A 60,948-nucleotide genomic window follows, 5' to 3' on the forward strand; every position below is an offset into this window, starting at 1 on the left:
GGCACCAGGAACTGAACACAGGACCTCTCATATGGGAAGCAGGTCATCAATTGCTTGAGAAAAATTCATTCAGTGATCATATAGGTTCTAAAACAGTTATGCAAGGATGGTTCAACATAAGTAAATCAGTCAGTGTAATATACCACATTAATAAATTGAAGAAAAAAAGTCATTTATTTTAAATGATCCCGAAAATACATTTGACAAAATATAACAGCACTTCTTGATTAAAAAACTCTCTGAAACATAGCAATAGAAGAAAACTCCCTTGATATGATAACGGTCACATATGAAAAACCATAGCTAATATATGTACTGAATGGTGAAAGACCATTTTTCCCAGTGAGACCAGGAAAAAAAGAGGATTTCCATTATTTTTGCTGTTATTCAATATTGCACTAGATGTTCTAGCCAGAGCAATTAGTCAAGTACAAGATATAAAAGGCACCCAAATAGGAAAGGAAGAAGTAAAACTTTTACTAGTCTCTGATAATATGATCCTATCTTAGAAAATCCTAAAAAATCCACAGCAAAACTGCTAGAACTAATAGACAACTTCAGCAAAGTGGCAGAATGCAAGATTAATATGCACAAAAATGAATAGAATTTCTATAAACTACAAATGAGCATACTGATGAGGAAGTTAAGGGAAAAAATTCCATTAAAAATATTGACTAAAAATAAATATTTAGGAATAAATAACCAAGGACATAAAGAGCCTGTAGTCAGAGCACCATAAAACATTGTTTAAAGAAACCAAGGAAGACCTCAATAATTTGAAGGACATTCTGTGTTCATGTGTTGGAAGACTAAATGTCACTAAGATGTCAATTTTACCTTAGCTGATCTATAGATTAATTGCAATCCTGATATAAATGTAAACTGCTTCTTTATAAAATTGGAAAATTCAATTATCAAATTCATCCTGAAGCACTTGGGCCCCTGAATAAACAAAACTTTCTTAAAAAAGAATGAACATGAAGGATTCTCATTTCCTGACTTTAAAGCATATTATTTACATAAAGTGGTAATAAACAGCATGTACCGATATAAAGATAGATTGATTAATGGGATTGAATTAAGTTCAAAATAGATCCTCATATCTACGGTCAAAGTGATTTTTGAAGGTTGAGAAACCAACCCAGCTTAGTTAGAATAAGTCTATTTTAAAAATGGACCTGGGAAAACTGGACACCCTTATCTCAAAGAAAGAAATGGATCCCTATCTCACACTTCCTTAACTTAAATTAACTCAAAATGGGTCAAGAACCATATACCTCCTGAAGAAAATAAAGGTAAACAACTTTGAGATCCTGAGGTAAGTGATGGTTTCTTGACCCTTCCAGGGCCTTGCTTCACTCAGGTTTCAGGGTTCCTCTCTTCCCAGGGCTTGCTTGTTCTAGGGGCTTGCTTCTCATTCCTCTGTGAGCTTACTTCCTGTAGTTCCAGCATAAGGCTTCAGCATCAAACTCCAACACCAAAACACCAACATCAAAAACCTTCAGCTCTGTCCTTTGCTATACCTTTAATCTTGCCATGCCACCAAGGAGTGGGGACTCAATACCCTAATGACATGGCCCAATGAAAGCAATAATCATAACATAATCATACCCAGGTACAGACAAGATTACAAACATAATCCAATATTTATTTTTGGAATTCACAATGATATCAAACTGCTACACCCATGTTCGAAGTGTTATTACAGAAAATTGCTAAAAGATGGAAACATTAAATGCCGATCAACCAATGAATGGATAAACAAAATGTTGAATATATATACTATGGAATAATATTCAGATGTAAGAAGAAATGAAATTGGGTTGCATGTGACAACAAGGATGAACCTTGATGATATTATGTTGAGTGAAATGAGACAGAAAGAAAAGGATGAATATTGTATGTTCTCACTGATATAGAATAAATACGATTAGTAAGCTTACAGAATTACACTATGGAGTGTAGGCTAGTAGAAACAGAAGGCTGATTAAGAAGGGAGGCATGATACTGAATGCATGTAGAAGGTTTAATAAGGTCAATTATAAATATGTTGTAATGGATAGAGTTTATAGTAGCACATGGTAATGACTATTACACACTGCTTATTTATAACCTGGGATTGTAATTGAAAGATGCAATCTAGGGAGGTTAATGTTAATTGAAAGCCAGCAAAAGGATAATCTATGAGTTGTATGGCATATGATTTTGGTGGTAGATGAGGATTGTGGTTAATATTATAAATAACAGAATGTTCTTCAAATACGAGACGTTAAGAATTTGGTGATAAACAGGAAAAATGATAACTAATATAATTTACCAACTACTGCCCAGTGATATTGTAATATATTTGTAGAAATGGCAAAAATGCTACTGTATATTGCTAAAAGTGAAAAAAAAACAGTTTAGTTTTAAGAGGTATGAATATGATTACACGTTTTTTCAATTTCTTAATTAAGAAGGAGACATTGGTCATGACATTTAACCTATCTCTAATCATTTATGTATCTTTTTCTGCAGGCTTAAAATATTTTATTTCAAAGGCTGTTGCAGAACAAACTAAAATTAGGTATTTTCCATCTCTGGACCTATATATGAGACTTCAACAATTATGAAACAGACAACCCAGTGTCCACATATTCTTCTGCTATCTAACCGGTCTGAAAATATTTAATTATTAAAATCTTCAGTAACATAAGTCCACTGTTCAAGAGACTCAAGTAATGGAATTCTGTTGCATTCTGGTTTATATTCAAACATAAAAACAATACTAGTTCTATTAATAGTAATAACAATAACCCTTCACCAGCTGTTTTACTCAATACTGTCCAACTCATGAAAAAAGACCACCATACTCTTTCAGGAAGCTGACAGGTGGGCAGGCAGTAGGGCTTTCCCTGGAAAACCAAGTATCTGAGCACCAAGAGGAAGGACTGTGTCACAGAGCAGGGCTGAGGCAGGGCACTAGATCTAAGGATGTCTCCACACATTGAGCTACCTGTGGGCAGAGATGGGAAAAGAGAAACCCTTTAACCCTAAGCATTGTCCTGGCCATGTTCTACATTAGCCGGTCTTGGGCCATGGCCCAGTGAGAGTCTGAGCTTAGAGAAAGTCCAAGCATCAAGGTGCAGGCACAGGCTCTGCCCCTTAGCCAGGGAGGAGGGGAGACTGGAACTGGTGATTGCCTGCAGAACTGGCCTCCTCACCATCTCCCCCAGAGGTGAGAGTCCATCTGCAGAGCCCGGTGCCTGCCTGCCTGCCCTCTTTTTATTACTGGATTTTGTCTAGGTTCTTGACTATGCTGCAGAAATGAATTTCAAGAGCACATTAGATAAGTTAGGCCAGTAATTTATTCAGGCAGGGAGGGACAAGAAATTGGAGAAAATAACAGCTCATGGGTACCAGGTAGAGAGGAAAGGGTTAAAAAGTGGTAAAGTGGGCTGATTTACAGACTACAGTTATCCATTATAGATTATAAATGTCCATGTTTTACTTGTGTGGTGACCATGGCAGGGGAAATTTGCAAAAGTGGTGTGCAGAGGGCATGAACAGGGATCCACAGGTGAGAGAGAGACTGTTCAGGCCTTGTGGCTGCTTTTTGAAATGTTAATTATTTCACCCCTTTGCTAATGGCATGGGAGGAGCTTCAGCTGCTCACTGTTTTAATGGATTATCCCACTCATCAATCCCCCATGAGGGCCCAAAGATAAAGCCCTTGGGGAATATCCAGGGCTTCTCCTGGCTTCCAGAAGAAGTCTTTGTTCTGAATGGCAGAATCTTGGAGAGGGTCTTCCAGTAGCCATCTTGGGAGTTATTTATGTCCATGTGGACCTCTGCCAGGTTCCAGATCCATCTATTGATGCCCTATCTTACTAGCCTGCTTCAGTTGTGGCAGTGCCAATGTGTCCTGCCCCCTCACTCTGCCAACCCCATGAGCATACCAGAGCCCATGGGAAAAGGTGGAGTCATTTGTGTATCTTTCTTAACACTGGAGAAACAATTGAGCATGTTTTAGTATTAAATTTAAAAAGTGTCTGGACATGATATTTTAGATTAATACTTCCATAGATTGTTAAGCTGCCTTTTGTCTATTATTTTATGTTTTAACTTGAAATAAAGTTAGAAAAGAACATCAATAAGGGGAAGCAGATTTGACTCAAATGATAGAGCATCTGCCTACCATATGGGAGGTCCAGGGCTCAAACCCAGGGCCTCCTGACACATATGGTGAGCTAGCCCACAGGCAGTACTGATGTGGGCAAGGAGTGCCATTCCAACAGGAGTGTCCCCTGTGTAGGGGAGCCCCATGTGCAAAAAATGCACCTCACAAGGAGCTGCCCCATGTGAAGAAAATGCAGCCTGCCCAGGAGTGGCACCACACACATGGAGAGCTGATGCAGTAAGATGATGCAACAAAGAGAGACACAGATTCCCAGTGCCACTGACAAGAATGCAAGTGGACACAGAAGAACACACAGTGTATGGACTCAGAGAGGAGACAATGGGGAGGAGGGGAGAGAAATAAATAAAAAAATAAATCTTTAAAACAATCAATGAGGGAGTTGATGTAGCTCAAGTGGTTGATCTCTTGCTTCCCATATACAAAGTCCTGGATTCAATCACTGGAACCAACTAAAAACAAAATCTACAAATGAAAAAACCAACACTCATTGGGGAGCAAATATAGCTCAGGGCTTGGTTGTCTTCTTCCCATGTATGAGGTCCTGGATTCAATCTCCAATACCTCTTTTTACAAAAATTCAATGGTGGAATCAGTGATGTCATCAACATAGTGACAGAAGCCATACCCTGGAAAACCTCCCCAAGTACTCTGGAGAATAGAAGAGACAGGAGAAGGACTCCTGAATTGCTGTATTGAAGAAAGAGAAAAAATACCAGGTTGTAAATTTCCATCCAGGGCCTACTTGTCCTCTTCCCTTCCCTCTCAATGGGTTCCCTGCAAAACTTGGGAGTTCTTCAGAGACAGCCAGCAGTCTGGATCCCTCCAACCAGGAAACTGATTTTGGAGGAACTAACCACAGTGAGTTAGAACACCACACTTAATTCAGGTACAGAGACAGAAGCCCACAGAGGAAACAAACTGCTGAGGAATGCTGAAAATATTAGAGGAGTGGGGAATAAAATCACAGCAGAACGACTCTGATTGAAGGGTGCACTCACTCAATCCAGTTACGGTTGGTGGAATTCCTTAAATGCAAAATGGACATTTCTGGGGGCCACACCTTTCTGGAACTACCCTATCTGAGTCTCAGAGATGGGATAACCTAGTAGGAAAGAAGCTTTTGGCAGAAAATCTTCATAGAGAAAGATGGAGGTGGAGGGGTGAATTCAGCTGCTGCTAGACTAGAAAGTCCCAAAAATATAAAGTGTAAAGAAAATGGGGCACTGCTTAAAGAAGATAATTTAAATAAATCATAAGAGCTGGGGATAAATACCTGCACAAAAACAAACAGAACAGATCGCAATTTCCAGAGAAGGAGGAGAGGAAATAACCTGGCAAGTTATGGCAGGTTATGTTTCAGATTCTTGGAAAATGAGCAATTAAAGAGGTCAAACCAAGAGAGGCAGGGCAAGATGGCATCTGAGTAAGTGCACCTCATAATCTCTCCTGCAAAGAAGTGGTTGAATAGAGTCAGAGTCCTGCTGAACCAGGCTGTTTTGTGTGTTTGCAGGGCAGGAGGTGTCTGGACATCGATTTGGTGGGACCATGACAGAGGAGATTCTTGCAAGAGGTAGAATTTGGGGTCTCTTGCATGGAGGCTAGAGGTTGTGAGTGGGACCCTTCCCCCTGGGCTCCCAGCAGCTGGGAGCCTGGCTGCTGTGATTCCTGAAAGCTTTGTTGAGCTGGGGTTTTCCCAAGCCCACAGCGGGCTGTTTCAGGGGCTTGCAGGGCGGGAGGTGTGTGGATGTTGATTTGGTGAGACAGTGATGGAGGAGATTCTTGTGAGAGGTGGAATTTAGGGTTTCTGACACACACGGAGGTCAGAAGTTGTGGGTGGAGCCCCTCCCCCTAGTGCTGGCAGCCTGGCTGAGGCGATCCCTGGGATCTTTGTTGTGCTGGGGTGTTCCCAAATCCTGAGTGGGCTGTTTCAGGGGCTTGCAGGGCAGGAAGTGTCTGGATGTCGATTTGGTGAGACAGTGACAGAAGAGATTCTTGTGAGAGGTGGAATTTTGGGTTTCTAACACTGAGGTCAGAGGTTGTAGGTGGAGCCCCTCCCCCTAGGGCTGGTGGCCCTGCTGCAGCAATCCTGAAGGCTTTGTTGTACCATGGTTTTCCCAGGCCCCATGTTAACCGGATGCATGGTTTCCAGGTTTGTGTCCCCTAAACCCTGGTGGCCCATGCTCCAGAGACCCACACACTGAGTCTGCAATATCATGGACTTCCCATCCCCAAATCCACCACGACCTGAGGTCCATCTGAGGTCCTTGATTACCCTACCCTTGGCATTTTGTGTTGTTGTTTTTTTTTCCTTCTCTCTCTCTCCATGAGCTTGGAGGAGTGTACCAGCTGATTTGGGGAGAGTCTGGGAAGAAAGGAGAGGCAAATCTGCTGAGGAATAGCAATTTACCTAAACGTCCTGGGATAGGAAACTTGGTCTGGGAGAAGATGGAGTGAGAAAGTTTGCACACCTAAGGGGGAGGGACTGTAAGAAGTGCTATCCAAGCTTCCAATAATGTATTTGGGGTTATTGGTGAGGTGTATATGTTCTCACGCTGGAAATAAAGGGTCAGTCTTCTATGTTGAATTGGTTCAACAAGGACCTAATTGAATCTCCTACAGGACTTCTCAGGCAGCTTTCCTGCTGCCCTGGGAGAGAGAGAAGTGAGGAAAGGAGAAAGGGGGAAGGTCAGATCCCTAAGTGTACTATTTAACTGCAAAGAGGATACCTAGCTTGAAACGTTGCTCCTTTTTTTTTTTTTTTTTTTTTGTCATGGTTGCATTGTCTCCAGGTCTTTTCTGCTGTTCTATCCCCCAAGGCCCTTTTTCATTTATTTAGTTTATATTTTTCTCTTTTTCTTTTTCTTTTTCTTGATTGTTTCCTCCAATTTTCTTTGCCCCCCCCTTTTTCTCTTCTCTTTTTTCTTTTCTCTCTTTTTCTTCTTTTTTTAAATTTTATTTTCTTTATATCATAGGTGCTGCATGGAGCACTTCACATTTGCTGTGTTTCCTCATCCTCCATTTCTGCTTTTCTGTGTATACTGATTTTGACCACCTACACTATCCCTTTTCCCCCACATCTTTCTATCCTCCATCATCTGCTGTTTCTCTTACATCCTACCTCCCTTTCTTTGGCCCCCAAATTGTCTGAATTTTTATTTCTAATACCATTGTTCTGTTTTCTGTCTCTTATACACTCTTGATATTATGGCCTTTCTCTATCTCTCTCTCTTATGAAAACATTGGCCTTTTAATTCATACTATATGCCTCTCCATATTCAGTTGACTATCTCGTTATAGGAACTCTACTTACTGCTATAACTCTACACAACTTACATGAGTCTAATATCCATTCTCCCAGGTCTCACATTGTTGCTCTGTTAACATTTATTACCAATACTACTTTATACATTTTCTTTTCTTACTCATTTTGCTTTCCTGGCCCTAATATTTCCCTTCAAAGTGAACTTAGCCAGCAACAAGAAAATAGAGTAGGAAGAAAAAAGTGACAAAGAGAAGACATAACACTTATGCATGAGCAAAAACTAACTAATCTCCAAGACTAGACAAAGAAGCTAAGGAACTGATTATACCCATCAAGATAAAATGATGACCAGACAGCAACAAAAAACTACAAAACAAACTAATAATCAGGAAAACATGGCCGAATCCAATGAACAAACTAAAAACGAGGAAGAGGAGCAGAGCATTGGACAAGTAATTAAAGATCTCAAAACAAATAATAGAAACCAACTTAATGAAGTAAAGGAAGAAATTAACTGTATGAAGAAAACATTCGGAGAGGAAATTACAGACATATGGAAAAAGATAACAGATATGATGGTGATGAACACCACAGTTCAAGAATTCAAAAATACACTCTCTACAAATAGCAGCAGAATAGAAGAGGCAGAAGAGAGAATTAGCAACGTGGAAGACACTACATCTGAAATCAAACAGATAGTAGAATTGATTGATAAAAAGAGAAAAAATTCATCTAGGACTTAGGGACCTGAATGACAATGCAACATGCACAAACAAACAAATTATAGGCATCCCAGATGTATAAGTGAGGGGAAAGGGGACAAAAGGGGTGTTGCAGGAAATAATGGATGAAAATTTCCCAAATCTACTGAGAGAGATGGATGTACATGTCCAGGAAGCACAAAGAACCCCAAACACCATAAATCCCAACAAGCCCACCCCAAGACATATACTTGTGAAATTATCCAATGCTCAAGATAAAGAGAAAATTATAAAAGCATCAAGGGAAAAGGGAACCATCACATAAAAAGGAGGCTCCATAAGATTAAGTGCTGATTGCTCATCTGAAACCATGGAGGCAAGAAGGCAGTGGTATGACATAGTCAAGGTACTAAAAAGAAAATTTCCAACCAAGAATATTCAACCCAGCTAAACTAGCATTCAAAAATGATGGAGAGTTCAAAATATTCACAGATAAACAGAAATTAAAAGAGTATGCCAATAAGAACTCTGCCCTTCAAGTTATACTAAAGGAAGTTCTGCAGGAAGAAAGGAAAAAAAAGACAGGAGAGGCAGAGTTGGAGGAGAGTGTAAGAGAAACAAAAAAGACAAAAAGAGAAGGAAAAAGAAACAAAATAGACAAACACTAGACCCAAAAAATATGTCTAACATAAATAATTCCTTGAAAGGAATAACACTGAATGTCAATGGATTAAACACACCTGTCAAAAGATTAAGACTGGAAGATTGGATAAGGAAATATGACCCAACTATATGCTGTCTTCAAGAAACACATCTTAGACCCAGGGATTCATGGAGGTTGAAAGGGAATGGCTGGAAAACAATCTTACAAGCAAACAATAAACAAATAAGGGCAGGGGTAGCTATATTAATATCAGACAAAATAGACTTTAAAAGCAAAACAATTGTGAGAGGCAAAGATAGATACTACGTATTAGTGAAAGGGATAATCTTTCAAGAATAATGAACAATCATAAATTTTTATGCTCCTAACAAGGGTGCCTCCAAATATGTGAGGCAAACACTGGAAAAACTAAGTGAAAGAATAGATCTCTCTACAATTATAGTGGGAGACTTTAATACACTACTATCAACTTAGGACAGAACATATCAAAAGAGATTCACTAAAGAAACAAAAATTCTGAAAAGTATATTAGAGGAGCTGGATCTAATAGACATATACACCTCATTACACCAGAATACAGCAGGATATACAATTTTCTCAAGTGCATATGGATCATTCTCCAAGATAGACCATATGCTAGGTGACAAAGAAAGGCTCAATGAATTCAGAAAGATCAAAATCATACAAATTAATATCTCTGATGACAGTAGAGTGAAGCTGGAAATCTGCAAGGGCCAGAGGGCCAGATTTCATACCGAGATATGGAAATTAAACAGCGCACTCTTAGAAAAATAGTGGGTCAAGGAGAAAATCTCTGGGAGGAGTTGGGTGAAGGGGGATGGAGGGTATATGGGGACCTCATATTTTTGGAATGTAATATTTTAAAAATGAATAAAGACAAAAAATAAATAAAAAAGGGGGGAATCTCAAAAGAAATTAATAACTACCTTGAAACTAATGAAAATGAGAACACAACATACCAAAACTTTGGGATGCAGCAAAAGCAGTACTAAGAGGGAAATTTATAGCCATAAATTCATACATCAAAAAAGAAAAAGAGCAAAAATGGAAGAACTAACTGCACATTTGGAGGAATTAGTCAAAAAACAAAAAAGTAACCCCACAGGAAGAAGAAAGAAAGAAGAAAGATAAGAGCAGAACTAAATGAAATAGAAAATAAGAAAGCACTTGAAAAGATAAACAAAACCAAGAGCTGGTTCTTTAAGAAGATCAATAAAATTGACAAACCCTTAGCTAGACTAACAAAGAAAAAAAGAGAGAAGATGCAAATAAGAAATGGGAAAGGAGATATCACCACTGACCCCACAGAAATAAAAACTATCATAAGAGGATACTTTGAAAAACTATATTCCAACAAAAATGACAGTTCAGAGGAAATAGACAAATTCCTAGGAACACATAAGCAGCCTATATTGATGAAAGAAGAAATGATGATCTCAACAAACCAATCACAAGTAAAGAGACAGAATCAGTCATTAAAAACCTCCCAACTAACAACAGCCCAGGGCCAGGTGGCTTCACAGGTGAATTCTACAAAACATTCTGGAAAGAATTATGCCAATCTTGCTGAAACTCTTCCAAAAAATCAAAACAGAAGGAACATTACCTAACTCATTCTATGATGTCAACATTACCCTAGTACCAGAGGCAAACAATGACACCACAAAAAAGGAAAATTACAGACCACTTTCTCTAATGAAGCTAGATGCAAAAATCCTCAACAAAATACTTGCTAACCATATTCAAAAACATATTAAATGAATTATACACCAAGACCATGTGAGATTCATTCCAAGTATGCAAGGATGGTTCAACGTAAGAAAATCAATCAATATAATACACCACATAAACAGATTGAAAGAAAAAAATCACCGCATTATATCTATAGATGCAGAAAAAGCATTTGACAAAATATAGCATCCTTTCTTGATAAAAACATTGCCAAAGATTGGAATACAAGGAAATTTTCTGAACATGATAAAGAGTATATATGAAAAACCCACAGCCAACATCATTTACAATGGTGAAATCCTAAAATCCCTCCCTCTAAGATCAGGAACAAGACAAGGTTGCCCACTATCACCTCTTCTATTTAACATTGTCTTAGAAGTACTTGCTTGAGCACTGAGGGAAGAACCAAATATAAAATGCATTCGAATTGGAAAGGAAGAAGTCAAAATTTCTATTTGCAGATGACATGATCCTATACATAGAAAACACAGAGAGGTCTACAACAAAGCTTCTAGAACTCATAAGTGAATTTAGTAAAGTTGCACATTATAAGATCAATGTGCAAAAAGCAGTAGCATTTCTGTACACCAATAATGAGTAAGCTCAGGAGGAAATCAAGAAACAAATGCCATTTAAAATATTCAATAAAAAATCAAACACCTAGGAATAAATTTAACTAAAGGTGTAAAAAACTCATACAAAGAGAACTACACAACACTGTTCAAGGAATTCAAAGAAGACCTAAATAAATGGAAAAATATTCCCTGTTCATGGATAGGAAGACTAAATATTATTAAGATGCCTATCCTACCAAAACTGAGCTACACATTCAATGTAATCCAAATAAAAATCAACACAGCATTCCTTAAGGAACCAGAAAAACTAACTATGAAATGTATTTGGAAAGGAAAGAGGCCCTGAATAGCCAAAGACATATTGAAGAAGAAAAACGAAATTAGAGGAATCACACTACCTGACTTCAAAACATACTACAAAGCTACAGTAGTGAAAACAGCATGGTATTGGCACAAGGAGAGACACACAGACCAATGGAAAAGAATTGAGAGTTCTGATATAGAACCTCATATATATAGTTAAATAATATTCAATAAAGCCACCAAAACCTCTCAACTGGGAGAGAATGGCCTATTCAACAAATGGTGCCTGGAGAACTGGATATCCATATGTAAAAGAATGAAAGAGGATTACCATCTCACACCTTATAAATAAATCCACTCAAGATAGATCAAAGACATAAATGTAAGAGCCAAGACTATTAAGACTTTGGAAAGCAGTGTACAGAAGCATCTACAAGACCTTGTAATAGGAAAATGGGACTTCTTCAAAATTAAAGCCTTCTGCACCTCAAAGGAGTTTGTCAAGAAAGTGAAAAGAGAGCCTACACAATGGGAGAAAATATTTGGTAACCATATATCTGATAGGAGACTTATAACCTGCATATATAAAGAAATCCTATATATCAAAAATAAAAAGATAAACAACCTATTTTAAAAAGTGAAAAATATTTAAACAGACTCTTCTCCAAAGAAAAAATACAAATGGCAAAAAAGAGCATGGAAAAATGCTCCAAATCTCTAGCTATCAGGGAAATGCAAATCAAAATTACAGTGAGATACCATCTTACTCCCATAAGATTGGCAGCTATGAAAAAAACAGAATACTACAAATGCTGGAGAGGATGTGGAGGAATGGGAACACTCATCCACTGCTGGTGGGAATGCAGAAGAATCCAACCATTCTGGAGGACAGTTTGACGGTTTCTTAAAAAACTAGGCATAGATTTGCCATATGACCCAGCAATTCCACTGCTGGATATATACCCAATAGAACTGAAAACAAGGACACCAAGGGATATATGTACACCAATGTTCATAGCAGCATTGTTCACTATTGCCAAAAGTTGGAATCAACCCAAATGCCCATCAACAGATGAATGGATAAATAAAATGTGATATATATGTACAATGGAATACTACTCAGCTTTAAGAACAAATACACTACAAACACATGTGATAACATGGATGAATCTTGTGAACCTGATGTTGAGTGAAGCAACCCAGGCATTGAAGGACAAATACTACATGATTTCAATCATACGAAATAAGTAAACCAAGCTGCCTCAGGGAGCTGGAGACTGGATGATAGGCTTACAGGAAATTGGCGGGTAGAGAAGGATGTATGCTGACACCTAAATGGCTGAAATCTATGATAAGCTGGAGGTAAGTATTTGTACAAGAAAGGGATAAATTGGGGGCATAGGGTTACATTTGGGTGGGGCTTTGCAGGCTTGAGAGGAGCTAGGGATGGGAGGATGGGTAATAATGCCCAAGAAATTGGAGGAAGGGTGGGGCACCATACGAACATAGGAGATTGCCAGGTATTTGGTTGAGAGTATAATGCTGAGAAAACGTTTTCAAAAAACAATAAGGAAAGTTACCTGTTTAAGATGCTTAAGGGGATATTCTGACGCAGAACAGGCTCCTAGAGAATATGTGAATGCCCATTTTGCCATAGTGGGTTATATCATTGGATAGAGACCCATATACTGAGAGTGAAGGTATTCCCACATCCTGGGAAGGACTGATGCCTTCAAATAGAGGGAACTGTATCTCAAAAGAAATGGTGACTCCCAAGGCATTAGGGCAGTTGAGCATGTCAAGCCCTCAACACTGTTGCAAGTATCTCTGAACATGGCGCCTCAAGAAATGAAGACTCACAGTCACCGTTAGCCCTAAGGGGAGGAGGAAAGAGGTATTGAATAGATAGAACCAATGCTACTGTGTGGGCAATAGAAGTGTTTCACAAGAATATGCAAGGATGGATATAAGACATGTAAAATTACACCAAAAATATAAAGGGGCTGATACGCTAAAATATAAATCATAATGTAAAACATGAGATAACTAAAAATCTAGAAAATTGTATAGTTTAAAATATATAAACCACAATGTAAACACAAATGTTACCTTGTTTGAAAGCTATTGTCTCAATATCTGTACATCAGTTTCAGTAAATATAGCATGAATATGTAAAAAGATTATTGCTGTGGAGGGAAAAGGTTTTATGTTGGATATGTGGGAGTACTGTATATTTTATATGTGAATTACCATGATCTAAAACTCTTGTGAAGATAAACTTAATAATTAGAAAAAAGAAAAGAAAAAGATAGGACATGGACACTGAGGAAAAGACGGATGTAGTTGCCTTGCCAATTTGCATACAGGGCAACACTTATTGCAGTGATGGAAGGCAAAACATCAAAAACAAAGCTTTTGCATTTTTAAATTTTTTGATACCCCAATTTATTTTTACCGTAATTTTTCCAAATTAATAATGTATTCTATAGCTAACCTTTAAACTCATCACTATAATCCATTTTGCTATTAATGGAACCTTGCAGTATATTGGGTTTCACTTTTCAGGAAGTTCTGGATCACGGAGAGGTTCAACAAAGGCAGCAGAGGAATACTGGTGTGGGATGTTATTGACAGGGGACACATGGTTTCAGGGAGTTCTACGGGGCATATATCCAGGGTACATAAAAATGTTTGCATATTTTTTGATAGTGCATACAATTAAAAACAACAACTGAGGGAGAGCTGAATTCCTAGCCAGGGGAGCTCTATCACAGTCCCTAAAGGAACAGCAACTGTCCCCCAAGTGCAACATCAAAGACCAAAAAAGAATGAAGGTCCAACAATGAGCCCTTGATACTAACGACTAAGCTTGTGAGCCTGTGCACCTGAACTAAGAACAAGGCCTGGAGCTGCAGGGTGCCTAAGAGTTACCTCCTGAGAGCCTCTGTGTTGCTCAAATGCGGCCAGTCTCAAAGCCAAACTCAGCATGTAAATGCATTGACTTCCCCCCAGCATGGGACATGACTCCCAGGGATGAGCTTCCCTGGTGCCAAGGGAGTACTACCAAGTACCAGTTGATGAAGTAACTAGAAAATGACCTTGAATAAAAGGGTCAACTGGGACCAGCAGAATATCTCAGTCTACATATAATACCAGGAGTTAAAAATGCTTTTTGACCTGAATCAAGGGGGAAATGGAAAGGACAAATGAGTTTTTATGGCTGAGTCTCCAAAAAGAGACAGGAGGTTATCAGAGGGGTTGCCCTTATGCATACCTGAGCAGAGTCCCAGAGACAGATAAAGTAGATACAACCCCAGGTATTGGTTCTTCTGAGGGCTACAGAGACCCACAGGTTCTCTGGTCATGGCAGATGGAGTTCAATGCCATGTCAGTTGGCCCTACTTTGGAGGTTGTGTTTCTGTGTGATGGAGCTGGACTCCGATCTGATCTTTGCCCTCAATCTTCTCCTGGTACTTTTACCAGAACTGTAGTTCATGCTGGGGTTTAATGTATACTCAGGGTACCTGAATCTCTGGACTGACCATGTGATAGCCAGGTCCTGAGCCTCAACAGGCTTGCAACTCCTACACTCTGGTTTATTGAACTTACCCCACTCATCTAACATGGAGGTTGAAGAAGGTCAACCACCACACCAGGGAATCAAAAGTGCCTACAACTGAAAGCAGGAGAATTGCATCTAGCATCCCCGTGGAATCTAAGCCCCCTCTTGATATAGATGCGGAGTGGACACAACCATTCTAAGGTCCACAGGATGGAGGAATAGAGTATGGATTAGAGTGGACTTACCGATATTCTATTCATGAACTATTGTGATTAGTAATTGAGGAAAAGTTGGCATTGGTGTGGAGAAAGTGGCCATGGTGGCTGCTGGGTGTAGGGAGTGGGAGGAAGAGATGTGAGGTGTGGGTATTTTGGGGACTTGGAGTTGTCCTGGGTGGTGCTGCAGGGACAGTTACCAGACATTGTATGCCCTCCCATGGCCCACTAGGTGGACTGTGGGAGAGTGTGGACTATGATGTAGACCATTGACCATGAGGTGCAGTGGTGCTCAGAGATGTATTCACCAAATGCAATGAATGTCTCATGATGATTGAGGAGTTTGTTGTTGGGGGAGGGGTGGGGTGAGTGGGGTGGGAGTATACGGGGACCTCATATTTTTTTAATGTAACATTAAAAATAAAGAAAAAATTAAAAATTGAAAAAAAAGAGGTCAAACCAAGTTCAGCTTCAGTTTGCTGATTTGGGCTTAGCATGAAAGATTCCATCTAGGGCCTACTTTATTTAACAGTTTCCCCCAGTTTGATCTGGATCTCAGCCATTGAGAGTTGTGATCAAAATGTAAGGTGTTGAGCCCATTTTCAGTTACTAAGGTCTTGCAGTGGCACTTGCAGGTTAATTTCATGTTGAGCTCATAGATGGTCATGATGTCAGTTTCTCTGTATTTAACATTTTTATGTTATGCCAGACATAAAGAATTCACAAGTGGCTGGGGACACACATTCAAAACCCTTGAGAGAAAACTGTACACCTGAGAGACTATAATAAGTACTAGAGCAATAGTATACTCCTAAGCCCAGGACACCTTTGACCCAACTGACATCAATGTGATCAAATCAGTGCCTTGAGGAAGGCCATACCTGTTTAAACAATGTCTTCTATTTAATTATTTCATGCAATTGTGTCTCAACTTCCCCAGAAGTGTGTAACCAGGTACAGCAAGTGATGTTGGTGATGGCAAAAGTGCCTCCTTGTTTCAGCTAATAAGTAACAAGTTTGGCAATAAAGTTATCAAAACATATTTTATAAATTTGATGACAGGTTGTGCAGCTAGAGCTCCGGCAGTAAATTCAGTAATTTCTCCTATTGTGATTGAAAAATACCTAAAATTGTTTTCATTTTTGTTAACCCCAAGCCAAGGTAGCAGCAGTCTGCCAAAAGAGGCAAATTCAGAATTATTAACTCCTTTGGTAAATCCTGTTTTGCCTGAGACTGTATATTGAGGGGAGTATTCCAATGAGAAGTTTCATATTTATCATATATCCCTAAAGGACTGCGAGGAGACAAAATACACTTTGTCCAGGCATTTATCAGTTATTTAGGTAATTTACTGCCCAGGTAAATATCTGATAAAATTTCCACAATAAAAATATTGCCTGGCAGAACAATGTAACTACCGTAAAAGTGATATTTTTAAAAAATTCATTACTGGGAATACTGTCATTTGTCCTTTGTAAGCAAAAGCCTGTGTTATTGAGACTTCAGGTGAAAATCTGACCAAAATGTATTTGTTTTGTGACTCTTTTGCAGATCCAGTACCTTAAACCTGAACGTGGACTTGAATTCTTAAGGTAACTTGTAGTTTGTGAGGACCTTTGAACTATTACAGTAAGTTTTCCAAACTCTTCTATGATATCTTTATAATTTTCTCAACCAGTTGTATCTATAACTGAGCAAAAGCAGGTTCTTCCAAAACCATTTAAAGACCAATTCCTGAGATACTCTTGTTCCAAGTGAGAAACTTTATTTGCTAGGATAAAAAGAGCTAATTGGTTTATCAATGGCCCAAAATTGATTGTGACTTTAGGGATTTTATGGATTCAAACAGGGAAGGGTAGAATGGTTAAATCACAATAGTAAATGTATATAAATTGAATTTCAAATAACCATAAACAAATGCAATGTTATTTTACAATAAACATCACAATAGTAAGTATACACAAGGGTGAGACTAATTTTGAAATAACCTAAACAAAGGTAAAGACAGACTGGAATAACCATCTCAATAGTATACACAAAGATGAACCTTGTTTGCAACAACTGTAAAGAAGAGTGAGGTTGACATAGACAGTTTCAATAATTTCAAGTATCAGTTGTGGGCTATGGTATAATATACTGATAAAATAAGGAAAAAGCATCTTTATAATGATTCAGTAATCATAAACTTCTGTTAATTCTTAATTTTTGGTTACAAGTTTCAGATACAAGAAAGCTTAAAGCAGAAAGAAGACGACCTTGGGTGTAGTATTGATATTTGATATGAAATAAATGGTGCTGTTTGATGCAAAGAGACAAGCATTTGCAATAAGAAAGAAATGTGCTTTGGGTAGAACAATGTGTCCCCTTGTAATATGTATATATCAGGGTTTATGATGACAATTCCAATAGTTTGTAAGTTTCCTTTCCTTTGAAATGTCCTTGGAGAAGCAGCCCCATGGCATTGTCTTTCCAGGCCAACAAAAGAACAAAACATAGGGAGATAGAAAGATTTTATGAATTTTAAGTATTAGTAATGAAGAGTCTATGTAAGGACTTGTTTTTTTTAGGACTTGATCTGTCACCTAGGGAATAAGTCATCTACTTTTTGACATTTTCTACTTGCTTTCCTGGCTTGTTTGATTTTTAAGCTTCTAAAATTTGTCCAGAAGTCTGATGGAATTTTTTTTTTTAGTTGATTAAGGTGGACCCTGGCAAAACACACTGTAAGTAAGTTGCATTTTCAGAAGTTAGGGGTACCTTGCAGGGTTCCTTTTAATGAGAATCTAAGGCTATCTTTTTCCTGTATCATTTCCAGTAGAAACATTATCCTGGTGACAGATTATGATTAATGGAGTATCTGTCATGTGGGACAAGAAAGATGTCCTTTACTTTTTGAAGATAATCTTGGGCATTATGCATTAAGGACTTGCAAATTGGGTTATGTTATGGTGTGACAATAAGTGATCAGTTTTCAATTTATTCTCAGAGATAGGTCTGCTAGGAACAATTTCATTGGGGAGAAGGTGAGTTTTCTAAAAAGAATGGCATGAATAAACAGAGGTCCAAAATTAAAATTTTTGGCCAGGAAAGACTAGGCTCTTCAGTTAATTTAGATAGTATTGATTTAAGTTTATAATTACAGCTGTTTAATTAGTGGCTGTTTTGGCATAAAAATATACAGTTGCATTTTTTAAAATTTCAGGCTCCGTTCTTTTTGTTTAAGCCTTTATCTTTTTTTAAAGATTTATTTATTTATTTATTTCTCTCACCTCCCCCGCTGACCCTGGTTGTCTGTTCTCTGTGTCTATTTGCTGCGTCTTTTTTTTGCTCACTTCTGTTGTTGTCAGCAGCATGGGAATCTGTGTTTCTTTTTGTTGTGTCATCTTGTTGTGTCAGGTCTCCGTGTGTGCGGCACCATTCCTGGGCAGGCTGCACTTTCTTTCATGCTGGGTGGCTCTCCTTATGGGGTGCACTCCTTGCACATGGAGCTCCCCTATGTGGGGGACACCCCTGAGTGGCAGGGCACTCCTTGTGCACATCAGCACTGTCCATGGGCCAGCTCCACATGGGTTAAGGAGGCCTGAGGTTTGAACCGTGGACCTCCCTGTGGTAGATGGATGCCCTAACCACTGGCCCAAATCAACCACCTAAGCCTTTATCTTAATGATGGCAACAGTAGATGGGAGTAAATTGGTAGAAAGTAATTTACTGGTTCACTATTTTCAACTGATATTCCAGAAGTGAGGAATCCTCTTTCTTTCCATAGCATGGTGAAATCACTATAGATCTATGGTTTTTATCAGGGGAAAGATTTTTAGGGGTCTGTAATCTTGAATTGAAATTTTTAATTTAAAGACATGCTATTGTTGATTGTCATAAACTATGTGCCACTACCTTCTAAGAAGGGGTCCATGGTTTTCACCTGACTGGCAAAGTGGTCCATGGAAAAAAGAATCTGTTATAGATGTTAACAGAATTGCCTTCTGATAGATAGCAGGGTTGGGTAAGAGCACAGACTTCACCATTTTGGTGGAAGAAAATTGTGAATGCTATCTCATTCAATCAGTATGTGGTATATATAGCTTGTTTGGAATGTACCATTAACAATTCTAGCATAAGAAGCATTAACAGATAGAATGGTATCTGGGTTGATCATAAGAGCATGTATGGAGTCATTAATTTTGAAGTTACCAGTTTACAGTCATGGGGTATCTTCAGATTGGATAAAGATAACAGAAGAGCAGGGTCAATAACATTGCAGCATTTTAGGTGAAGGTTAAGAGATGAAGTAGAAGGATCACTTAAGTATTCAGTTTTCTGGAGGAAAAATGTTAGACCTGCTAAGAGATGTTTGCTTTGGCAGTTTCTATTGAATCTTTAACATAATTTGGGTAATAACAGACAGCTGCATCAAAGTGGGTGCTACAACATTCAGTAGATTTGATGTTTCCTGTGAGTGCTTAAATTAGCATCCCTAAGACTAGGTTATATAACCTTTTACTCCTATTACTTCCTGTTAACAAAGAGAATAGATCTGATTAATCTATAAAAATAATTATAGTACCATAAATTTAAGAATATTCAGTAAGAGTTTTCAAATTCTGGAGGGGTCAGGCAAGAAGATAATGATGAATATTTTATGAATTATAGATAGCTTAATTCAGTAAGGGGTCCTTTGTATCTAGAGAACAGAACAATAAAATAGCAATAATTCCAAAGAGAACTATGATCATTCTTTATTCATTCATTTAGTTCTAAGTAATTAATCTGTGTTTCATTAGATCTTCTGTTACCAATCTCAAGAACTTAGTTTCTTCATTAAAATATGTGCAGCACCACATGGGTGGGCTGCACTTTTTTCATGTGGGGTGGCTCTCCTTGCAGGGTGCATAACTTGCATGTGGGGCACCCCTACTTGGGAGTGCCCCTGCATGGCATGGCACTCCTTGTGTGCAGCACCCCCACACATGGGCCAACTTACCACACAGTCAGGAGGCCCTGGGAATTAGAACCCCGGACACTCCATATGGTAAATGGATGTCTATCAGTTGAACAACATCCACGTCCCTCTAAGCACTTTATATAATTTCTGAAATGATTGTATTAATAAAATTTTATCCTATAATTTAGCCAACAGAAAGTTATAAAATCATTTTTAATTTGATAACACTTCCTATGGAACTGATAACATATAAAACAAAACTAACTAGTTTATCACCTTTCTTTTTATAAGATGAAAGAGAAAAATCTCTTATGATTTTCCAAGGACCCTCTGGAAAATCCCAATAAGAGTTTAAGCTCAGGATGATATTATTTATGGCTCAATTTTCGGAAGGACACTGTCAAAAGTATTCATGTTTTAACATTCTGATAAATAGGATCATGGGAAACTGTGAAACAATATTTCATTTCTTAATGAAAGTGACAACAAAATATTCTAAAATTAAAGGGAGGCAATAGCATGGTGGTAAAAAAATACTTTATTTCAAAAGTAAAAACATGTTTTCAAAAGCAGTTAAATGATGTTTATAAGAAGGATATATAGCACAGGAGGATTTTCTGATAAGATACCAAATCTTTCCCTCTAAGCAGGTTACTCAGATGTTTTAGAAAAATCTTTTATTAATTCTTCTTAAGAGCAGACCAACAATCCAGGGATACTTTATTATTGTAAAGAAAAGAAAATCAAATACTAGTTTTGCATGAACATACTATCTAAGGAAACTCTTAAATCTCCTATAAACCTGTCAAAATTTACCCGCCCCCATGACCATGATAGATAAAATCCCTTTTCTGAAAACCTACACCTTTCTATATCTATTCAGATTATCCTACCTATTCCTTTTTATCAGTCTGTAAAAACTTGTCATTTTACTTTTAGACAAAACAATTTTTCCCCTAGCAAACCACATCCTGCACACCTTACATATTTGTTATCAAAAAGATCCTGTAAACTGCATTCAACACAACATTCTTCAAAATGCAGGTTACATATTTTGATCATCTTAAGGATCTAGTAGGTATAATGCTATATTATTTTATTAGAATACTGCATACATTTAGGAAGAACACACCAAGCTGGTATAATGCTATATTATGTTATTAGAACACTGCATACATTTAGGAAGAACACACTAAACTAGAATTAAATTATATGCTTATATTCTACTTAGTATTGGTAATTCCAAAGACATATTTTTTAAGTTAATATTCAATCAATCCTATTTGCCTATGGTTTACCTGAATTATGTGAAATTCAATGTTTTTTAAAATTTGATTTACCTCTATGCTTTCTCTGTTCTCACTGGAAATATTGAGTTTGTTTTCCTTAATCTCTTGAACTATTGGAGTATTAATTTATATGTAAGTGCTTATTTATCTTTAAGCCAACTTGAGTAAAACTCTTTAAAGAATTTTCATAAAATTTCATAATTCGGTAATATAATTCAGAGGTAGCAAACCATCCTACAACAAACATACAGGCAGACACAAATAGAGAGCTTATAGATTCAGTTAAAACTAATTTAGCCTTTTGTCTGACATAAAACATAGAAATAAAGAAAACAGAAATCTTCTGAGCTTACACTTTCTCATTTGACTTTTGCAAGGACTCCTTTAATGAAACTATTTTTTCTTGTATTATCTTAGTAAATTCTGTGTACTAAATAAAGTAGACATTCCATTTAGCTGTTTAATTTTGGAGCTCTTTTTCTAGAATAATTAGTAATTTTGTCTAATTGGGTATTTCCCAAAATGGAAATGGAAATTCCATATTGTCTTTGGTGAGATTTTGCCATTTTGTTAGATTGATAGGTTCCAGCCATATAATATTTTTTACATTTTAAAGAAACTTTAGATTATTTAAATGTTACATAAAAATATAGGGGACTCCTGTATGTCCCACACCCTCCCCCTACCACACTTTTCCACATTAGCAATATCCTTCATTAGTGTGGTACATTTGCTAAAATTTGTGCATACATATTGAAACACATAATGGCCTTTGTCTGTAATTACAATATCATTCAGAATAATTCAAATTTCCCAAAAATGCCCCATATTACACCTATTCCTCCCTCTCTCTCCCCACAGAACTTCCAGTGACCACTGCTTCTATATCAGTGCTAAAAGTTCTTCTTCCATTGCTAGAATAATAATAAGTTTATAGTAGAAAAATAGTAAGCCAATTTTAGTCCATTGTTCATTCACTAATCTTAGGATTTTGGGACAGTGATGCCCACTCTGTGTCTAATTGAAAGGAGACTTAGATTCTCTGGGCAGATGGATGGAACTCTCTTTCTTGCTGTTGCAGACTCTCTGTTCCTTGGGATGTTTGTTGTGCATCATCATCACCTTGTTAGTTGGCCTGGGATAATCCAATGTACTGTAGAGTAGGTTTTGCAAATCTGGGATTCAGGGCCCAACTGGCAAGAGGAAAGACAAAAGATTTAAGTGTCTTGGACATACACTTATCAATTCTTATACTAACTATAGCTTCAAATAGAAGGGGTAGAAGAGCCATCTGTGGGGAAACCACAGGTGAATCCAACTCTGTCACAATGGGGTACATAAATTCCAAAGTAAGGTCTACTCTCAGGGTGCTAAACTCCTTAGCTGTCTGCATCTATAAGTCTGGATGACTCTAGAGTCCTCTGGAGCCCCACTATTTGAGAAACTATTTACCATGGCAGTCAGTGAGATCCTGCTGAGATGTGCATAAGCACAACCTCTGGAAAGACCTCCTGACACTTAAAAATCTCTTAGCCGCAAAAACTCATTTGTATGTACCAGTTTTGCCTTTGGTCAAGATCTTTCCCCAGGTGCATTGCTAGTTAATATTTTGTAATAATCACTTGATGCCAGGAAAGTTCATCCCCAGCAGTCATACTGCATGTCAGGATAAGGATAGTGTCTTTATAAACTGAGTTTGGCTTAGAAAGACACCACATTTGAGCAACAAGGAGATGCTGAGGAGGTAACTCTTAGGCAACATATGCCAGAGTTCCAGCATGTAGAGAATCAAATTTTAGATGAGAATGAGGATTCCATCTTTACCATTTCACTTCTTATATTGTGCACAGGACAAAGAAACCAGCAGGAGAAGGAATTAAACTGGTTTGTCCAATAGACTAGGGACTTAGGCTAAAATTTTGAACTTTCTCATCCATCGTATTAACCCACTAACCTTTGGACTGACAGCTAGTGAGATCAGAGAGCTGAAATACAGAAGTAGTGAAACTCAGATATGAGAGGGACTCTTCAAAGAACACTTGGAGATGGTAGAGAGGAAAGAAAACACAAAGGGTTCAGGTGGAATTTTTTCTTTTTTATTGTCCCTAGAGTCATCAGTGGTCACCTTTAGGTTCTCTCCTCTTATCCAAAATGACCAAAAAAACAACAACAACAAAAAAGGGCCCACTGGATGGAACGTGGGAGAGTGTGGGCTATGATGTGGACCATTGACTAGGGGTGCAGTGATACTCAGAGATGTACTTACCAGGTGCAATGGATGTGTCACGATGATGGGAGAGAGTGTTGCTGTGGGGGGAGTGGGGGGTGGGGGCGGTGGGGTTGAACGGGACCTCATGTTTTTTTAATGTAATTTTTAAAAATAAATAAATAATTTTTAAAAAAGGAAATTGGTTTAATGGATCTCATAAATTTTTAAAGCAATTCATAATTCAGACAACACACAATCCCTAAAAATGGAAGGGAGCTTAGAAGAGTGAGAGTAAAACAGCTTCTGTAAATAGGACAAGGCATTCTTAAATAAAATAAGCTTACTCCTTGACATAGGATAGTTTTCCTTATTTGGCTTATCCTTTGACTTAGAGGAACTAAGCTACAGAAGAAAAAAGGAGCTGTTCAGTTATAATTGGTTGTTCTCGGGATTCGGGTTCTGGGATAGGAGCACTTAAAATAACAGGAACGTAGTTAAGTTTTAGTTTGCTGATCTGGGAGCTTAAAACGAGGGGCTCAGTCTATGTAACTTATATATCATCTCATAGACATTTTTCACTTCTTGTTTTGGTAAGAAAAATCCTATTTTCTCAAAGGAAATTAGAATAATTTCCAAAAATATTCAACCAAGTATCTATTAAAGTACAACATCCTGAAAAAAACTTTCCTTTTAAGAGCTTATGGACCCACCATACAAATGTTTCATACAATAGGATGGAGGAAAACTTTAAAATTTTGAAAGTAATGGGCAATATTCCCTATTCAAAAGGAAATAAATTCAGAAAATAATGAGAAACATGGAAAATGTAATCTATATACTGAAAATTAAGAGAGAAATCTCTTATAAATAACCTTGACAAATAATAGAGTACATTATGAAAAATAACAGTAGTAGTTGAATACATTATATAACATTACCAGAGTTAAATCTAAACCAATATTCCTGAGACAATTATTGGTCTTGTATTGTGTAAAATATTTAGGTAATTTAAAATAAATTAATAAATTATATAAGCACCTACCTTAAGAAGTTAAGAGAAATAAAATTAAATATTATTGGGGTGGAGACATAGGAGTGAATAGAAAAGCAAAAAATAATTCATTTGTAATTGGAAAAAATAGAAGAAATATCTAAGATTCAGGTGAATATTTCTAATAGTTCTTCCTTCAATGAAGATAGTGTTCTATATCTGCATAGTCCATTACAGAAGCCACTAGCCACATATAGCTATTGGGCATTTACAATTGTTTAGTGCTTCTAAAGAATGAATTTTTAGTTTTATTTAAATTTGATTAAGTTTAATAGTCACATATGTTTATTGCTTACTGAACTGAACAGAAAATAACTAGAATCTTGGAAAAGACAATCAAAGTAATGAAATAGATTCATAAAAAAATGAGTAAGGGGCACAAATAGCCAAAACTAGTAAATGAGAATGGTGAGGCAAAGTGGATATAATAAAAATGGAAGATATTTCTTTGGAATGAAAAATGCCTGATATACTCAAGACTTATAAAAGTACAAATAAATGTGGATTACTCACATCAATTGTTTGGAGAACTCACTAGAATTCCAAAATTGGAAGAAATGGTGAGGTCAACGAGGTTCTAGACAGGTGACAAAAGAAAGCAGTACTTTCCTCTCTTCCCAATTCCTGCCTTGTCCAGTTTCTTCAATTTAACGTGAATATAACCTCTATTTTTGCACTCCTTTTTAAAAACAGTCCAACTACATAAAGACTATATTCTAGGTGGTCACACCCTGATTACACCACTAATAAAACTAGTTACTGCTTCATTCCGGGGAACACATACTGTTCATCCTCAGTGGGTTTACCAGATAAGTTCAAAATTATATCATTCAGATGATGTTGGAAATGTGAGGGTATTGTGAAGAAAAATTATGAAGATTCATTTGTTTCTTCATTCATAATTTTTTTTACTTGCATTGTATACTAAGAAATATTCAAGGTCCTGGAGATTAATTAAGGATCCTAGCACACTGGTTCTCTATAGATAAAGTCCTGGAATTCTCAAATAAATCTGGAAAACATAAATGGAAAATGAATAAATATAGACATTTCAACAGACCTAATGATGTGACAAAATTTTAACAGGTTATGAAGATGAAGAATGTATGGTGGGAATGGTAGGGTAGAAGCAGCATAATAATCTGTAGAAAAGGATGAATGTTAGTAATTATCTGAAAGAATATTGGAAGCCAATTTTATACTTCTGTTTCTAAGGGGAAATTATACAAAGATTATAGTGCATAACAGTGCATGACACAATTTTATTGTCATTTCATTCACAATTAAATTGTATAAATATTTGAGAGGTCTTCAAGGATTTCTTTTTAATGTGTCTTTTTTATTTTATTTTATTATGAATATGGTATCATTTGTCATAAAAAGTTAATATGAGAAAAAATAAGTGTTCATTAAAATTTGGAACACAATGCTTATATTCCCATTTATACAACAAAATACATGTTTTATCTTCTAGAGAAAATTGCATTTCTTTGATTAAAATCTCATGCACTTTCTTACTTTACCTTATCTGTACAACTTTTATTGAGGTGAAATTCACATAACAAAATTAGCCATTTTAAAGTTACAGTCAGTGATATTTTGTACATTCACTATGTTGTGCATCAACTATATCTAATTTCAGAAAATTTTATCAACTCCAAAGGAAACCTCGTACATACAAAAGGAGTATTTCCATATACCCTACTCCCCTCAATCTCTGTCAACCATTAATCATCTTTTCCTCTCCATTGATTTGCCTATTCTGGATATTGCTTATAAATGGAATCTTTTAAAAATGTGACCTTTTTTTTTTTTTTTTTTTTTTTTTAATTTTTTTATTTTTTATTGACTTTGTAATAATATTACATTAAAAATATATATGTGAGGTCCCATTCAACCCCACCCCCCCACCCCCCCTCTCCCCCCCCCCCCCCAACAACACTCGTTCCCATCATCATGACACATCCATTGGATTTGGTAAGTACATCTTTGGGCACCTCTGCACCTCATATACATTGGTTCACATCATGGCCCTTTTTTTTAACTGGCCTAAAATTTGAAAACACTTAGCATGCTTTCAAGTCTTTTCCATGGTATAGCTTATGCCATTACTTCATTCCCTTTTATGTCTGAACAAAATTCCAATGTATGGATACTACACATTTTGGTTATCCATTTATTAGGTGATAGAAATTTGGGTTGTTTGTGTTATTGTAAACAATGCTGGTATGAATATTTGTTCATATTACCTATAAGCTATGTACAATGATTCCAATTTCTCCACATCCTCACCAACAGATGTTTTAGATTTTCAAAAAAGTATAACCATACCAGCAGGTTTGAAGTGATTTCACATTTTGGTATTGAATTTCATATCCCTTATGACTAAATATGCTGAGCATTATTTCATATGTTTGTCTAATTGCATGTTTTCCTAGAAAAAAATGTTATTCAAATACTGTGCCCATTTTTATTTAGTTTGTCTTTATGTTAAAGGATAAGGGATTTTTTAAAAAACAAATTCCAGAATATTAGGCCCTTCTCAGATGTATGTTGGGAAAGTATTTTTTGCTTTATTCAGGTTATCTTTTCACTGTCTTGATAGGGTTCCCTTTGATTAAAAAGTTTTTAATTTCTGTGAAAAACTATTTGTCTAATTTTGTTTCTAGTGATTTTAATGTGATATCTATCAATTACCACAACCAAAGTAATGAAGATTACCTCAATATTTACTTGTAAGTGTGGTATAGTTTTGCCCTTACATCCATCTTTCTAAATGCCTTAATTATTTGTAAATATTTTAAGGTAAGTTTCAAAAATCATGCTTTGCATGTGCATATCTGTTACCGCCTTTCTCCACCCCTCCTCCCCTTCCAGCCCTGCCGTCCTTCCCGCCAGTCCCACCCATATTACCAACCTACAATCTGTCCTCTTCCCCAGTAACTGCTTACGGCGTATTACCAGAGGTCTGCCCCCCCAGTTTTAGCCAATCCGCAGCCACCCCTCCGCCCTGCTCTCCCCTTCATACTCCACCCCCTTCCCTGCCTATATAACCAAGTGTACTTCCACAATAAAGCAGACCTGTTCTTGCGCTCAAGCGGTCTCCGTGGTTTTTCCCCAACCGCGTGTCCCCCACGCCTGGAGAACTGGTGCTCCCTCTTGGGGCACCCCCCGCTGGCTGATCGGCAGGAGCAAGCCCCCCCGACTCTTGGGCCTGAGCGAGGATGAAACCCTCTCGCTCAGCTACACATATCCAGTTGTTCCACCACCATATGATGAAGACACTGTGCTTTCCTTAGTGGACCTTGGTGCAATGTATGTTGAAATTAAATTGATGCTATACATATATTTATTTCTGAACTATCGGTTCTATTCCATTATTTTAGAAGGGATGCCTTTGTGCCAGTATCACACTAGTTTAATGTAGATTTGTACTGTATTTTGAAATATAGGTTTGGATATCTTCTAGTTTTGTTCTTTTTCAGGATAATTTTATCTATTAATTTCTCTTTATAATTCCACGATGTCAAGAATAAACTCTTAAATTTATTTTTTAAACAAATTAACTTTAATAATAATAATGCATAAAATTTATCTGAAATTTACTGTCAGTGATATTTGGTATACTCACATAGTTGTGCATTCATCACATCTTTTAATGTATTTTCGTATTCAGTTAGCAGGTATTTTGTTGACAATTTTTGTATCCACATTCATTATGGAAATGAGTCTATAATTTTCCTTTTAAATATCATTATCTGGCTTTGGTATTAGGGTGGCATTGCCTCAGTAGAATGAGTTCAGTAGTGTTCCTTCTTGTTCAATATTTTGAAAGAATTTGAGTACGATTGGTCTTAACCCTCTTCAAATGCTTGGCTGAACTCACTTGTGAAACAATCTGGTCCTGGTATTTTCATTTTGGGGAGGGGCTTCATGATGGTTTCAATCTCTTTACTTGTGATTGGTGTGTTTTTGTCTCCTATTTCTTTAAGGGTCAGTTTAGTTTGTATATTTCTAGGAATTTTTCCATTTCATCTACATTTTCTAGTTTGTTAGCATACACTTGTCTATAATATACTATTTTTATAAACAAATCTATTTATTGATGCATATTAATAAAGCATACAATTCATCCAAAGTATACAATTATTGGTAATTAGTGTAATCTCATAGTTGTGCATTTATCATTTCAGTCATTATTAGAGCATTTTCATTTTTTCAATAATAATAAGAAATAGCTATATCTGGTAATTCTTGCAGAATTATTTCTTTACTAAGCTGCAACACCCTGCAGCAGTGATATACATTTGCTCCAGCTAACAAAGGACATACTGGCATCTGTACCATCAACCATAATTTTCATCCACCTCCTGGTTCATTGTGCTATCCAGTTCCTAGATTATTCTCTAGCATTCTGCCAATTGGCATTTACATAACTAGACTACCATTTTCAATCATATCCCCATTTGTAAACTAGCTATTACTCACTGTGTGTTACCATACACTCTATACATTTCCACACTTTTACAGTACAGCTAATTAAAACTTCTACATACATTAAACATCTGTAGTCCACTCAGTCCTTCTCTTATCTCCTTTAAGAATCTACCATCTACCACCAGGTCTTTTTTTCTTTTTTAAGACTTATTTATTTCTCTCCCCTCCCCCCAATCCTGGTTGTCTGTTCTCTGTGTCTATTTGCTACATCTTGTTTCTTTGTCTGCTTCTGTTGTTGTCACCGGCATGGAAATCTGTGTCTCTCCTTGTTGCATCATCCTGTTGTGCCAGCTCTCCTTGTGGGTGGTGCCATCCTTAAGCAGGCTGCACCTTCCCTTGCGCTGGGCGGCTCTCCTTAGGGAGCGCACTCCTTGCACGTCAGACTCCCCTATGCAGGGGACACCCGTCCATAGGAGGGCACTCCCTGTGCACATCAGCACTGCGCACGGGCCAGCTCCACATGGGTCAAGGAGGCCCAGGGTTTGAACCACGGACCTCCCGTGTGGTAGATGGATGCCCCAACCACTGGGCCAAGTCCGCTTCCCTACCATCAGGTCTTGAAGATATTTTCCTACAATTTCCTCTAGAAGTTTTATGGTTCTTGCTTTTATTTTTAGTTTTTTGATCCGTTTTGAGTTAATTTTTGGATAAGGTGTGAGATAAGGGTCCTCTTTCCTTCTTTCAGTTATGGATGTCCAATTCTTTCAGCACCATTTGTTGAAGGGATTGTTCTGCACAAGCTGTGTGAGTTTGACAGGCTAGTCAAAAATCACTTGACCATACCTGTGAGGGTCTGTTTCTGAACCATAAATTTGGTTCCGTTGGTCTATTGTGTCTGTCTTTAGTCCAGTACCATGCTATTTTTACCACTATAGGTATTATGATTTAAAGTCTGGAGATGAGGGTTCACTTTTCCTTCTTATGATGTTTCTGGCTATTCAGGACTCCTTCCCTTCCAAATAAATTTAATTATTGTGTTTTCAATTTTTTCTTTAATGCTGGTGGAATTTTTATCAGGGTTGCATTAAGTCTGTATATCAATTTGAGTAGAATTGACATATTAATGATATTTAGTCTTCCAATTCATGAGCATGGAATGTTCTTCCAGTTATTTATGGCTTTTTCTATTTGTTTTAACATTGAGTTGCAGTTTTCTGAATACAAGTACTTTACATCAGTAGTTAAAATTAGTTTTATTTGTCATATATTGTTTTCACCACTCTTTGATACTTTTATTTACTTTTATTGATATAATCTTCATTTCTAGATTCTCTTCCAGGTCTCTCTCTCATCTATTCTTTTCATGCTCTAGCACACCCTCTAGCATTTCCTGAAATTCTGGTCTCTTGCTTAGAAATTCTCTCAGTTTCTGTTTATCTGTGAATATTCTAATTTCACCCTCATTTTTGAAAGACATTCTTGCTGGATATAAGATTCTGGCTGGAAGTTTTTCTCTTGTAGTATCTTAAATATATCAGACCATTGTCTTCTCGCCTCCATGGTTTCTGGTGAGAAACCAGCACTTAATCTTATTGGACATCCCTTATATGTTATGCATTGCTTTTCTCTTGCTGCTCTCAGAATTCTCTCTTTGTCTTTGGCCTTTGACATTCTGATGAGTATGTGTCTTGGAGTTAGTCTATTTGGATTTTTTCAGATGGGAGTACAGTGTGCTTTTGGACAGAGATATCTATGTCCTTCAATAGGGTTGGGAATTTTTATACCATTATTTCTTCAAATATTCCTTCTACCCCTTTTCCCTTCTCTTTTCCTTCTGTGACACCCATGACACATATGTTTGCATGCCTTTTGCTGTCATTTATTTCTCTGAGACCTTGTTCTTTTTTTTTCATTCTTTTCTTTATCTGTTCTTTTGTATGTTCACTTTCAGAGGCTATTTCTTCAAGCTCACCAATCCTTTTTTCTGCCTCCTCAAATCTGCTATTATATGATCCCAAAGTTTTAAAAATTTCATTGATTGCATTTTTCATTCCCATAAGATCTGCTATTTTTCTGTGTATGCTTTCAAATTCTTCTTTGTGTTCATCCTATGTCTTCTTTTTTTTTAAAGATTTATTTATTTTATTTCTCTCCCCTTCCCCCCCCATTTTGTCTGTTCTCTGTGTCCATTTGCTGCATATTCTTGTTTTTGTCCGCTTCTGTTGTTGTCAGCAGCATGGGAATCTGTGTCTCTTTTTGTTGCGTATTCTTGCTACATCAGTCTCCATGTGTACAGTGCCATTCTTGGGCAGGCTGAACTTTCTTTCACGCTGGGTGGCTCTCCTTATGGGGCACACCCCTTGTGCATGGGGCTCCCCTACACGGGGGCACCCCTGCATGGCACGGCATTCCTTACACACATCAGCCCTGTATGTGGGCCAGCTCCATATGGGTCAAGAAGGTCAGGGTTTGAACCTTGGACCTCCCATGTGGTAGACAGATGCCCAAACCACTGGACCAAGTCCGCTTCCCCCTATGTCTACTTAATATCCTATATCTCTTTAGCCATCTCATTGAATTTATTAAGGAGATTTGTTTGAATATCTATAATTAATGGTCTCAACTTCTTTATGTCATCTGGAGGCGTATCTTGTTCCTTCAACTGGACCATAGCTTCCTGTTTCTTGGTGTAGATTATAATTTTTTGTTGGTGTCTTCGCATCTGACTTACTAGAGTATTTACTCTGGGTGCAGTTTTTCTCTTTAGGTTAGGGCTTCCTATCCTTTCTCCCTTGCTGGTTATGCAGTAGAAGCCACACATGTAGTTGGTGCTGTAAGCTGTGAAAGTTCATTGGTGCGCGAATGTCTGTTCATGCCATTGCTCTCAGTTCTCTCTTAGCAGTATTGCAGGGTCACATGGCAAGTTCATATTTATCTTCTTTAGGAACTGCCAAAGTGTCCTCCATAGTGGCTGTACCATTCTGCAATCCCTCCAACAGTGAATAAGTGTTCCTATCTCTCTTCTTCCTCTCCAGGATTTGTACTTCTATGTCCTTTTAATAATGGCCATTGTGAGAGGTGTGAAATGATATCTCATTTAGTTTGATTTACATTTCCCTAATCATTAATAATGTTGAACATTTCTTCTTTTGTTGATTTTTTTGCCATTTGTATTTTTTTTTTTTGACAAATGTATATTCAATTTTTTGCCCATTTTTTTAATTGGGTCGTTTGAGTTGTTATTGTTGCTTGGTAACATCTCTCTTTATATCATGAATATTAAGCCCTTATTGGACATGTGATTTCCAATTATTTTCTTTTATTGTGTTGGCTGCCTTTTCACCCATTTGACAAAGTCTTGTGAAGGGCAAAAGGGTTTAATTTTCAGGGGATTATATTTATATTTTCTTTTGTTAAGCATGCTTTGTTTGTAAGATCCAAGAAATCACCACCTACTACAAGTTTTGAAGGTGTTTTCCTATATTTTCTTCTGGTAGTTTTAATGTCATGGCTTTTATATTTAGGTCTTTGATACAGATTGAGTTGGTTCTTGTATAGGGGGTGAGATGGAGGTCCCCTTTCTTTCTTTTTGTTATAGATATCCAGTTCTCCCAGCACCATGTTTTGAAGAGACTGTTTTGTCCTATTAACAAGGAGTTGATGGGTTTGTAAATAGCTAGTTTTCCATAGAGATGGGGATTTATTTCTGGACTCTCAAAACTATTCCACTGATTGAAGTGTCTACATTTATGCCAGTACCATGCTGTTTTGTCCACTGTAGCTTTGTAATGTGTTTCAAGATCTGGCAGAGAAATTCCTCCCACTTCACACTTCTTTTTAAGTATGCTTTTGGTTATTCAAGTACATTTTCCCTTCCAAATTAATTTGGTAATTGCTTTTTCCAGTTCTGTAAAGTAAACAGTTGGAATTTTGATTGGCATTGCATTGAATCTATAAATCATTTTGGGTAGAATTGGCATCTTTGCAATATTTCTTCTTCCAACCCATGAACACAGAATGTTTTTCCATTTGTTTAGGTCTTCTAAAATTTCTTTTAGCATTCTTTTGTAGTTTTCTGCATATGGGTCCTGTATTTCTTTAGTTAAATTAATTCCTAGGTATTTGAGTTTTTGTTGCTATTGTAAAATGGAATTTTCCCCATGATTTCCTCCTCAGTCTGTTCAGTAGTAGTGTATAAAATCATTATTTTTTAAAAAAGATTTATTTATTTATTTTTATTTCTCCCCCCCTCCCCCAGTTGTCTGTGCTCTGTGTCCACTTGCTGCGTGGTCTTCTGTGACTGCTTCTGTCCTTATCAGAGGCACCGGGAATCTGTGTCTCTTTTTGTTGCATCATCTTGTGTCAGCTCTCCGTGTGTGTGGCACCATTCTTGGACAGGCTGCACTTTCTTTCACGTGGCGACTCTCCTTACAGCGCACACTCCTTGTGTGTGGGGCTCCCCTACATGGGGGACATCCCTGTGTGGCACAGCACTCCTTGCGTGCAGCAGCACTGAGCATGGGCCAGCTCCACGTAGTCAAGTAGGCCCAGGGTTTGAACCATGGACCTCCCAAGTGGTAGGCAGATGCCCTATCCATTGGGCCAAGTCTGCTTCCCTAAAATCATTACTGATATTTGCATGTTGATCTTATGTCTTGCCACTTTGCTGAACTCATTTATTAGCTCAAGTAGCTTTGTTGTGGATACTTCAGAATTTTCTAGAGGATCATGTCATCCCATGGTGAGAGACTAATTTTTCTTCCCCTATTTGTATGTCTCTATTTTTTACCTTGTCTAATTGCCCTAGCTAGAACTTCTAGTACCATATTGGGAATAAAAATACCATATGGGAATAAAAAAGTTAATGGATGAAAACAAAAGAAAGAGGAAAAAATAAAATAAATAAAAGGCCATATATGTGAGAGATTAGAAAGACAAACATGGAAATGCCAGTTGGAAGGAAGAAAAGATGAGGGGGGAAAGCACAGAACAAAAAGAAAACTTAAAAAGACTTAGGAAAGAGAAAAAAGATAGTAAAACTATAATCATAAAGAAAAGTGTAAAAGGGAGCAAAAAAAGAAAAAGAAAACAGAGGGGAAGAGTAAAGAAATGGGAAGAGAAGAAAGTAAAGAAGAGAAACAAGAAGGAATGAAATTTAGAGAAGTAAAAGTAAACAAGCAAAATGAAATAAAAGGAAACAAAATCTGGGTCTCCCTCTCAGACAACTAGGATAAGCTAGACCCTCCTTTCAGGCTGCCTGTTCTGAGCAACAACTCACCGCCCCCCCCACACACACAAAACTGGACCTTCCTCTCATACCACCAATGATTCATTAGTCTACTTCTCTCCAGCTCCTTGTACTTTCCAGTCACTCCATACCCAGTCTCTCCTCAGATACCTGGATGAAGTTAAAAGAAAGTAGGAAATAGGAAAAAAGAGAGCGATAAAATATCTGACTAAGGTCCCCTCAGTTATCCCTGTGGCTCACTGGTCTCTATCCAACCCTATGTAGATGGGGTACTGGCATGACAGTGTAATTGCTCCTCAGCATCTCCAGGCTCCCCCAGGAGAATGCATGGCCCCTCCGCCCCCAGGAAGAGCTGGGTGGTGTTTTACCCTCCTGGGCTGGCTCCCAGGAGGGCTGGCTGGTGAAGTGTCTCCCATTTTCCTTGGTACCCAGCTGGGACCTCTTCCTCTCCAAGTACCCTTTCCTAACACCCAGCCTTGGCTTATGTTTGACAAACCTCCCTACCTTCCCAGTTTCTAGAGAAAGAGTGCATCCAGTCATTCCCTATTCCACCATCTTGGACCCCTCCAATATGATGAATCCTTTGATTTCCATTGTCTTCTGAGACAGTAATTCAAAACCAGCTTATACTGGTTAAACTCAGTGAAGAGAAATTACTCTCAGCCCTCAATTGCACCCTCCCTCTACTCCAGGAGGAATATATCATTTCTCCTATCCATTAGCTTCTCTGCTGCAGGGTTTATTGTGGCTGTTTTCCTTGAGGGTAGTGGGGATGGATGCCATTCCCAATCATGGGGCCAGTAGCTCACAGTTTTCCTTTGGGGCTCTTAGTCTCTGCATTTCAAGTCCCATCTGAATGATGTGTGCAGAACTTTCCTGTATCTCCCTGGTATGACTTCTTTGCTTTTTCCCTATTCCGTAAAAGAGCTGCACCCTGTCTGAGCTACTCCAATGCTATCTTCTCAGAAATCTTGCCATTGATTCTTGTTGTTGTTGTTTGCTTTTGCCTAAAACTCTAATTTCTTTTTATTTCAGACCTTTGAGGATACCTATATCACATACTGAATTTACAAACCTTCCCACTGTCCTTTTCTATATTTAAAAGGAACCATTTGTCATCTTCATATTAATGAGGATTCTGTATACATGAGACCCTTCTATGATATTTTTCCTTATGAATATGGATTTTCTATCTTGCCCTCAACCCATCAGTACTAGAGACCAGATTGAGATAGATATTCTCCTTTATTGACCGTTCTATCATCTGTTATGTGACCATTTGTTATGGAACACATTTAAACCTAAATTCCCACCACCTAGAAAAGTTCCACATTTTTCAGGATATAAGAGGTGGATACTCCCCCCAAATCTCTAAATTAAATTTAAATTTAAATTATTGTTCTGGGGTCATAGTCATTAATTTGTGTACCACCAATATGAGAGATAAGCAAATGCACTTGGGAAGCAATAGTCAAATTAGAAGTAATGAGGGAACAAAAACTCTTTCCCACGATGGTGAAACTAGAAAATATTACTAATATTATTATCTGTAACATTATTATTGGTAAGAATTCATGCCAAGATGAAGGGGAGCAGCATAAAATAAGGACAAGCTTATTGGATGCAGGTCCACACCATTCTGTAGGCTCTTTTGGGAGAGGTGTCTGGGTGGTTTCATTACTTTGCAATCCATAAGGTCAAACCCTCCAAATAAGCCATTCTCATAGCAAAAAAGGCTGAGTACTACATGCCATCAAATTTGGCTAATAGGAGCCCTGTAGCCCAAAGACCTTTCTAGCTTATCTCCAATTGAATCTACAATTTAGGCAAATGACCCATAAATATTGGATAAATTCAGAGAGCTAATTACAGGATAATCCTTGATTTCCAACTTTAGTCAAAAGTGTTTTAATTACCAAACAATGTGACACTTTATTACCAATATGCACCCAAACCAGGACATATAATTTAAAACCTATTTGTGGGAAGTGGATGTGGCTCAAGTGATTGGGCTCTCACCCACCACATCGGAGGCCCCTGGTTCAATTCCTGGTACCTCCTAAAGAAAACAGCAAGCTGGTATGACTGACAGATGCAGTAAGCCGATGCAGCAAAGGACATAAGAAGAAAGCTATAGTGAGAGAAACAAAAAAGCAGTGAGCAGATGTGTCCAGTGACTCCTAAAGATGAGCAAGTCAGTAAGGCTACACAATGGGTAAGCATGGCATGCTGATGCAACAAGATGATGCAACCAGATACGCAAAAATAAAAATATAATGACAGACACAACAAAGCAGGGAACAGAGATGGCTTAAGAAATTATGTGGCTCCCTCCCATATCAAACGTCCTGGATTCAGGTCCCAATGGATCCTAAGGAAACAAGGAAAATGAACAGATACAGGAAGTGCAAGGGAGTGGTGAGAAATAAATAATAAAATACATCACCTCTCTGATGTATTTGACCTTGGAGTATTAGCAGTTTTTACATTCAGGTACCATTAATTGTGGTTTTAATTGTGCTAACTGGGCCCTGGCTCTTTGGGCAAATCACACCAGCATCAGCTTTGCTAGTTGTGCACCCACAAAATTCCCTTAATTTAACAGATATTTCCAACTCAGACTCTTGGTCTAATGTTGCCTTTAAATTCTACAAGCAGTTAGATTTCAGGAGTAGCTGGCCACTGGCCCTGCATGAGAATTGTTTTGGGAAGGGTGGTGAACAACTTCCAGGGATGGGCCCTGGCATACATGTAGGCCTGATCCTGCCCTGGCTGCTTCCCTCTCTGGTGGGCAATCAGTCTTATCCCCACCTGACAGTTTACCTTGTCCTGCCACTGATGGTGTCTTGATGCATCTCCTGGAGCTCTAAGTCCTAAGGACTTGGGAGGCTCAGCAATGCTGCTGGGTAGTCGTGGTTCCCAGTTGAAGAAGTAGTGTCACCAGGTTCTTCCTTAAGCTGCACCAACCCTAGTTCAGATCCTATGTTCTGGTGCCATCCAAGATTGATAATATGTTTAATTCAGAACCAAGGATTAAAAAAATGGAATCATTCCTTTTGCCAGGAGAAATGGTAAATGAAGTTAATTTTGTGCATAAATGCATTGCAATAGACACAAGTGAATGATTTGTGGGAAAAGTTGATATGCAGCAACTTCAAAATTTCCTTTAATAAAGATGATCCAAAGGTATTACAGAAATTCCATTATAAAAGCCTTCCTGGTGAAATAATGTCCCTGTATGATGCATTAAGCAATTTGTGATAGTAAATGACCACAAAAGGAAGCAGAAAATCCTAGGTGCCAAGCAGAAACTGAAATTTAATCTGACAGTGTTATTTATTGCAGAAATTTCAGGATTGTCAGATTTCACTTTGATGATTCAGATCCCAAAATTGCCGAAATGGTATGCCTTGCAATTGCTTGTTATTCCCAGTCAACAGATCTGCAGGTAATCCATTTGAATATGTGGGCTAAAAATACCCCAGTTCAGCTAAAAAATTAAATGGCTAACATCAGCAAACAGGGAGGTGAAGATGGTCAAACCCCACAACACGAAACCAAGAGCACCTACAACTTCAAGCAGGAGAAGCACATCTATCAACAATATGGGATCCAAGCCCCCTCTCAATATAGAGGTGGAGTGGACATCACCATCCCAGGGTCCACAAGAGGAAGAATAAAATATGGATTAGAGTGGACTTACTGGTATTCTACTATAAAACTATTCTGACTATTAATGGAAGAAACTGTAGCACTGATGTAGAGAAAGTGGCCACAGTAGTTGTTGAGGGCAGGGAGAGGGAAGAAGAGATGTGATGTGGGGGCATTTTATGGGCATGAAGTTGTCCTAAATGATATTGCAGGGGCAGATGCTGGACATTATATATCCTGCCATAACCCACTGAATGTACTGAAGGAGAGTATAAACTACAATGTGAACTATAATCCATGTGGTTCAGCAGTGCTCCAACATGTCTTCACTAAATGCAATTGGTGTGATACCATGATGAAAGAGGTTGTTGATGTGGGAGGTTTGGGGAGGTGGGCTGTGGGGTATTTGGGAACCTCTTACATTTTTTAATGTAACATTATTTTGTGATCTATGTATCTTCAAAAAATGCAATAAAAAATAAATGCTCCTAAATATATATATATACATAAAAGAAAATCTAAATGGCTCCCTTCAGGATGTGGAGGAGGAAGTGGTGGAGATGGTGGTGGCAACAACCCAAAACTCATCTGTTTGAAACCTATTCAGATTGGGGCAGAGAAATCAAGAGGTCAGGTGCTGTTGGGTGAATAGTTTTTTTTCCATGAATGCGGGTTACATGATATCCATTTCCCTTCCAGAATACTTTGTAGTGCCAAGTTCTATAGCTGACCAAGACCTGAAGATCTTTTCCAATTCTTTTGCTGGAAGAAGGGTGCCTCTTCTGTGCTGGAGCCACTCTAATGGCTGTACCTAGGTGAGAAAGGCCCTCATAAAATGTTGCAACAGCAGGGCAGGAGGTGTCTGGATGTTGATTTGGTAAGACAGTGACAGAAGAGATTCTTGCAAGAGGTGGAACTTACGGTTTCTGACACAGAGGTCAGAAATTCTAGAAGGAACCCTTCCACTTAGAGCTGGCAGCCCATCAACGGTGGTCTCTGAAATCTTTGTAGCGCAGCAGCGCCCCCAGCAGGCTGTTTCGGGGGATTGCAGGGCAGGAGGTGTGTGGATGTGGATTTGGTGAGACAGTGATAGAAGAGATTCTTGTGAGAGGTGGAATTTTGGGTTTCTGACACAGAGGTCAGAGTTTGCGGGCGGGACGCCTCCCCCTCGGACTGGCGCCCAGCTGCGGGGATCCCTGAAGGCTGTGTGGCGCTGTGGTGCTCCCAGGCCCCCTGTTAACCAGATGCATGGTTCCCAGGTCTGTGTCCCCTAAACCCTGGTGGCCCACGCTCCAGAGACTGACACACGTTGAGTCTGCAATATCATAGACTTCCCATCCCTGAATCCACCATGCCCTGAGGTCTATCTGAGGTCCTTGATTATACTAGCCCTCAGCATTTGTGTTTTGTGTGTGTGTGTGTGTGTTTGTGTGTGTGCCTTGATTGCTAATATTGCATTATCTCCTGGTAGTTTCTGCCATTTTAACCCCAAGGTCCTTTTTCATTTATTTAGTTTTTTTTTCTCCTCTTCTTTTTCTTGCTTGTTTCCCTCCCCTTTCTTCCCCACCTCCTTTTTTCTTCTCTTTTTATTCTTTTCTCTCTTTTTCTTCTTAAGGTGCTAGAGGGAGTGCTTCACATTTGCTGTGTTTCCTAATCCTCCATTTCCACTTTTCTGTGTGAATTGTTTTTGTCCACCTACACTATACCCTTTCCCCTACATCTTGCTATCCTCCATCATCTATTGTCTCTCTTACATTCCACCTCCCTTTCTTTGGCCCCCAAATTGTCTGACTTTTAATTTCTAATACCTTTGTTCTGTTTTCTGTCTTTCATCCACCCTTAATATTGTCTTTCTTTTCTCTTTCTCTCTCTCATGAAAACACTGGCTTTTTAATTCATACTATATTCCTCCCCATATTCAGTTGACTGTCTCATTATAGGTACTCTACTTACTGCTATAACTCTACACAAATTACATGAGTCTAATATCCATTCTCCAAGATCTCATATTGTTGCTCTGTTAACATTTATTACCAATACTACCTTACACATTTTCTTTTCTTACTCATTTAGCTTTCCCTGGCCCTAATATTTTCCTTCAAAGTGAACTTAGCCAGCAACAAAAATATAGTGTAAGAACAAGTGACAGAAGACATAACACTTATGGAAGAACAACAAATAATTAATCCCCAAGACTAGACAAAGAAGCTAAGGAACTGATTAAACCCATCAAGATAAAATGATGACCAGACAGCAACAAAAAACTACAAAATGAACCAATAATCAGGAAAACATGGCTGAATCCAATTAAACTAAAAACCAAGAAGGGGAGCAGAACATTGGACAAGTAATTAAAGATCTCAAAACATATATTATAGACCAACTTAATGAAGTAAAGGAAGAGATTAACAATATGAAGAAAACACTTGGAGAGGAAATTGCAGACATACGTAAAAGGAAAACAGATATGATGGGAATGAACACCACAGTTCAAGAAATCAAAAATAAACTCTCAGTAAATAGCAGCAGATTAGAAGAGGCAGAGGAGAGAATTAGTGACATGGAAGACAATACATCTGAAATCAAACAGATAGTAGAACTGATCGATAAAAAGATAGAAAATATCCAGCTAGGACTTAGGGACCTGAATGACAGTGCAAAATGCAAAAACATACGTATAATAGGCATCCCAGAAGGAGAAGAGAAGGGAAAGAGGACAGAAGGGGTTTTGGAGGAAATAATTGTGGAAAACTTCCCAAATCTACTGAGAGAAATGGATGTACATATCCAAGAAGTACAATGCACCCCAAATACCATAAATCCTAACAGGCCCACCCCAAGACATATACTTGTGAAATTATCCAATGCTCAAGACAAAGAGAAAATTCTAAAAGCAGCAAGAGAAAAGAAAAGCATCACATACAAGGGAGGCTCCATAAGATTAAGTGCTGATTTCTTATCTGAAACCATGGAGGCAAGAAGGCAGTGGTATGACATAGTCAAGGAACTAAAAAAAAAAATTTCCAACCAAGAATATTCAACCCAGCTAAACTAGCATTCAAAAATGATGGAGAGTTCAAAATATTCACAGATAAACAGAAATTAAAAGACTATGCCAACGGGAACTCTACCCTTCAAGATATACTAAAGGAAGTTCTGCAGGAAGAAAGAAAAAAAACAGGATAGGCAGAGTTGGAGAAGAGTGTAAGAGCAACAAAAAAGACAAAAAGAAAAGAAAAACAAAACAAACAAAATAGACAAACACTAGTCCAAAAAGATATGGCTAACATAAATAATTCCTTGAAAGGAATAACACTGAATGTCAATGGATTAAACTCACCTGTCAAAAGACTCAGACTGGAAGATTGGATAAGAAAATATGACCTATCTATATGCTGTCTACAAGAAACACATCATAGACCCAGGGATTCATGGAGGTTGAAAGTGAACGGTTGGAAAACAATTTACAAGCAAACAATAACCAAAAAAAAAGGCAGGAGTAGCTATATTAATACCAGACAAAATAGACTTTAAAAGTGAAACAATTGTGAGAGACAAAGATGGATACTACATATTAGTGAAAGGGATAATCTTTCAAGAAAAACGAACAATCATAAATATTTATGCTCCTAACAAGGGCACCTCCAAATACGTGAGGCAAACACTGGAAAAGCTAAGTGAAAGAGTAGATGCCTCTATAATTACAGTGGAAGATTTTAATACACCACTATCAACTATGGACAGAACATCTCAAAAGATAATCAATAAAGAAACAAAAACTTTGAACAGTATATTAGAGGAGCTGGATCTAATAGACATATACAGATCATTACATTGTAATACAGCAGGATATACATTTTTCTCAAGAGCATATGGATCATTCTCCAAGACAGACCATATGCTAGGCCACAAAGAAAGGCTCAATGAATTCAAAAAGATCGAAATCATACAAATTAATATCTCTGACCACAGTGGAGTAAAGCTGGAAATCTGCAAGGGCCAGAGGCCCAGATTTCACAACAAGATATGGAAATTAAAAAGCACACTCTTAGAAAAGGTGGCTTTGGAGTGGGAAAAGTGGACATGGTGGCTGAGGGGTGTGGGGAGTGGCAGGAGGAGATGAGATGTGGGGCGCCTTTGGGACTTGGGGTTGCCCTGGATGGTGCTTCAGGGGCAATCACCGGACGTTGTGAGTCCTCCCAGGGCCCACTGGATGGAGTGGGGGAGAGTGTGGGACTTGATGTGGACCATTGACCATGGGGTGCAGAGATTCCCAGAGATGTACTTACCAGGTGCAATGGATGTGTCATGATGATGGGAGTGAGTGTTGCTGGGGGGGGGAGTGGTGGGGTGGGGATGGTGGGGTTGAATGGGACCTCATATATTTTTTTAATGTAATATTTTTACAAAATCAATTAAAAATAAAAAAATTTAAAAAACACGAAAAAAAAAGCACACTCTTAGAAAAACAGTGGGTCAAAGAGGAAATCTCAAAGGAAATTAATAACTACCTTGAAACTAATGAAAATGAGAACACAACATACCAAACTTATGGCATGCAGCAAAAGCAGTACTGAGAGGGAAATTTATAGTCATAAATTCATACATCAAAAAAGAAGAGCCAAAATTGAAGAACTAACTGCACATTTGGAGGAATTAGTAAAAAACAACACAGTAACCCAACAGGAAGAAGAAAAAAGAAATAACAAAGATAAGAGCAGAACTAAATGAAATAGAAAATAAGAAAGCACTTGAAAAAATAAAAAAAAAACAAGAGTTGGTTCTTTGAGAAGATCAATAAAATTGACAAACCCTTAGCTAGACTAACAAAGGAAAAAAGAGAAATGATGCAAATACACAAAATAAGAAATGAGAAAGGAGATATCACCACTGACCCCACAGAAATAAAGACTATCATAACAGGATACTTTGAAAAACTATATTCCAACAAAAATGACAATTCAGAGGAAATGGACAAATTCCTAGAAACACATAAGCAACCTATATTGATGAAAGAAGAAATTGATGATCTCAACAAACCAATCACAAGTAAAGAGATAGAATCAGTCATTAAAAACCTCCCAACTAAGAAGAGTCCAGAACCAGAAGACTTTATAGATGAATTCCACAAAATATTCCGGAAAGATCTAACACCAATCCTGCTGAAACTCTTCCAAAAAATTGAAACAGAAGTAACATTATCTAACTCAATCTATGATGCTGACATTGCCCTAGAACCAAAGCCAAAAGAAAGGAAAATTACAGACCAATTTCTCTTGAAGCTAGATGCAAAAATCCTCAACAAAATACTTGCTAACCATATGCAACAACATATTAAACGGATTATACACCATGAGCAAGTGGGATTCATTCCAGGTAACATAAGAAACATAAGAAAATAAACATAAGAAAATCAATCAATGTAATACACCATATAAACAGATTGAAGGGAAAAAATCACATGAATATATTTATAGTTGCGGAAAAAGCATTTGACAAAATACAGCACACTTTCTTGATAAAAACACTGCAAAAGACTGGGATACAAGGAAATTTTCTGAACATGACAAAGAGTATATATGAAAAACCCACAACCAACATCATTTACAATGGTGAAATCCAAAATTCCTTCCCTCTAAGATCAGGAACAAGATGAGGATGCCCACTCTCACCTCTCCTATTTAACATTGTCCTAGAAGCACTTGCTCAAGCACTGAGGCAAGAGCCAGATATAAAAGGCATTTAAATTGGAAAGAAAGAAGTCAAAATTTCATTATTTGTAGGTGATATGATGCTATACACAGAAAACCATGAGAGGTCTACAACAAAGCTTCTAAAACTCATAAATGAGTTTAGTAAAGTCACAGGTTAAAAGATCAATGGACAAAAATCAGTAGCATTTCTGTACACCAAAAATGAGCAAGCTCAGGAGGAATTCAAGAAACAAATATCATTTACAATAGTCTATAAAAAAATCAAGTACCTAGGAATAAATTTAACTAAAGATATAAAAAACTTATACACCAAGAACTACACAAGACTGTTCAAGGAAATCAAAGAAGACCTAAATAAACGGAAGAATATTCCCTGTTCATGTATAGGAAGACTAAATATTATTAAGATGTCTATCCTACCAAAACTGATCTACACATTCAGTGCAATCCCAAAAAAATCAACACAACATTCTTTAAGGAACTGGAAAAACTAGGTATGGAATTTATTTGGAAAGGAAAGAGGCCCTGAATAGCCAAAGACATATTGAAAAAGAAAAACGAAATTAGAGGAATTACACTACCTGACTTCAAAACATACTACAAAGCTACAGTAGTGAAAACAGCATGGTATCAGCACAAGGAGAGACACACAGACCAATGGAACTGAATTGAGAGTTCTGATATAGATCCTCATATATACATAGTCATACGATATTTGAAAAAGCCACCAAACCCTCTCAACTGGTAGAGAATGGCCTATTCAACAAATGGTGCCTGGAGAACTGGATATCCATATGTAAAAGAATAAAAGAGGATTACCATCTCACACCTTATACAAAAATCAACTCAAGATGGATCAAAGACCTAAATATAGGAGCCAAGACCATAAAGATTTGGAAAGCTGTGTAGGGAAGCATATATAAGAACTTGTAATAAGAAATGGCTTCATGAACTTCACACCAAAAACATGAGCAGCAAAAGAACAAATAGATAAATGGGACTTCCTCAAAATTAAAGCCTTCTCTACCTCAAAGGAGTTTGTCAAGAAAGTGAAAAGAGAGCCTACATAATGGGAGAAAATATTTGGTAACCATATACTGGATAGGAGACTTATAACCTGCATATATAAAGAACTCCTATATCTTGAAAATAAAAAGATAACTCATTTAAAAAATGGGAAAAAGATTTAAACAGACACTTCTCCAAAGAAGAAATACACATGGCTAAAAAGCACAGGAAAAATGCTCCAAATCTCTATCAGAGAAATGCAAATCAAAACTACAATGAAATACCATCTTACTCCCATAAGATTGGCAGCTATGAAAAAAACAGAAGACTACAAATGCTGGAGAGGATGTGGATGAATGGGAACACTCATCCACTGCTGGTGGGAATGCAGAAGGATCCAACCATTCTGGAGGACAGTTTGGGGGTTTCTCAAAAACTAGCCATAGGGCAACGGACTTTGGCCCAGTGGTTAGGGCGTCCGTCTACCATATGGGAGGTCCGCGGTTCAAACCCCGGGCCTCCTTGACCCATGTGGAGCTGGCCATGTGCAGCGCTGATGCGCGCAAGGAGTGCCGTGCCACGCAAGGGTGTCCCCCGCGTAAGGGAGCCCCACGCGCAAGGAGTGCGCCCCGTAAGGAGAGCCGCCCAGCGTGAAAAGAAAGAACAGCCTGCCCAGGAATGGCGCCGCCCACACTTCCCGTGCCGCTGACGACAACAGAAGCAGACAAAGAAACAAGACGCAGCAAATAGACACCAAGAGCAGACAACCAGGGGAGGGGGGGGAAATTAAATAAATAAATAAATCTTTTAAAAAAAAAGAAAAAAACTAGCCATAGATTTGCCATACTACCTAGCAATTCTAATGCTGGGTATATATCCAGTAGAACTGAAAACAAGGACACAAAACGATGTATGCACACCAATGTTCATAGCAGCATTGTTCATTATTGCCAAAAGTTGGAATCAACTCAAGTGCCCATCAACAGATGAATGGATAAATAAAATGTGATATAAACATACAATGAAATACTACTCAGCTTTAAGAACGAATACACTACAAACACACGTGATAACATGGATGAATCTTGAGAACTTATGTTGAGTGAAGCAACCCAGGCATTGAAGGACAAGTACTACATGACCTCAATGATATGAAATAAGTAAACCAAGCTGCCTCAGAGAGCTAGAGACTGGATGATAGGCTTACAGGAAATTGGGGGGTAGAGGAAAGATGGAAGCTGATACCTACATGGGTGAAATCTATGATAAGCTGGAGGTAAGTATTTGTACAATGAAGAGATAAAATGGGGGCATAGAGTTACCTTTGGGTTGGGCTTTGTGGGCTTGAGAGCAGCTAGGGATGGGAGGATGGGTAATATTGTCCAAGAAATTGGGGGGATGGTGGGGCAACATATGAACATAGGAGATTGTCAGGTATTTGGTTGAGAGTATAATGCTGAGAAAACCTTTTCAAAAATATAATAAGGAAAGTTACCTGTTTAAGATGCTTAAAGGGGATAATCTAATGCAGGACAGGCTCCTAGGGAATATGTGAATGCTCATTTTGCCATAGTGGGTTATATCATTGGATAGAGACCCATATAATGGAGTGAAGGTATACCCACATCCTGGGGAGCACTGATGCCATCAAATTAATGGAACTATATCTCTCAAGAGAAAAGATGTCTTCCAGTGCATTAGGGCAGTTGAGCTTGTCAAGCCCTCAACACTGTTGCAAGTATCTTCGAACATGGCCCTTCAAGCAATGATGATTGATGGTCACTGCTGGCCCTAAGGAGAGGGGGAAAGAGGTATTGAATAGATGGAATCAATTTATCTATGTGGGCAATACAAGTGTTTCACAAGAGTACACAAGGATGGATATAAGACAAGTAAAATTACACCAAAAATATATAGGGGCTGATAGGCTAAAATGTAAATCGTAATGTAAAACATAAGATAACTAAAAATTTAGAAAATCGTGTAGTCTAAAATATAAACCACATTGTAAACACCAATGTTACCTTGTTTGAAAGCTATTGTCTCAGTATCTGTACATCAGTTTCATTAAATATAGTATGAATATGTAAAAAGATTATTGCTGTGGAAGGGAAAAGGTTTTATGTTGGATATGTGGGAGTACTGTATATATTGTATGTATGAATTACCATGATCTAAAACTCTTGTGAAGATAAGCTTAATAATTAGAAAAAAGAAAAGAAAAAGATAGAACATAGACACTGAGGAAAAGACGGAAGTAGTTGCCTTGCCAATTTGCATACAGGGCAACACTTATTGCAGTGATGGAAGGCAAAACATTAAAAACAAAGCCTTAGCATTTTAAAATTTTTTGATACCCCAATTTATTTTTACTGTAATTTTTTCCAAATTAATATGTATTCTTTATCTAACCTTTAAACACATCACTATAATCCATTTTACTATTAATGGAACCTTGCAATATATTGGTCTTTACTTTTCAGGAAGGTTTGGATTACAGAGTTTCAACAATGGCAGCAGAGGAATACTGGTGTGGGATGTTATTGACAGGGACACATGGTTGGCAGGGAGTTCTACACGGCATATATCCAGGGTACATAAAAATGTTTGGATATTTTCATAGTGGATACAATTAAAAACAACAACTGAGGGAGAGCTGAATTCCTAGCCAGGGGAGCTCTATCACAGTCCCTAAAGGAACAGCAACAATCCCCCAAGTGCAACGGCAAAGACCAAAAAAGAATGAAGGTCCAACAATGAGCCCTTGATACTAAAGACTATGCTTGTGAGTCTGTGCACCAGAAATAAGAACAAGGCCTAGAGCAGCAGGGTGCCTAAGAGTTACCTCCTGAGAGCCTCCGTGTTGCTCAAATGTGGCCAGTCTCAAAGCCAAACTCAGCATGTAAATGCATTGCCTTCCCCCCCAGCGTGGGACATGACTCCCAGGGATGAGCCTCCCTGGCGCTGAGGGATTACTACCAAGTACCAGCTGATAATGTAACTAGAAAATGACCTTGAATAAAAGGGCCAACTCAGACCAGCAGAATATCTCAGTCTACATATAATACCAGGAGTTAAAAATGGTTTTTGACCTGAATAAAAGGGGGAAATGGAAAGGACAAATGAGTTTATATGGCTATGAGTCCCCAAAAAGAGCTGGGAGGTTATCAGAGGGGTTGCCCTTATGGACACCTGAGCAGAGTCCCAGAGACAGATTAAGTAGATACAACCCCAGGTATTGGTTCTTCTGAGGGCTACAGAGACCCACAGGTTCTCTGGTCATGGCAGATGGAGTTCAGTGCCATGTCAGTTGGCCCTTCTTTGGAGTTTGTGTTTCTATGTGATAGAGCTGGACTCAGATGTGATGTTTTTTCACAAGCCTCTCCTGTTACTTTTACCAAAACTCTATTTGGTGCTGGGGTTTAATATATACCCAGGGGATCTGAATCTCTGGACTGACCATATGATAGCCAGGCCCTGGGCCTCAATAGACTTCAGCTCCTACTCTCTGGTTTATTTGACTTACCCCACTCAGCTAACATGGAGTTGAAGAAGGTCAACCACCACACCATGGAACCAAGAGTGCCTACAACTGAAAGCAGGAGGATTGCATCCTGCATCCATGTGGAATCTAAGCCCCCTCTTGATATAGATGTGGAGTGGACACAACCATTCCAAGGTCCACAGGATGGAGCAATATAATATGGATTAGAGTGGACTTACTGATATTCTATTCATGAACTATTGTGATTAGTAATTGAAGAAAATGTGGCATTAGTGTGGAGAAAGTGGCCATGGTGGCTGCTGGGGGTGGGGAATGGGAGGAAGAGACGAGATGTGGAGGTGTTTTCAGGACTTAGAGTTTTCCTGGGTGATGCTGCAGGGACAGTTACTGGACATTGTCTGTCCTCACATGGCCCACTGGGTGGAACATGGGAGAGTGTGAGATATGATGTGGATCATTGACCATGAGGTGCAGCAGTGCTCAGAGATGTATTCACCAAATACAATGAATGTCTCATGATGATGGAGGAAATTATTGCTATGGGGGGAGAAGTGGGTTTAGGGGGATGGGAGGTATAAAGGGACCTCATATTTTTTTAATATAATATTAAAAAATAAATAAAGACAAAAAATGTTGCAACAGAAAAATTGATCAAAGTTTTTGTAATGCAATAACTAAAATTCATCAAGAGAGAACTGATTTTTCAAATTGGATTTGAATAAGACCTTGCCTAAGATCCAAGAAGTACAGATGGTGTTTGTAAAACTTAAGTAACCATGTGTTAATGACCCTTTTGAAGAAGCTGAAGAGAAATGGCTATCTACATTGGATAGTTGTCAGTGGTTAGAATATGTAAGGGCCTTCCTTAACCATTCAAAAGAACTTGTACACTTTCTGGAAAGGAAACATTTTTCTGTAATCCTCCAAGAGGAGGAGGGAAGAGATTTGAGTTGCTTCACAGCTTCTCTTGTTCAAGTGCTGCTGGAGGCCTATTTTAGGACAAACACTGTATTTCACAGTCTGATACAGAAGGAGTGGCTCATGACTGTCTGTCAGTTCCTTGACAGATGTAACCAATTAAAGAGATTGGAAATAGAGTTTCCCTTATGTTTGCTATTCTTGGATGCCACATGGCAACTGTTAGAAAAATATCCAGTGGTGTTCAAGTTCTCTTAATCTTCCTTAGTGGTCCTGCACTGACAGTATCCACATTTCACTCTTAAATGGATTCCTTTTCAACTCTCCTTGCCAGTGGGTAAAGCAAAAGAGTGTACTATAAATGAAAATACCCAATTGGGTGATGAAAAGGGCGTAAAATTCTCTTCCATTTGGAACTGGTCTATTCAACAGCTGAGGATTGCAATCTTTTCCATAACACATTTGATGTTGGGAGAGCATGCCTTATGTACAGAAAGGCTCTGTGAAATATTTTAAATGGACAAGAAAAGCTATAGCTCCCTGCTAAGAAGACTGCTGTCCTCCTTTAAGAAGGAACTTATTCTTAAAGAACTGCTTTCAAGGGGAATTAAAATGAAATTGAAATCAGACCCTCTTCAGCACATGGAGAGCCAGGATGGCAGATTGGTGTAATATTTCAGGGAATGATTTTCCAAGCTGGTCTACCTGCATGGTATTCTGTGTTCTGTCATGGCTATCTGGAGCATGTATAAAACTTTGGAAACTGCCACTTCCTCTGGATCAAAGTAGCTTCATCTTCATCACTGCTTTCCACAGGCTCTCTTTGCTTGGCCATGAGGTCTTCCTGCTGGGTAGGCTCTTTGCTGCCTGAAGCACAGAACTGAAGCAGAGCATCACATAATTCTGAATCAGCAGGCCATGCAAGAACTTGGGGACTCCAGAATATCTCTTATCTGCACTTACATTTTCTCCTGCAGGGGATGTATGCAAATGATGCATTCTAGGAACATAGTAAGCAAGTTTTTAAGTGGGATCAAAACATGGCTATCTACAGAGACACTAGCAAATGAGGACTAACTGTAGTATATTCTGAACATTTTGAGGGAATCTATTTTTTCCCATCAAATTGTAATTGCCAACCTAGGCATTTGAAACTCTAATAATTTTATATGTAAGAATAACAGTTGAAAAAAAGAATAATAGCTGAAATTTTGACAATTTAAAACGTGTTGTGTCATATTTTCTTCACATTTTTTAAATAGGCGTAAACTTTGGTTTTTATGCCTCTTTGCCATTAGGTCTTTTTTTTTTTAAAGATTTATTTTTATTTATTTCTCTCCCCTTCCCCCCACCCACTAAGTTGTTTGCTCTCTGTTCATTCACTGTGTGTTCTTCTGTGTCTGCTTGTATTCTTGTCAGCAGCACCGGGAAATCTCTATCTCTTTTTGTTGTGTCATCTTGCTGTGTCAACTCTCCTGTGTGTAGTGCCACTCCTGGGCAGGTTGGACCTTCTTTCACGTGGGGCAGCTCTCCTAATGGGGCAATCTCCTTGTGCATGGGCTCTCCTACATGGGGGACACCCCTGTGTGGCAGAGCACTCTTTGGATACATCAGCATTGTGTGTGGGCCAACTCACGACACAGGTCAGGAGGCCCTGTGTTTGAACCCTGGACCTCCCATGTGGTAGGTGGACACTTTATCCATTGAGCTAAGTCCACTTCCCTGCCATTGAGTCTTATTCATTTTTAGATGATTCGCAGGCAGACATTCTCCTATTTTAACTGTCGTGGTGTTAAACAGATTTTCTTGCTGAATTTATTTTTTCTGCATCCATTTTTCCTATGGCCTACTAACAGTTGCTTAATCCTTGCTCAGATGAGCAACTCAGAGAAGCAGACAGCAGGAAATGTACAAGTTAGTTTTTACTACTTTTCCATAAACAACTGCTAACCCCCAATCCCAAAAAGACTACTAGTTTTTCTTGTTTTTCTGCTTACTTTCAGATCTCTCAAATGGGAATGAACTGCTGCATGTTCAGTGTTCCAAGGCCATACTTTATTATTTTACATCACCTTTTTACATCACTTTTTAAAATCATGAGTTTGCTTTTACTTCATAGGACTAATTTTAAAGTGATATTCACTGTTACCTTTAAGACCTTTGCTGTACATGATATAATTAAACTTAGAAGTGCCTTTGATATTGATATTAAGGTATGAATAAGAGTGAAACATAATTTCAGTTTTCAAAAATAGGGTGTGAGGTAGCTTGATATTATTTATGAATTCTGAAAGACATCTAGATTATGTTTGTAAGCTATTCTGTTTCTCTGGGCATGGTACCCTTTGATTGTACTAGATTCATTTGAAATATCTGATTTAACTACCTTAAGATTATGGCTTTGATTCAATCATATCATTAGACTGTGACTCAGCATTGTGTCCCAGCCACCTTGGGCTGATAAAGCAGATTCTCACATGGAATTAGCCACACGGAGGATCCTGCAGCCAAGAGAAATGAGTCTGATAGTCTACAACTGACCTTGTGAAGAGACCAGAGCACCTGGGCCCAGAAAGAAATGAGCCCCAGGGAGAGACAAACCTTATGCTGAGATCAGAAGAAGGTAGAACTATGGAGACTTAGGAGGAAGAAGGAAGACTGAACCCTCACAGACATCATCTACCATCTTGCTTCAACATGTGATGAATGACTTTGGGTAAGAAAGTATCTTGACTTAGACTCTTTATTAGGGCCTTGTGTCTGTAAGCATCTACCCCAAACTTATACCCTTTATAATAATCAAGAGAGTTCTGGTACTTTGAATCAGCACCCCTTTGGCTGACTATTACAGGCTGTTAAAACCTCACTGCATATTGGAAACAGTCTTTGCCCCCAAGTCCACATTTCTCCCCTTCTGAAAGTCACCAAAGACACAGAGAGACTATAGGTATTATTCTTAGAGACTTTGGGAAGCTTCCCCTCTGGCTGAGAGTGCTGTTTACACTGGGAACATTCTCCCTGAAAATACAGGACTTGCTTGGAAGCATTTGGGCTGGCCTGAGTCATTGTCAGTTTTACACTTTGGTAAATTACCCTTGGCATTTGCCTTGGAAATAGTGGAGGCCACAAGACAGGTCACTTGCATAGAATTCCCTCTTTTCTCAGACAAGATTATTAATGCTAAGGAAACAGGAAAGAGAACAGAAGAGATAAAAATGTACTTCCCAGAATACTGCCATATTTTTAATAAAGAGAAAGAGAAGTCCCCACACCCACCCCATTCCTGACTTTTGACAGCAATATTAACAGAGACTGAGAAGCAGACAAAGGAGTCATCTTAGTCTATAACATCCTTCTTTTCAAAGTTTTGGGATCCTAGACAAAGCTGTGAGTGGAGAAGCCTAAGCGTATTACAGCAATCACATTTAGCACCTCAATTCCTTCCCCACCCTACTGCCTGTTTCAAAGTTAGATGTTTTCAAATTTGGTTTTATTATTTAGATTTTATGAAATTGTCATCTTAATTAAGATGGTAAACATATTTATAATAAAATGTACGGTATATTTCCTTTCCTAAAACAATTTTTTAAAATACCATGTTTTACCTTTATATGTAAAGAAAAGCTGTTAATATTTGAATTATTTGCCTATAGAATCTTGTATGAAAATGTCTCTGGATTGAAAAAACAGTTGTTTTTATTTTTAAAATGTCTTAGGAAATTAATCTTCTTGATAAAGCCAATGTTTCTGTCAACTTGTTACCTATAAAGTAGGGATTATTTTCAATTTATACAAACAGCATTATTGTCACTAAACATTTAATAGACCTCAGTTGAAAATTTGCTACAAACCCCTTAAAATATAACATCATATCCTACCATTGAGAGTGTAATATTTCCCCCTTTTTCTTTAAGCTGCTTTTTTATTACAAATTTTTCTAAGATCTTTATAATTTTTTCCTTGACATTTATTTGTCTATAATTTTCTTCCCTCACAGATTCACTTCAACTCCATCAGTAATTATTTTATTAATTTCTAAAATTTTAAAAAATAGGTACTATGTAAAAAGTACCTATAAAAATTAATAATATATTAAAAATAGATGTGCCTATTTTTGTACGACAATCAAATATAAAATATATTTATTTTATTTTTGCTGGTCAGTTGTTATATCATGATTATTGTACCAAAATTTATCAAACATAATATGAAAAACAACTATAACAGCCTTAAGTCTTGCCCATTGTAAAGCTGCTTGGCAATTCTGATACCAAAAGGACATTGTGAGAAGCCGACTTGACTCAATGGTTACAGCATCCACCTACCACATGGGAGGTCCATGGTTCATACCCGGGGCCTTCTTGACCTGTGTGGAGCTGGCCCACATGCAGTGCTGATAGCGTGCAAAGAGTGCCGCCATGCAGGGGTGTCCCCCATGTAGGGGAGCCCCACGCACAAGGAGTGTGCCCCATAAGGAGAGCCACCCAGCATGAAAGAAAAGTTCAGCCTACCCAGGAGTGGTGCTGCACGCATGGAGGGCTGATGCAGCAAGATGATGCAACAAAAAAAGAGACACAGGTTTCTGGTGCCGCTGACAAGAACAGACGTGGACACAGAAGAACACACAGCAAATGGACACAGAGAACAGACAACTGGGGTGGGGGGGAGGGGAGAGAATAAACAAAAATAAATCTTTAAAAAAAAAAGAACATTGTGATGACAGAAAGAATACATGTGGTTGTGTACACTGTGCCAAAGAGAGCTCAACACTCACCAAACCACAGACTGGGAGTGAAGCCTATAATCCCAGAATTCCTCCAAGTATCTGATGGCTTTGAAATTTGTAGCTTGAGCTTAAATATGTACAATGGCTTACTGTTATTCTCCGATGAATATCAACTTTAAAATAAAAATGTCTAAATTTTCAAAGAAAAATGATATTAATTTGTACTAACTGAGAGTGAAAACTTCAACATATCCTTCAACAAAAATCTGCTTACTACAGCAGTAATATCAACTAGTTAAAAGTTGATTTTGAGAGAAAATTAAAACCTTTGTGCCTAAAACTATTGTGACTGGAGTTAAAGTAGGATAAGAAGGAAGGTGAATTGTCTTGCTGTTTAACAGTGATGACTGTGAAGGAGATTCTGAACACTAAACAAAATGTCCACAGAGAAAACATTCTACAAGCAGCTCGCCTCATTTTAATGCCATAGAGCTAAAGTCATAACCCTCATCAATTCCAGTGATTCTCCATCTGGGAACAAAAACCCAGTTCCAGATCCAGATGACATCATCACAGCCCAGGCACTCATTGCTACAGGTGACATCAATTCCCCAACCTAAGTGTTCACTGTTGGAGATCATTCACCGCTCATTCCTAAAACAATTGTCACGAATCCCAACCACACCAGAGGAGGAAAGTCTCACCACTCATGAAAGACCCCAGATACCCTCAATTTTTCAGAGACTACTCACACTATCAAGCTCTGTTTTAATGAGAGACAAACCAGCCTGAGCAATTTTCCAGACAGTGCAGTTTGCCCTGTGACCCAAACTTGCTTTGTGATACCTAAAAAATTGTAATTTAATTTATGCCCATCATGATTGTAATACTATTTTTATCATGTGAAGTACCTGTGGGGCTCATTCCAATAAATAAATCCACAGTGCTTCCAAATTTAAGATTCTTGCTAACATCACCTCTCTTGTCTATTGGGTGGTCTTACTGAGCTGTTCATTCTACATGCTCTCCCTTGTAAATAAGGAGAATTTGGCTGGCTTCATGATGTGCTATCTATTCTCCACTCTCTTTCCCTCTACCTCTGTCATTACTTATCATCTATATTCTCTCCTCAGTCTTTTCTGTCCTAATAATACCTGCCCCTCTTGCCCTCTAATGACTACATGATGAAGTAAATCCAAACCCATCACCCCAAGCCCTTGGATACTTACACATATTTATAATCTATATATACATTAATTAAACTAGTCTCTTATGCATTGACTATAACTGATATATTTGCCATCATTTGCTTCCAAACCTTTATCCTGCTCATATCTGGCCCAGAGATAGAAAATATTGGGAAATTAAAACCTCTTACAAACTGCCACCTCCCCTGAATTTGTGATGCTCACCACCTCATGGCAGCTGGTGATTGCTGTCATGTTTCCTCAATAAATAGCACATATAAGTGGCCTAATGGACAACTCCACACTCTTTTGTTTGACTTTTGTGCCACACTCCTGGGCATGGCTGTCATGAGGAAATACATTTAATTAGCATCCATTTGAGTCAGAAATGAATCTGCACAGAAAGTTCTCACTCCCAGGAGCTTATGATCTATACCAACCACCACTGGGGATTCTTAGAAGGAAATTACAATTCACAACTGCAAATGTGAACATAGAAAATATATGAATATCATTTATGTTTTCTGCATTAGTTCAAAGTCAGTGTAAAGAAGGGAGAAACAATTTGTAGATTTTTGCAAATAATCGCAAATCAAATAAATGTTAATGTTAAGAGAGAAGCAATTTTATATTCTATTTGCTATATTATGACATTAGTTTAAATATCCTTTCATAGATGAATTATTTTCCTAAGTAATTTGAGACTATAGCTATTTTCCAACCAATAAAAGAGTTCCATTAAATGTACAAACTTACCTAAGATCAGATGAACCCATGCCCTCATTCATTTGCTGTGGGAATAAAATGCAAATTCATAAAATTGTGAAGAAACATTTATATTGAACTTATACAGAATTCAAGCCCATTATTAGTCCATTTAAAATAATGACACATCTTCATTTTAAGAAATTAGGGGAAAAAAAGGGAATGCATGCAACTTTCTTCTACAGTTACCCACTTATCAACCTATCCAGTGTTCTTGTTACCATTGGTGTCATTTCCTTTCATTTGTAGGAGTTCCTTTAGTATTTCTTGTAGGAGAAGTCTCATCAAAAAACCTCTGTGCTGCATTTAACATCTTGGAATGTGTTTTTTCACCCTATTTTTTAAGAAAAACTTTCTATTTTGAAACAATATTAGATTACATAAGAAATAGCACACATTGCAAAGTTCATATAATAGCCCCAAGTAAACTTCAACCAGCCTACTCTAATATTAACAGCTCAAAGATGAAATATTCATCAAAAATGAGAAATCAACACTGTTATATCATTACAATACTATGTACTAAACTACAGAATTATTCAGTTTTCACCAATATTTTCCAATAATGTCCTTTTTGTATTTCAAGCATCCAGTCCAGAATCTGATATTGCATTTAATCATCATGTCTCTTTAGTTTCCACTCTGTGACACTTTATCAGCCTTCCTTTTTCTTTCATAGCCTGGACAGTATTGAAGAGTACTAATGATCAGTAATTTTGCCCTCAATTTGGGTTTGTCACATTGCTTCTCATTATTAGACTGAGTTTATAGAATTTGGGGAAGAGTACAACAGAGGGGAGGTGTCCTCATCATATTAGGGGGTACCTATTGTTAATATGACATCACTGGTGATGTTATCTTGCTTGCTTGGCTAAGGTTGGGTCAGCTAGATTTCTGCATTGAAAAGTTATCATGTGTCTTTCTTTACTCTCTTTACTGCAAGTGAGTCACTAAATCCAAGTACACTCTAGGGGATGGTAATTTAGGTCAAACTTCTGAAACAAATAGCATTTGAATACATTAATTTTGCAATCATTTTTGTAAACTTGTTGTATAGAAAATTCTTGGTTTTACTTTTGTTATAGCTCTTTGAACATGTCACTCTACTCTCTTCTGGTCTCCATTATTAATGATTATTCCAGGCATTAATCATCATGATGCTCCTCTTAATGTGATGTCTTGTTTTATTTCTGCATTCAAGATTTTATAATTTCTTTGGCTTTTGATATTTTGATTATGAGTTACCTAGGGGTGAGTCTCTATTTTTAACCTACCTCGGCTTTGTTTTATTTTTTTCTTATATTTGTATATTAATATTTTTCATCAGATTTGGAAAGTTTTTTATTTTTAATTAAGATCTAGATTACATAAGTGTATCAAAAATATAGGAGATTCCCATATACCCCAACCCTTCCCACACTTTCCCCATTAACAACATCTTTCATCAGTGTGGTACATCTGTTACAATTGATGAGCACAAAATGAAGCATTTCTGCTAAGCATAATCTATAGTTTATGGCTTACACTTTGAACCACACAATTGTATACGTTTTGACAAAATGTATAATGGCTTCTATCCATCATTGCAATATGATGCAAAACAATTCCAATGTTCACACAATGCCCCATGCTAAACATATTCTTCCCTCTCCCTCCACTCAGAACCTCTTGTGACCATTGTCTTTTATATCAATGTTACAAGTTCTTCCATTTCTCAAATAATAATGTCTCCTTTAGTCTATAGTTTCATTCCTCCTTTATGTTGGATATTCCTCACTCTTGAGGATTTTGGGATGGTAATATTCACTCTGCTTCAGATTGTGAGGGAGCTTAGATCCCATGGGCCAGATAGATGGGACTGTTTTGCTTGCAATTGTAGATCCTCTCAGTTGTGGGGGGATTGGTGTTGTCAATATTTTATTAGTAGTCCTGAGTGAGTCTGATGAACTGGAGAGTAACTGTTGTCTGCAACTGTGCTGAGATTCAGGGATTAACCAGCATATGGACAGCCAGGCGATTTATGTCTCTGGGACAAATACTTAACAGGTATTGTGCTCATTATGGGTTCAAATAATGGAGCAGAAGAACCGTGTGTAGGAAAAGTATGAGTCTAACTCTGATAATTGGGGAGATAAGTTATCATATATCCAATGTAAGACCCACTGATGGGATGCCAATTTCTTGGGGTTGTCTGTCCTGCTGGTAGTGTCTAGATGTCTCTAGAGCCCTCAGGAGTAACCCGTCCTCAGGCATTGTTTACTGTGACAGTCAGTGAGATCTTCCTGAAACATGCATAAGTGGAACTTCTAGAATGGTCTCATTACTCACCTTGAAATTGCCTAAGCATGTATATACATTTGAGGAAAGGAAGTAGCTAAATTTGTTGAGAGCCTGCTTCCCATGTATGAGGTTCTGAGTTTGATCCCTGGTTCCTCCTAGAAACAAAACAAATAAGAAAAAAAACAACTAATTGGGGAGCAGATGTAGCTCAGTGGTTGAGTGCCTGCTTCCCATATGTGATGTCCCAATTTCACTTAGACTAGTCTTCAAGACACAGGTTCAGTTCAGGTCTTCTCCTCATGTTTTTTGTTCATCTTCAGCTAACAGGTTTCCCAGGACAAGTATTTTTCATGCTGGATAACAGTGTACAAGAGAGCTTAGTAGCAACTTGTAATACCGCATAAGATCTAGGTTCAAAATGAATACCCTTTACTTCTTCCCACATTCCCCTGGCCAAGTCCAACATCAATGGTGTGGAAACTTATACACTGCCTATAGTGAGAGGAACTGCAAAGTCACATGTAAAAGTGCAAAGATATGAGAGTGCACGAAATCAGGAACAATCATGCAATCAATTATAATTTACTTCCTTGTTTGTGCATACCTTGCCTTGTTCAAAAAAGTAAGAAAGGTTATAATGTGAACTGTTTCTAAATTCAGAATTTACACAGTACTTTCCCTACAAAGGAAATCAAAAGAAAACAATATTCATAAAAATATTTTAAGACATAAATATATAATTTGTTCATATAGGAGCAAAAATATCACTAAAATAATCCACAATCCATCTTAAAAGTGCAGACATCCTTGTTTATTTACGGTATGGCAAGATCTGTGTCTGGAACATCATAGGGGTCAGTAAACATTGGTCAACCCATGAGTCTTTTGTTTGTTTCTGAGGCAGCTTGTGATATTGCTAATGATTTAAGGCATGATCATCATCTTGTAACTACTTTAAAAACTCATTAATCATTTAATTTGTTTTTTATGGGAAAAAAATTCTTTTATTAGATGTCAACTAATCGAATGTGTCCAAATAAATCTCCTAGATTAATTCAGTGAGACAAGGGAAGAGATAAAAGATTAAGAAGACATTAAGAGAGCTCAGCAGTTAGTGCAAGAAAGGCTTAGATAGAAATTAAAAAGCGAAGAACTTAACCTGAGTTAATCTGAATGCTAATCTAGTATTTCCCAGAGTGGAGAGATCCAGTGTTTGCTTGCTTGACTAATTATCCATGGCATTTATAGATAATCTTAAAAAGATGTGTTGATTGGCCTGAGCAAGGCAGAGGTCACTGTTGAACATCAATGATGGGATTGGAAGCCCAATTAGAAAGAATGGAAGGAATGAAGAAGTTCCAGGAAAAGAAAAACATTTGCCCAGGAAATTTGTCATTAAGGGGAGGAGGGAAAATTTGGTTAATAGCAGTCAAGGAACATACTGCTAAGTGAGGCCACCTCTTAATTTCAAAATGGATTCTATTTGAGCATGTTACTGTATGGAGGAGGAAGATCCAGAACTATAGTTCTGGATTAATAATAAATATTACCTTGAAACATAGTTCATGAGACAGTCTCTGTGGCATGCTCTCTCTAGATTTATATTCATACAAAAATATTATTTAAGAGAGTTTGGTATATGAGTTATACCAAAGCACTTTCCTCTGAAATTATTTTATTCCTGGTAAGGCTAAAAACATTTGTGATTGTATTTCTACATTTTTTCTTCTACCACTCTTTCTGCTCTGCTTTTATTCTTGTTTTTTTTTTTTATTGTACTCATTCAAACAAAGAATTTGCAGTTTTTTTTCCTATGAACACTGTTATTACCATTTAATTATTTTATATATGCCTAGAGGTATTTGGGAGAAATGTGTGAAAGATTGTAAATTTTATGTGGTCAATCTGTCAGTGTTACATATTGCCTTTTCCCCCATTCTTTTTCAAATAGAGAAAGTTTTTCTGCACCCCTCATGTTAGTGAACTGTTTTTTTGTTTTTTAAAATAATCATTAAATATATTTCCCAGCAAAGTGGCAGCTGCAGTTCTACCTGAAAACCATGGCAGGGATGGGAGGGCTGCTGGGGGTGAGGGTGCATAGGGTTTCTAGACTCATGCAGGGACTGCTGGGAAGCCTGGGGCTGCACCTTGCTGATGTCTGCACCTCGGATATTCCCATTCACAGCAATGGGCTAGATTTACCAAAGTTTAGAGGATGCCAATTTTGGCAGAGCTGTAGAGATGTTGAAGCACCTGCAGACACTTCTGTGGATCAAAAAATCCATTTGTACATTACCTGACAAAGCAAAAAAAATTTTTTTAGATCTATTCTAAACCTGAAAGAGTGGCGCGGTATACTAATTACTTTCTCTGTTGAAGCACTTCCCAATATTTACTATTTAATGGACAGAAGTTTGTGGTATGAGTAATTTACGAGTTCAAATTTTGTTTTAGGAATGTGTTTGAAAGTATTGAATGCTTCATATGATTTAGTCTTCATATTGAACATTGTTTTTAGTGATATTTCAAACTGGGACCCTCATAAGCGCATTAGAAGTTCTGTGCCTGTGGGTGAGTTTTCTCAACTGTGGGATTCAGTGTAGGGTGGCCTAGCTGGGCTCTACCTTGGGGAACTTTGATTGTCATGATCTTTATGCATTTCCTCTTGGGCTACTCACATTCCCCAGAGGAGAAGAGGTGCTTTGGACCCCCATATTCTACAAAAAGAAGTCTGAGGTCTCAATATTTAGTAGGCAAACCTTCACTTATTCCATCCACATTTTCAGTATTGTTTCCTTGCTTTC

At 37.8% G+C, this 60,948-nt stretch overlaps 1 pseudogene; it reads left to right on the forward strand.

The window, feature by feature from the left end:
- Window positions 1-12,772: 12,772 nt before the first annotated feature.
- LOC101426848 (myotubularin-related protein 10-like) lies at window positions 12,773-49,702 on the forward strand (annotated as a pseudogene).
- The last annotated feature ends 11,246 nt before the right edge of the window (window positions 49,703-60,948 follow it).

This window comes from Dasypus novemcinctus, chromosome 19 (genome assembly GCF_030445035.2).
Source record: "Dasypus novemcinctus isolate mDasNov1 chromosome 19, mDasNov1.1.hap2, whole genome shotgun sequence".
Taxonomy (NCBI): domain Eukaryota; kingdom Metazoa; phylum Chordata; class Mammalia; order Cingulata; family Dasypodidae; genus Dasypus; species Dasypus novemcinctus.